A 72,089-nucleotide genomic window follows, 5' to 3' on the forward strand; every position below is an offset into this window, starting at 1 on the left:
GAAGGAAAAATATTCTGTAATTATTAACAAGAAAATCATATTTTGGAAAAATAAACAACAAAAAGAAAAAGTTAAAAGTAACGAAAAAAAAACTGTTAACAGGACGATGCAAACAGTACAATAAACATGACTGTAGAAGCAAGCACTTAATGGGGAGGTAACTAGACACTGTACGTATTTATTAATATATGTAAGAAACATTATAAGGGCACTAAAAACAGCGCAAATAGTTCTTTGGCAGATCATCAAAACATGTTTGTAAATATTTTTTTGCAGTCCTTCTGTCTTCAAATAAAAAAGAAAATATTTGTTGTTGGTTTAAATATGTGAGAATGCAGTTTATTTTTTTATGAAAAACTAATATGTCTACTTTCAAAAAGGAAATCTGTAATTAGGAAGCCTTAGCTCATAGATGTTGAGAGACCTGGAAATGGTGGTCTGTTTGTCTACAAATCAGATGCCAATTATCTGTCTTCTCTTATGGAATCATCAAACATAAAAAAAAGAAAACTAAAAATGAAAAAGTAGGCCCCTTTCTTTAGTTCCTGTATAATCTGTCTCTTCTTTTTTTAAATTGTCTGCAGGTTCGCTATGCTGTCCAAATGTCAGGGAAGCATTAACTCTGGCTGTGCTCACTCAGATCACAGAGAAAGTATTTCCTGACATGTGTTGATGTCCTGGCCTGCACCAGTGCCTGGCTCTGTGATTGTGCCCATGGCACTCAGCAGAACAGGGGGAAATAAAAGAGCTCTTATGCTGGTGCCAGTCACATATGCCCTGCACCACCTCCCACCCCTTTCACCGCCTGCTCTGTCTGCATTCCCCTCTGACACTGTCCGGGCAGGGCCCAGTGCAGACCTGCAGGTGGCCCCATTAGCAAGGAAAGTATGTCAGTGAAGCTGTGCAGGAAGTGTAAATGAACTTAGCTGTTGCTAAATTATGGCGTTAAGATTAAAAATAAAGCTTTCTGTAAGTTTTTTTTTCTTAATGCTACTATAAAGATTAGCTATTGGCATTATAAATAACGTTTAACTGTATTTGACATGAGTCATTTTTATTTAAAATGTGAGGTTTTGTATTTTAGAGGAAAACATAAAAAAACAAGATTTTGATTTTGTCTTCTAACGTAATTTCAAAAATATGCTGGAAAAAAAAAAAAAAAAAAAAAAAAAAAGAGATAGCAGAAACAAGGTATTTGTTGTAACAATTGGTACCATGGCGATGGGTAAAGGTGAAGGCGAGCCCATGGGAATGAGGCTCCCAAGCGTGCACCATCCAAGAGAGCATCCAGGTTTCAGCCAGGTCTTGGTCAAGCCTCACAGCTATCTGTTCCTCAAGCTGAGATCAAAGCCATGGCACTGGGAAATACTCCTGGGCTCCAGCAGCTGCTGGGCAGAAACAGCCCTAGAATGCTGTTGAAGTTGTGGCAAAGAGCTGAAAGATTCATGGGCTGAATGTGTCATTAATTCACTGTGTGATTGATGTACAGTTTGACTAATGATGTCATGACTCAAAAGCTGAAAAGAAAAAAATGCAAAAAAGGCCCAACATATCAATTCTTGTTTTCTTTCTCTGCCAAAAAGTGGGAACAAACTGCCTGTCTCCCCTTTGAGGTTCATTCAGAAGACTTGTTTGGTTCTTGTAGAATGAGAGAAAGTCAGATAGATAGTTAGGAAAATATTGAGGGGATTTAGTAAAAAAAACTGGGTAGCTAGTTGGGTAGAATTGCATCAGCAGTGGCCTTGCATCTTAACTTGTTCATTTAACCCTTTATTGTATTCAAAACAGCTGGGAAACCTAAAGGAGAAACCAACCCTCAATAATCCCAAGTTAATATTATCGTGTTTGCTTTAACTATATAGAAGCATCTCATCAGATCACTGTGAAAATTATTGTTTATTTCAGCTATTCAATAAAAAAAAAGGATCAGATTATACATAATATTTAATTATAACACTCAGAGTATCATATTTCAATTTTCTACATCTATTATTTTTGATAATCATGGCTTACTTATAATGAAAGCCCTAAATTACTACAAATGCAGACATGTTATTAACCATATTGTGGCTCATGTTTCCATGGAAAGACGACTGGCTAGAAAGTTGTTCTGCAAACAATTACTGAGACCCTACAAAGAATACATAATTAAAGGTCATTGCTAAGATTGTTGGGTGTTTTACCAAAGGGTAGATAGAGAAGAGAAAGTATAGAAAAGGTGTACAAACAGCAGGGATAACAGATTAAACCCTCCTTAGCCTGAAGAAAATCTAGGCAGATTTTCCAAGAGATAAATAAAAGACATTAGACTAATGGAGTCGAAGGCTGCTATTCAAGCAACTTTGGCTTCACCTCAGCAGTGGCAATGACAGATTGTGATTGTGATTATTTAATTGGTGGTTCTTTGGTTTTTATCAGAATCAGTTTTTATACTGGTCTTATTTTACATTCTAATTTACTCATAAATTAATTGTGAGTTTTCAAAAGTTATAGGTTTAATTGTCACAATTGACAATAGGAATTGTTGTGAGCTTGCCTCTATGAGCTCAGAGCTTATAGAGGCAATATTTGCAATGTTTATCCTGGTTAATTGTCAGTTATATTTTGATTTATGAGAAATGCATGTTTGTGAAGAAGAAAATGAAAAAAATTAAAATTTTGTATTAAGGTTTAATACAATTTTTGTTTGTTTTTTCTTCAATTTCAGAACATCTAATCATCATTCAGTTATAATAAGTGTATGACATATCTTGTTGTTGGCTTGTACAGTCTGTCCAGTTGATCTAATTTATTTCCCTTTTCAATAAAGGGCCTCCCGAGGCAAGGTGGTACACACAGACAGACACGCGAGCATTTGACCGTCTGTGAGTGTCTACTCATTAATTAGGCCAGGGAATTCCACTGGCCCTTATTCTGAGGGGGAGCAAAAGGTACCAGATGGACTCTGGGAGGGGTGTTAAAAAAAACAACAAAAAAAACAAAAAACAAAATGGACAGAAAAGCAGAAAGGGAAAGGAAAACCCCAGGAAGAAAAAATCACTGCCACTCGCAAAAAAAAAAGAAAAAAAGAAAAAACTTTCTCAAAACACCGACCATTCAGATACTACATTGCTCTTATTTATCAACACTTTTAGCCAAGTTAGTGAATATTTTCATCCTTAAACTTAATTTTTTTTGTATCTATCAAGAAAACGTCAGTGAAATACGTAGAATGCACTTGATCTATTCATGTTTTCATTTTTCCACAGAAAATCTTCCAAGCTTTTTGGTTAAATGCTAAGTCAAAGGAGCTTTGGAAAATCTATAAAAAAAAAACAAATATGTTATTCATGAATTCGGTAAGTGTTGTTTTTCATGTTTCCATGTGAGTTGATATAATTTCATGTTGTTGTTAATCTATTTCTTAATCTTTTTGGATTGGGACTTTGCTACTGTAGGCTAAGCATATTTCAGTAGGGCTGTTTCAGACCTGGCTCTTAAAGGCAAATAAGAAGATATTTTCTGTTTTGATAAACAAAATAAAAAATTTAACACTGAAAAAATGTGAGAATGAAACAAGAATGATCCTCATTTTGCTACAAAAAAAATAAAATAAAACAGAATTAACAACATAAGGATTAAATTTAACTTAATCCTGAAAACCTGAAAGATTATCCTCACGTCATTCCCTATATCTGATTTATCATCACATTTTAAACTTGCAACAAAAGGGTGGTAAGAAAAAAATGGGAGATCCTCTTTAAGAATTTTGATTAACCATGGCCATGGAAAAATATATATTTTTTTATATTTTGAGTAAAATATAAAAAATAAGAAAAAGGACTAAGAGATTAAAGAAATGTTTTTCTAGATCTAGATCAAATAAAAATAGAGGCTGTGAAAGCAGACAAGGAAAGTGAAATAGGATAAATGAAAAGATTCATGAAAAGATGCTGACAATGGATAACATGTGAAGGAGAGATATAAGAGATAAATAGGAGAAAGTGACAGAGGAAGAAAGAGCTGTGGATTCAGGCAGTTTGACTGCCCGGTGACAGCATGCTCCTGCTCCGACCATACGGCCTGTCTCCTTAGCTAACAGCCCAGCTGCATGGGGAATGTCCCTAGACCTGACATTTTGACATGGGCGCCACATTGACAAATAGCTGGAGTTTTCACCTCCTGCTACACTGTCTGCTTTACTTGCTGTATGAAGTGAGGGGGCGAGGCTAACAGATCTGCTGTCAGATGAGGTGGGGTGTTTGTGTGTGTGGAGGGGGTGTTGCTGATAGAGGTCTTTGTGGGTAGTTGGCACCTACAAAGAGAGGACCTGTAATTGACACAATCCTTGTCCTAGTTTTTGGAGATCAATGCACACTGGTGATTTGGAGCCATCTCCAGTAGTATTAACTCCTAAATGAGAAGAGGAAGTCCTCTTTTTCAGTGGAGCGCACAGTAGCCTTAGATAGTACTAATAACATAAAGTACACTATCATCTAGTCCATGACAAGTTACTGTAAGGCTAGTTAGAGTTTATATCACCATTCATATAAAATTTAACTCAAGGCTTTTTATAACACATGAAAAATATGAAGAGGAAATACTGAAAGAAAGAAAAGCTTTACATTAGCAAAATATTCAGCAAAATCCTGTGCTTTGACTTAACAGGAAGCACTTTCTTATGGCACTGTGTCCAAGGTGACTGCAGGCGGATTTCTTGATCCCCACTGAGTCTTGTTAAGTGCTAATATCTACCATCATATTTTTTAGACCATTTAGGCTCTAATGTGTAATAATTCCCGGGATCTGCTAATAAAAATGCTACAAATTATACACAAGTAAATAATTTATCATCCTTTATGAACTGAGGGTCTTAATCTTTATGTCTGTGTTGTTTTAGAAATTGCTATTTAGAATAACATAGAAGCAGGTCTGGCATTTATGGAGGCAGACACCTTTGTGCTACTGCAGCACAGAGCAAACAGACTCATGGCTGTAGAGGTCGCTATTATGCTTGAATGTGAATGCGGCAAGTCGCATTCAAGTAACTACAACAGTAACTATATGATATGTAGCACTCGGAGCTGTAAATAAGAAATGATGAATCAGGATTATTTATGCATATCACACAGACCCCATAGGTATACAACAAAATCATTTTGTGGATACATACCGCGGTTTCTTTTCCCTGCTGCTTTGGAAAGCTTCAACTCTTGCCTCCTTGGCTCTTATCCCACTAGCACCTCTCCACAGCCTCTTTGCACCCTTCTTCACCTAATAACCCCAATGCCAGAGTCAAGACTTGGACTCTGTAAAACGGGGAACATATATGCTTCCAACCAATATGCTCTTGTTATCAAATTAAATCACTATGTTAAGCAGTTCACTACAACATTACGCTGATGTGGAATAGATAACGGGTATATTCGCTGTCTTAGGCCTGCATAAAATCTATAACCAACACAGATTAATGAAAAACTTTTTATAAAGCAATCTAAGTAAATTAACCTTATTATCACTTAACAAGAAGGGGATGCAGACATTGCGGAAGCCATTTTTACCATGACAGCCTCCATTTTGTTGGAGGGAGCGAAGTAGTGGATGGCAGTGGTTCATGTACTGCAGTCTGACCAGAAGCTGAAAATGACACACTGTAGCTTTAAGGGCAAGAAATTCTAATCTATCCACATAGTGATATTTAAAAAAAAAAAAGTATGGCTAGAAGGGATAGTGGCCATGATTCACAGAAAAGTAAAGTTGTGCGAGTAAAGCATATAGATGTTAAATAAAAGTGGACTAACAACTGATCCCTGAGAATCCCCATTTTATCTTGTTCCCTTAAAATCATCAGATAACACAAGGAAATCCCCATCAAAGTGATCCGCCTCCAGAGCCTTGATGCTTAGATGAAAATGCAGCCCAGAATGGTGGTCCTATGTTATGATCGATTCCATACTGTACACAGTACAACTCTTAACAGGTGAGGAGAAGGTAGTGATAAATTCACTGCTCTCATTTTTTTAAATGTACACTCTTGAAAGAGAGCAGTAATCTATGTGTCCTACTGGCAACATGTTCAAGAAATGTTGAAGAAAGTACATTATAGTACCACAATCCAACCATCAAGCTGCTTTCACCATGAAGCCTTGCTGACAAAAGTCTTGAAATTATAATATTGAATCTATGCCTCCTTATTTCAAGGGACCTCTAAATATTTCTGACGTCTGCATTGTACTCTGAATATAAAATAACCTTTAAAGTCTTTAATATAAAAGTAGATGTGTGCAAACTTCTCCCTGAATGTGTGTTTGAGTTACTGTCAAAGCCAGTTGGCCTAGTGACTGTTGCCATACCTTGATACAATGGGGCTCTAAGTGCTGATGGTTGGCTGTTATTATGGGTCTTTATTGATTAATCCTTTTGCCTGTATAATGTCCAGCTCACTTTGAGGCGTCCCAAGTGTGCTTGTGTTCTCAGCTGAGCACATGCTGTGATTAATGCTCATCTCTCGAGTATAACCGCAACTGAGCACCATGTCAGGCCAGATTTGTCAGCTCACCACTATAGATTAATCTACGCCACTTCTTCAACTTCGGAGCCACCAGTACCCCTTGTGTAAATCTGTCCCTTCTTTCTCCTCTCACTTGGGTCTAGTCCCCAGGGTTGGAAGATAGTAGATGCATTAAACAATTCACTTAACAGATAAGCTACAATCTGCTTGAATTTATTTATTTTTTTGCTCCCCCTTCATTCCAGCGCATAGTTCCTCCCTCTCATCTCTCATATCTCCCACTGTTGAAATAGAATTGGATCAAAGCGGGATAGAAGGGGGTTGGAGAAGAGGGAGGGATCCTCATTGGGTTTTGTTGAAATATTTATAGGTCAGGGTTGACTGGTTAAATTGAATATCTATGCTGATCTCAGTTTTCTGTTTAACTTGTGCCTAGGCAAATATGTTTCCTTGGTGATAACCTTTTATGTACTAGCCTGACTTCATTGAAATGCATAAAGATAAAAATGTGTCACACTTCACAGTCAAGCCAGGCAGCTCAGATGCTCGATTATTCAAATGATAATTGACCCCACCTGTAGCTTGCTTATATTCAGTAGTCAATCACTCCATCCCCTGTTAAGATATGGGGAAAATAGGTTCTGTCATTTACATTACAAACCAGAACTGAATGTCAAATACCCTAGGCGAGCCATTTGTATGGAGAAGAATGGGAAAATATATGGCCAATTATGATTTCCAATCTTTTTAATAATTTAACTGCTGTTGATATGTGAATTACTGGAAGCATAGCTCTCAGTTCTCCATCCTGTTTATTTCCAGTGGTATTATATTCTCTAACAAATGACTAGATGTTAATCTTCATATATAATTTTCATTTGTCTGAAATAATGGCTTCTAGTGGCATGCTGTCACAGGCTGATAAATTGACAAGCAGCATCATAGCACACAAGTCAACAATGCAGAGGTCTTTTTAAACCAAAGCTGGAGCTTTTTTTTCCCTATCTCAGGGAACTCATAGTAATGATTAAATGCATATTCATGAATTTACAAACACATACATACACTGTGCATGTGAGAATATTTCAGCATCAGATGCTGCTGCTGTGCTCTCTTTGATCCTCATTGTGCAGAACATCACACCTGCGTTCGGTAATTCCTTCAACCTACAAACCCCAACATGTTAGCTTCCCTTCAGCATCACCCTCTGTGTCTTTCTGATCCTTGCCAGCACGAGCAAACTGTCCTAATGTTGTTAGTTTCATCTTAGAAAACACACAATATGGGCGCTATTTGCATAAATCTTCACACCAAAAGCGTGCAAGTGTGCTCGGCAACTGTGCCTGTTTGTTTAAAGTCAGCCAATGCTCTATAATTAGCAGTGTTTAATTATGGAAATGGCTTCTGAGAAGAATTTCAAATGCACCCCATCTCTCGATCATTAGTCACGGGCAAAAAAATGAAATGCTTTCAGCAATGAAGGGTTCATATTTCAAGCTTATGGCTGCTAAAAGGGTGTACTCAGAAAATCAATTTTATGAAAGTCCGTTCAGCACTAAAGGGAGTTCCATGCAACCAAGCAATTTTGAAATAATGTCGGTGGGGACCTGATTCATGGATGCTAACAGGACTTTGCTCTCCTTGCCTGAGACATTATCCTCTAAGCTGGGGTCAGAGTTCAACCTCTGGTTTAAATCAGCCTCTGTTTAGCATAACTCGATTCTTAAAGGGCTGCTAGCAACTGCACTCTGAATAGATAAGTAGTTGTCGTGGGCAAAGAGCATGCAGTGTGGCAGATCAAAGTATCTGAGTGTCGCCTTGAGACTTTAAAGGGCCAAAGTTCAGGTAAACTATAGCAAGAAACCTAACCTTGACCCCAAGACATGCTAGTTACTTTAAACCACAACAATGATGTCTTAATTTTAGCCACAACCTCACTCTGACAGTAAACATACAATTTGCACATACCTCCCAGTGCACAGGCGCCCTTCAAGCTATAAATCCAGTCCCTGTTGCTTCTTTGATGCCACACCCCCTTCCTTCTCCCCCTAATCAAGCTGGGTGTCATTCCCTGGTAGGAAGGATATGGGCGACACATGTGCACTAGATGTTTGAAGACAAATGGGAATGTCAGGTCTCCCAGCCTCAGCTTTGGGAAACCACATCACCAGCACACAGCACTCACATGCTCTGTGGGAGGCTCTTAGCTATTAGCTTTTTGTGGGGATTAGTGTCTTTTGGTGCGCGTCCCAGGTTCTGTGGCGGAGGCAGCAATGATGGCACTGGGGACACTTTGGTGCGCCATTTAAACTGGGAGGTCGCATATAAAAACTGCTACAGCTGCACTGGGACGGCTGGCCGACACTCCTCACAGGGGATTCCCATTAGGCAGATTGATTGTTTCCTCTCCTCTCGTCCTTTGATTCATGCCTTCCATCTGAGATTTAATGAGCTAACGGCCGTATGGCACCACTCAGGGCATCTGTGTGTCGCCCTACAAGGTACTGTACACAGCTAATGGGAAGCACTGTAAATGAATGCATGCAGGACTGGTCACAGTCATACCTGGAGCAGGGGTGTTCTAGCAACTATGATGTGTTTGAAATAAAATCATAGAGTAGATTGCAATTTCTTTAAAAATTAAAACGCTGAAAGATTTGTTGTACATTTGAAATTAGCCCTATTAAATTTGCTCCCCCCGGCCCTGAATAAAAACTTAACCAGGCAACTTAACTAGATGTTGTGTGTAGAGCAAAACTCACATTACACATTTAGGTTTAAGACAACCCACAGATAAATATGGTGTTGGCAGCATCATGCTGTGGGTGGCTATGTAATCCAGAAAACTGGCACAAACTGATAGGAATATAGTTTCAGTGAAATATAAGTTAATTACCCTGATAGAGATAAAGCCATAGGTACAAAATAGGTACAAAAAAACTACATCTGAAAATCGTGTATCATTTTTCTGCCACTTCCAAGTATGCAGTAATTTCTCTTAATTGAACACGACAAGAAAGATATGCAGTACTTCTCAGCTGTACTGAGGCTAAACAAATTCAAGTATGAATAGCATTGAAAGGAACTGTATACACCTTTTATTGCCTTCTTTGTTGATATAAACAGAGTTGTAACTTTTCCGGCATAATAACAACATTTATGTAACCTTTAGTACACTTTTAAGTATGAATGAACTCTGTTCAATAACAGCGTTCCAAAACAGGACATGAATGCAAATAATCTCTCTGAAATGAAACTTAGCAGTCAACTGATATTGATTCAAGCCTACATTTAGGAACATTCTATTCTGCATAATTTTCTACCTTGGGAATTTAAGTATAAAGGCTCCACAGCGAATCTTAAAGTGTGTTTGGAGACGCAGTAAAATCATTTTATTAAGCAACAGCCCCCTGACTTTCATAGTGTAGCTAAAAATTACAGACTCTCTTTCTTAGTGTGTGGCAGTTTTGCACATCAAAATGCGTTGGAAATTTGTAGATCTCTGTCTACCTCCTTCTAAAGAAAACAACATTTGCAAAGAGGAAGCATAAAATACTCTTTGGCATTTATCCCCACTGCCGAAGTCATGTCAAGAGATTTTACCTTACCGATTTAGACAGGCATATTTGTTCTGAAAATATGATATTAAATAACATTCCCACCCTCAATTTGTGAGGGAAAGATAAATGATAAACTAGTCAGTGACTGAGGCAGGCTAGAGGGTAAAGCTCCGTCAATGAACTGTAGATGAACTGAGTGAGTTAAGGCAGAGTCATAAACACATGCTCCTCTGTGTTATTGATTGGGGAGAATAAATGACTGTTTGCTAAACATATTAGATCAGAGAAGATGAGGCTCTCACTCTGATCAGGGTGATCTGCAGGGTGGCCCTGGGTCTTGTCTTTTTGAGTTTGTTTAACTCTGAGAGTTTATTTGAGTGCCTTTATGCACTATGCACGTGTGCGCATGTTTCTATGAGTGCTTTATTTTGTGGGTGAAGCTTTTAGTGTCTCCCTGTGCACACATAGAGGTAAACCAGACTTTCAGAACTCAAGTTCCCTGTAGCCTCTAACAACTTTCTCCCATCAACACACAAACACAGACAAACACACCTAATGGGATCTTTTCATTGATCTCTCTTTATATTGCATTAATTTTTATGGCTTAATTCTCATCCTTACCCTAACTGTAACTATACCTAACCTAAACTAAAGTCACATATTTGTCCTAAAACTACTACCCACCACGAGAAGAGAACTTCTTATGGGACCAGTCCCAATACCTATTAGTACCCAAAATGTAGCATATTTCTGGGAAACTGTCCCCACAGGTTACTAAAAACATGGCCAACCTTATACAGCACACATGTACTCTCACCTCAACAAATTTGTGCTTACACACCTTGGGCTGCCTCCTCTCTGTATGTGGAGAAAACTGTCTCTAGAGGTCACTGCAGTTCCATTGGGGAAGGACAACGGTTGGCAACAACATTCTGTTTGACAGAGCTGCTCTGAGAGCAGCCATGGGGTTAAGCTATAAGAAACTGCAGAACATCACAAAGTTTGAGTGCTGAACAACCACATGCAGACCAAGGTGGTAAGACAAACCCTGCTCCTAGTCAGAAGTAAACAGTTACTGCAAGCTTTATTTTTTGTTGATCTAAAAGAAGCTTTTTTCATTTGTTTTCTGATTTTGTTTTGTTTTTTATTGCTTTAAAGTAGTCTGGTGTCCACATGGTGAATGTATATTGAATAGTAGATCGGATGGAGAGATACGATAAACTGGTGCATAGGATGCCAGATTTATCCCTGTAACACACAACTCATCAAAATAATTTGGATGAAAACAAAATAAAAAAAAAACATAGTACTTTCTTTTGCTTTAGTTTTGCCTCTACAATGTTTTATTCAGTCTGCAGGAGTCAAAAAGGAGGAAACCAAGCTGGCAGGCACCTCTCCCTTCATTAATTCTATTAAACTGGGATATTTTTAAAGGTTCCTTTCCTAAACATTTACTGTCACTGGTACACTAAGAGCTGCTGTTCCATATGCTTTGTTTGCACTGTGGTTGTGGTCGAAGTCAGGCTGAACCCGACTGCTTCCAGCTTCATAGTCCACCATGCCAGGTTCAAAATTAGTAACAAATTTAATATGTGCTCCGTCGGCATCCACAGTTTTTTTGCTGAGTGCAAAATGCTCTGCTAGTTTTGATGCAGGGTCTCTCTCTTTCTCTCTCTCCCTCTCTCTGTGGAAGACCACAACCAGGCCCAATATGGAAACTCAAGTTGGAAAAGAGATAAAAAAAAAAAATTAAAAGCAAAATCCAGAACAGATGCTGACAACTTCTACAGATTTCAGGCAAAGAAAAGCTGAGGCACTAAAGCAAGACCACCAAGACAAACTCAGCCCTCACAGTGACTCCCTCGTGCTTGAAATCGATCGTGCATGGCCGTAACCTCAAACTATTAGCATGACCTAAACGACAAAACCATGCTCCTGTTAATGGTATAATCACAGAGGGAAATGATTTATGGCTTTCATTTTTAAGTAATGCTCTCCCTATAACTTCCAATATGAAGTAAAATATATGTTTTCACCATGTGCACCCTCTCACACATCCTTATAGACTGTTAACGCAGGTTGCAGTTGTAAGTTTTGATTTCAAACCAGAAACCACGAAATCTGCTGCAGGACTGCAGAAGGTGACAACAATGAGAAAATAAGCTCATAAAAAGGGATTGGGACTTTGACTGGTTTAAATAAATGTAGCAGCAATTTCCAATAATTTATCTTTAGAAGCTTATCTCTACTTGGCTTCTCTTTTTATCCATTCTTTAGATACAGGATAGTTGTAATGCATTGTAAGGATGAACAAGAATTATCTACTGCAGAGTACAATATTTCATATTTTCTGGAAGTTATATAGTAGATTTGGGTTCACATGGGGAAATGTATGAATGTAATCTAACAGATGTTTGATTTATTCAACAGAAAGACAGCAACAGTAATATTTTAAGGGGCTGATTGTTAGCTGGGTTGTTCAATTTGTCCTCAATTTTTCTCCAGTGGCCATAAAAGAAGGGGGGCTTCTAATTCACTTTAATGTAGTTTGGCCTCTGACCAGTAGAGGGAGGTCACTGATTTATTTCTGCCATATTCCAACAGGAATCTGCACTTGCCTTGTTGGCTACTTGGTTATGAGTGATTCTAAAGAAATGTGTTAGTTATTATTTTTAGTCAACCACATCATGCTGGAACGGTAAGCTCTTTGAAGGCTCATTTATTACAGAGAAGATAAGCATGTTGAAGCAGCTAGCCTACTCTGGAGCAAGTCAGAAGTCCCCTATAAAAGTGACTCCACGTCAGGCCATAAATATTTTGTCAGACCTACCTTTGAGAGGCAGCCCAGCCGTGGCTTCTCTTCTCTGCTCAGTTTTGCCACATAAAAGTGCAAATGGAAACACTTTAGGGTTGGGAGCTGCATCAGTCATAGCTGAAATAAGATGGCCAATAAAAGGGGCGTAATTATTATGCTCCATCATTTGACACAGCTAGAGGGTTTTGGGTGTTTGCCTGCATGCTGCAAGAGCGAGAAAGAGAAATCCCACCCATGAATAATGGGACCTGTGCTTTTTAAGATCCCTCTGTGTTTAGAACTTTAAAGATGTGTGGTCTCTGTGTCTACTCCTTGATTTCCTCCCTGTCTCATTGCTCATTGCCTCAGCTGTTTCCCTTTCTGCCCTGTTAATGTGTTGCAACAGAACACTTTATTTAGTCTTTTTTTTCAATTCCACCACAATTTATGGCTTCTGAGGTCACGCAATATGATAAGAACTCATTTGGCTTGTTTGTGACAAACAAAGCCAGTTTTTGCATTTTATTGGGTTCACACAACGGACTCAAAAGTTTAATTTTAATTTTCAAACCATAAGCTGTCCCCCAGGGTGATAAATCTGCTTTTACTTTTTGATCTTCACATTTTCAAATTGGCTCCCTGTAAATTATTCTAACCCAGTATGCATAGGTTTGGAAGTCAGCACCAAACAGTAATGATACATTGTGTAATCATGGGGATACTGTTTCAGGAAATGCAACTGCATTTCTTGTTGCATCTGCTTAATATATGAGAGCCCTGTGCAAAAGTTATCTGAGCTAATATAGACCTCAGGCAGGTGTGCAGAATCTGTTAGTGAGAAACTATTTGCCTTGCACAACCACTGTATGATCTTTTCATATTCATTATAATGGCGTAGCAGTGTGTTGCATGTCTATGAGGAAAAAAAACTAAGGATAGGGTGTAAACTACAACATCCAGTAGATTAGCTGCTGCTCTGATGTGCTGGTCTGTGTGTCAGACCCCTAGCAGTTTATGCACAAGCTGAATTGGGGATATCTGCTATTTAAATTAAACATAACCTTAAAACTTTTTTTATTCAATTTATTTACTTTTATATAACTAGTAATAAAACTCAGACAAAAAACTATTGATTTACACGGTTCTCAATGATCTTTGAAGTCCCGAAAAAAAGCATTGCATTGCAACTGCTGAAAAGAGATACAGCAAATGTAAAATGAAAGTTCGCCCTGAGTCAAATGATCTGGGGTCTTATTTATTATGGATTTTGTACTGTACTAGATATATGTGTGGACCTAAAAAAAATTGCCTCTTTCCCACTGAAAATAGCGTGTTAATGCATGTTTTTCAAACATGGGTGAACCCATTAACAAACTGCATTTGGCTCCCTGCCCATTGGCAAAAAAAGCTTGGTGTTAACCCTAGCTGGCAAGCCGCGTGGCCTTAGCTTTGATGCTGTCAGTAGTGCGACAGAAATCAGTAAACAATGGAGAGAAACTTGTAAGGAAGCCAGGGTTGTAGTCAGTGTGCTTCATGGTTTTGCTTGTTTATCTGTCCGAATTCTCTCTCTCCAGTGCTGCGCCATGTTATCGGATTTAACGTCGGTTCTTTGAATTCAATGGTGTTCCAACAGCATGCCAATCAGAGCTAAAGCTATTTTAACACGGGTCGCTTGCCAAGTCATTTCACTCGGGTAGACAAGGTTCAGAGAGCTGTTCTCAACACCACTAAAATTATGACATTGACGCTGATGAATGGCTTGATTACTCATTTCATTCTCCTGCCTACAGGCTCTGCCCAAATTCTCATTACCACTCATCATATCCACCTGTTTTAGCATCTATTTAAACTGCTTGCTCCCAGTCTTCAGTGCAAGATTATTCTTGAGCCTTTGGTGGAGAATGATTCCTTACGTTATTTATAATGTTCTGATTACCTGATCCTGACCTGTTTCTGTCTTCAGTCTTTTGAGCATGCCTGCCTGCCTCTGTTCTGAGCTGTTTGCCTGACCTCTCATCTGACTCCTGTTGGATTATGACCTTGGATCTGCCTCATGACTTCGCTTTCTGCATTGTCCGGCCTTCCGTCATCTGTTCAGATCTGATTTCCTTTCAGCTCTGTGTCCTTCAAGGCTTCCACATCTGGAACTCTGTGCGGAAACCGCTGCGTCTTATCAGCTGACAGTATTAACCCCATTCTCTGGGCATGGACTGCACTCTTAACCAGGTTGGTGACTCACCGGTTCAGATCATCCTTACAGTACTCAGGTTTTCATACTAACTAACAGGTGTTTACTCTCTACAAAGCTACCTGCCTCAGAGGCCCTAGCTGCTGCTACTCTGATCCGTCATTGTTTTAATAAACGCTTTTTGAATTTATCCCACTGCCTTTCTTGCCTGAATACTAGGTTCCTATTTTCTGAGTCATGACAAAAAGTCGATTGTTGCCGGGTTTAAAAGGGTTTTTCAGCTTGTGGGAAAGGGGTATAATTCTAAATGCATGTGGTGGGAAAAAAGGTCAATCTAGTTTTAATTTCCTTTTACATATATTTATTTATGAATGCTGAGTTTTATTAATTCAAGGCTCAGAACTGTAAGGCTACAAGGTGTCTAAACGAGAGGAGTCATTTATCCTATTAGGGAGTGTTAGGAATAAAAATAATAGTTCTCATAACAAGCTAGACTGTTTCTCAGGGTTTTATTCGCAACATTTTACTGTTTTCTCCAACTGTTTTGATTAGCTTCATGTGGAGAATTTCACAGCATTTCTGCAGGGTTTAAGTTAGTGAGAGGAATTTATCCTCTCAACTGAAATATTTCTGCTGCATCAAAATGTGTTCATGTGAGAAAAACTTGCAAATTTCCTTGACATTTTACACCTGCTCTTGTGCACAAGGCTCCACTTCCTGTTTGGTCCTCTACACACTCATATATAACCCTTTATAGTCCAGAGCATCTTACAAATTTAACGTGCTGTGGATTAATATTTTGTAATAGTTACCACCGGGTAGCACTGCTTCCCTGCTGCAAGAAGGTTGTGGGTTCGATTCCTGGCCCAGGGTCTTTCTTCATGGAGTTTGCATGTTCTCCCTTAGCATGCGTGGGTTCTCTCGGGGTACACCGGCTTCCTCCCACTGTCCAAAAGCATGACTGATAGGTTCATTGGCTTCTCTAAATTCTCCTTAGGTGTGAGTGTGTGCGTAAATGGTTGTTTGTCCTGTTCGCAATCCTCGTGACCCCACTTGGGATTAGGCGTGCCAGAAGATGGATGGATGGATGGATGGATGGATGGATGGATGGATGGATGGATGGATGGATGGATGGATGGATGGATGGATGGATGGGGTTACCAACCACAGAGTAATGAGCGAAAATTTGTAGTTTAACCGAGGCAGAAATAGATGTGTTGGCGAGTGAGGTGGCTACAGTAGTGAGGTAATAAATAAGAAAGTTTTATTATTGGCAATACATTCAGAGTCTCTTGTATGGACTGATTAAATGAACAATTTGTTCCTATAAATAGCTTGGGGCAAAGTTGATTATTGTTCATTATATGTACCACCTGTGGGTGAATTTTGCGCTGGTAAGTGCTGGTTGCCAGGAACCCCAGGGGGCTTAACACCTGTAGTAAAGAAAGACAAAAACTGAAATGTTTTGACATGCAGCACTCTATGTTAAGTTTTATTGTGATTTGGCTACATCCGCCTATTACATTTAATGTTTCCTAATTACGGTTAGGTATATGGATATTTTATCTTATGGCATCTTAGGGTGACCAAGTGAAATGCATAATTCATGAATAGTTTTGATTGATATTTAAATTAAGTTTATATTAAATCTTACAACAGAAAGCTGGTTATCCAGATTTAATTGGATTTCTTTAGAACCATGCAAACAGTAACACTTCCACTTTTTTACACCCGACTTGGTTGCATATAACTCCCTTTGATTCACAACTGTGATGAACAGAGATGACGTCGGTCTGTGGGGTTGGTCTGTTGAATACTGCATCCCATTCAGCACATAGATCAAAGAGCAAAGCCCAAGGAAACCTAAATATCATCAGCCAATAATCATCATGGGCCAGGAAACCGAGGTGATCTCTTAAAATGTGTTCCTTCCTAATTCAAATTCCTCCAAATTCCTCAAATTTCAGGCCCAGGTTTTGTGTGCAACCTGGGCCAAGTGTGTGCATGTAAACATGCTTGGCAAAATAATGTAGAAAGCTATGCATCAAAAATTCCACCATCAAAACAAAAACATAACTAGAAGAATTTGAATAAATCAGGGATGACCCCTTTTTCTAGCTGTCATTATTACATACAATGACAGAAAATTTAATTGAGGTACATAGATTAGACAACACTGTAACACACAGTAGCCATAAGCATAATGTACTTTTTATTTATCAAAAGCTCAATGATGTATAGTATTCAGAAAGCATACCAACTTGCATTGAAAGCTTCAATTCACTTACAAAATGTCTTATATTTCTCTTTGTATATTGTTGTTACATTCTATGTGTTGTCAAGCTACAGCACAACTTACCCTATTTAAGAGCCAAACAGAGACTAAGCATCAAGCAGCAAAGGCTAACAGATGCTGATCGTGAAGGGGAAGAAAAACAGAAGGAAAGCCTGAGATTAAAAAATGAGATTCTGGGGATTATCAAAGGGCATTAAAATGGCACAGAAGATTATTCTGATGTTGGCGACGCTAACTTAAGGTCAGTAAGCAAAAACCTTCATTGCAACTAACAAACAAAATACAACACAAGGCATTTAATTGTATGCCTTGTATTGATTTGCATGTCTCTTTTGTATGACCCCATAAGTATTTTAGTGTACAATATTCTTTTATTTGAAGGTGTTCTCTTTGAAATGGTCACTGACTGGTCATTTCTTCTTTGTTGTTAATTTTTCGATAACTGTTCAAGTGTTTTATTCCTTCAGAGACTTGAAGAATTAACCTGCTCTCACTCACTCGCTGTTCCTCTGCTGCTTCCTTTTTTTCGGAAAGTCCCCTCAATGTTGAATTGCTCTATGTTGGTTATCCGTAATAAAACCAATGACATCACATTCAGAATGTTTAAAGAAAAAAATTGAACAGTATGTGAGGTTTAAACTTTTCTATTTACTAATATCAGCTTTGTCCAACCGTTTGTGCAATATGTTAGCTTAAGAAAAAAATAACTTTTAACAGATGGATGGTTGGACAGAGATGGAGCCATTTAACTGAAAATCTGCTTCAATACATTTATTTTAGAAAAATGCTTCGTATCCTTATCTCCTACCAGTAATTAATGACGTCTCACCTTCCTTTGAGCCAATGTTTTCTTTCACCTGAAATGTTCTAAGTTCAATTTTGGCCATGATCCGCCTGCTCTTTGCTCATGAACCTATCAGAAGGTTGTCCTGCTCTCTTTGCCTTTCACTTCTACCTTTCTGTCTTTTGATGTCTACTGAACGGGAATAAGGCACCAGGTCCAGATAGTGTCAGTCCAAGTATCCCAAAGACCTATGTAGAGCAGCTCTGTGGGATTCTACACTACCTTTTCAATCTTAGCCTGACCCAGGAGATGGTTAAATTGTGGCAAAAAAGCTCCAACCTTGTTCATTCATCCTTAAATATCCCAAAATATGAAGCTCCCAAACAGACTCCTGTTGATCCACTTAAGCAACCAATAAAGCACTTATTAGGACTTTTTATATTTTCAATTACTGTGGAGTTGGAGTTGAGGGTGACATAATGACCCTGCTACACCAAACCTACAGTATTGTCATTTTGACAAGTAGACAGCACAATTAGGATAATGTTACTTTTCATGTCTGGTGTATTTAACATGATTCAGACTAATTTACCTTATCAAAAACTTTAAAAGTTTGGGTTGAGTCATTAACAATGATAAAATATTACCTGACAAATAAACCAGATCTTGTGAGACTGAAGGGCCAACTGTCTTAACAGGTATTCAGAAGCATTGGAGTAAGACAGTAACTGAAATTTAACCATTTTATCTAAGTAAAAGTTGATCACAGGGAGCCATTGTCCTATACTGATCGTGGCACTTTTAGCATTGTGGGAGGATGCTAAAAGTGCCAGTGGAGGTGCTGGAATGGCATAAATGTCTCAGTGTGTATTTGGACAAGAAACTGGAGCAGAGATGCAGCTATGAACATGTCTTCAAAAAAAGGAAGAGTAGACTTCTTCCTGAATGTTTGCAAAAATATGCTGCATATTGTCATCATTCTGTTGTGGAGAGTGTGATCTTTTTGGCCTACAGTACATCTGCTGGGGTTACAGCATCAGAGAAAAATAACTAAAAGAAGCTGAAAAGCTGATAAAGAAAGACAGCTTTTTTAGAAACTCCTATTGAACCTCTGAAAATGATTTTGAAAAAAAAATATTATTCATAAAATGAAGAAAATTGTGAAAAACTGGAGTATCCTCTTCATCAATCTTTATTCAGAGATGTAAGACAGGCTGCTATCAAAGATCATTCCTGCCCAGCACCATCAATGTCTATAACAACTTTTTAAAGAAACCTGCATTATATGAGTTACAACAACAACAACTAATTTCTCTTAAGGATTAATGTATTATTCTTAATTAAAATTACTACTATTGTTGACTTTAAATATCATCAGAAAGCCATGTTTTATTTTCCTTGTACTTTTCCAGCAAGCATCGTTTTATGTTGAACCATCATAGAATAAAATACATTAAAATTCTATGACTGTATTATGAAAAACTTTTGGATTGTAACTTTAAGCTTCAAGCTACAGTAGGATAACATTTGAGCAAGTCAAAGTGATCAAGAGAACTTTGATAGGAGCTGTAACAAAACTTAAAGATCTCACCATGATTTTAGTCAAAAGTCTTTAATCCGACACTTGGCAGACAAGAGAAGACACCCGACATAATCTATAAGGAATACGGTATACATAAGAAGCAGTTCCCTGGGAAAATGGCAGCAGTAATGTTGCTTTGTTCCATGTTCCATATCTGGTACACTGGGATCACGCTGGGGGCATACATGCAGTGATATGGGGAGCAAAGGTGGATCACACTTCTCAAGCATGTCGGTGATGATAGAGCTGAGGCCTGAATTTTTGGACAAAGGGCAGAGGTCAAACCCAGGTTAGAGTTAGAAGCAGGGGTCGCATTGCAACATCTACTAGGAGCACACAAAGCCAGCTTTTCATCCCCTCTCTGTCCATTTCCCTAAGTCTGTAATTGTCTTTGACAAAACTCATTAGCAGAGACCTTGTAACAACATCGACAATCAGAAATTCCATGGAGAGAGACATGCACAGAAACAATGTCCCACACAAATTTCATTGTGCCCTTTGACAAAATGTAATGAAGTGTGTATATTGTCCCCCTCATGTGAACTCTGAGCAATTGGTACAAAGACTTTGTTTTATGAGCCTTAGCTGCCCAGTGTGGGACACATCAAATGGCACCTCCATGCTGGCTCTTTTGTCAGACTAGAGGGCAAGTTATTGTTTGGAATGCTGTTGTTGTTATTATGCCTCCTATTTATACAAAGAAGCCATTGATATTGTGTCATAATAATTCATATTCTTTTACATCCCAGGCACATGCTCATTAGGTGGGTAAGTATATGGAAAGCGCACATGAGGATGAATGTTCCTGATATGGGTTTGTCAGATGTTAACCTCTCATTGACCTTTAGCCTAACATTCTACAAAAGTCTCCATATGAGATGGTGCCAGCAGCTTTCTGAGCTTGGTTCTTGGAAAAGAAATTTCATGAAAAAGGCAAATATTTATTTCAATCTTTCTATTCAACCAAACTTCTGACTGATTAAGACATATTTTTTTTCTGTATTAAGGATTTATTTGAAAGGAAATGTATTTTTTCTCTGTCTCTGCCTGAATTTCGCTTTAGAACTAAGTGGAAAGTAGAAATTCAGATTGAAATGGTGTATCTATTTATGAACCTAGAAAATTATATATATATATATATATATATATATAAACAGCACATCAGGTACTTAAGCTTCGGATAAACAATCTAGTTTACTGTTTATATGTATATATAAATTTCACATCAGCAAAGAAAGCACAATTTCAGGCCAATATAGTATATACTGATATATACTGATAATGGGAAAGGTTGATACTGCCTGAGGTATTCATTCTCAAGCCTTTTTACATTTCTATCTATGTCTATCTACAAACTTTATTGAGTGCAGGGTTTTATGGTACTTACAAACCCAAAGTAGGAAAAGCTTACATGGTTTCTCATCATTTTTTCTTTTGTTTTTGGGGAAATAAACATTGGAACATTGTTGTGCCTTTATGTTCAAAATTCATAAGTCAATTATTTGCAAAATCATTGCAATGACAGCTATTTTTTTAGATATTTTTCTCAAGCAGCTTTGCTGGAAATTGTGTCTTCCCCCTTTTATTATAACGTAATTTACCTTATTTGATAAGTGCAGACCAATCGTTTTTCTGTTGAAAGATTCTTCCACCTGCTTGTTCTTTTCATTTCCACCACAGTTTTGTCTGCTATTTCAATCAAAGGTCTTTTCCCTAGCCTTTAACTGTCGCTTGGTAGCCTTGTCTTTGTAGTAGAGTCTTGTCCTGTTGTTGTTTTTCTAGACCCTGTCCATTTTCATATATGTTGATAAGTACTCTGTAAGATGTTAAGAGCTCAAGATGTTGTTGACAACCTAACCATGCTATAATCTTCTCTATTTGGCCTGTATGTTGTGTTATATGTGGTTTTATGATGTTTATTGTTCACTAATGTGCTCTATTTATCACTTTTTAAGGTGATGGGTTGCAGTGGGTTTTATTAAGGTATTTCAATTTATACGGAGATTAATATAAATTAATGCTATATGTTTCCATTTTTTCCTCACACTTATGTATTTCTTTCTTTTTTTTAAATGCAGATGCAGCCTGAGCAGAATGGGGGCGGAGGTAAAACTCAATCTTCATCATAGATGAACATAATCACAGTTGATCAAAAGTCGTCGTTTCTCTATTCAAGCCATGTGTTCCAAACACTGATTTAGCAGACCACCTGTCGCAGTCAGTTGGCCTGTAGACTTGAAAAGAGCACAGAGTGCAAAGCAGCAACTTGGCCCCAAAAAAGACTAATGATGTATTACAATATAAGAAGGGCAGTGGGGTGCCTGGAGGGGACAAAAGAAGAGGGGATCTGTGTGTATGTGTGCTGTGTTGACATACTTAATACAGAATAAATACATAGAATATTTAATAATAAAATCCTATGTGGGTACAGAGAAACCCTCAGATATCATAAATGGGGTGTTCACAGATTAAAGTTGTCAAACCAATTTAAGCATTCATGTTTTCAAAAGCTTGTTTTCTTGCATTCTTTCTTGCATATTTGTTCCTCATTCAAAGATTATCTAAAATCAGTTTTGGATTATGCAAACAGGCTTTCGCAAGGGCCCTCTTATCCCCCCCTCCCCAAGATAAAAAATGTAATTTACCAAGAGGAAGGCGTGCATTAGGGAGATTTTGCTGTGCATATACTCTACCTAAAGAACTTATTTTTCTGTAATGCTGTAGTTTGTCACAGATTTCATGTCTCGTCTCAGATTAAAAGATGTCAGAAAAACAGAAAATCTTCTGCTTTCCACCCCTCCCCTGCAACTCATGACAGCAAAAATAGCTCAATATCTATTTACCTATTATTATTGTTATTGCCTGTGGACTTGTTTTGGAAAACATAAAAGAAGAAATTTCCTTTATGCTTTATATGTAAACACATACGTTTTAGCCTAGGCACCCTCAGATCTGAGTGATACACTGGTGGTTCAGAGGTTATACATTTGTTCACCACTATCTATAAAACGATGCATATTAGACATATGAATTGCTGCAGGAACAAATCAGAGCCATTATCTACCCTATGCCGTCCCTTAGGTACATCACCACGGTGGTAATCCGATTGTACATGCACCATTACCTAGGGCAGCATAAGGAGGCTTTTCTTTACTGCCTGCTGTTTAATCAAAATTGGTGCTAAATATTTGATACATGCCAACCCAGCATATTAATGTGCATGCGTCATGGATGATTATTGTTGAGATGGACAGAGAGCGCTCCCCATTAGCAGCATGTCATTACTGGCAGTAAAAGTTATTGCAGGCCATTTAATATCTGTTTGTTTTTGTTGTTTTTTTTTCGTTGCACATTTTTGGATCACTTTGGTTAAAGGACTTTTATTACATTTCAGTGTTAATGATGGTGAGACACATTTCCAGCTATTTGAGTCCTAGTAGCTTCCAGGGGTGCTTTTCTGTATTCAGTACCCATCTCAATACATGACAGTGCATAAATTATTCAGGATTTTTCATAATTCAATTTAAACATTGAAACTAAATATTATATTGTTTTCCTACAAAAAGAGTTAGCAGTCCATTATAATTATCATTGTTGCTTGCATCTAGTCAAAACCTCAGACTCTGTTTTTCAAAAAATTAGAATACTACTTTAGACACATGATCATATCATTTAAATCCAGATTTGTCAGTTTTGGGGAACATCTTTTATTTCTTGTGAATTTTATGCACACAGTACTTGTTGGTTTTTTTACAAAGTAAAAGAAAGAAAAAATCATAAAATTATTGTAAAGTTTGATTTAGCCATGCTGTTTCGGCTCTCTTTAGCTCTTTAGCCTGTCTTGTTGGATCTCATCTTTATTGGCTTTCACTGCATAGATCAAGTAATTTTTCTAGCGGGTAAAGAACTTTGACTGCATGGGCATTTAAGTCTGTGTTCTTGCTTCTATGAGTGTGGGTAGGTGCCAAGACCTGCTGTACATTAGAATCAGCATCCCTCTTTAGCTTCTCAGTTGACACAGGAATGAAGTGCTCCTAAGTTAGAGAGCTATGCTGACTTTGGGCTTGATAAAACACAGTGGACCAACACAGAGATAACGAAGCCCCTTCAGATTATTCCTCTCAATAGAAAGTACTAAACTACACCTTAAGAAAATTGGAATCTAAACTCCTCCACTCTTCCTTCAGATTCTGGGACCTTCATTTGAAATTCAATATTTATTTAGTGCAGCAAGAAGGTTCTGGGTTCAATTCCCGGCCTGTGGTCTTTCTGCATGGAGTTTGCATGTTCTCCCTTTGCATGCATTGATTCTCTCCGGGTACTCTGGCTTCCTCCCACAGTCCATAAAAAACATGACTTTTAGGTTAATTGGCTTCACTAAATTCTCCTTAGGTGTGAGTGTGTGTGTGAGTGAATGGTTGTTTGTCCTTTTTGTCTCTGCGTTGCCCTGAGATGGACTGGCGACCTGTCCAGGGTGTACCTCTCGCACGTAGACAGCTGGAGATAAGCACCAGCACCCCTTGCGACCCAAGCTGGGATAAAGTTTTATGGAAAATGGATGGATGGACTGATGGATGGATTGATGGCCAATGGGCTACAGCCCTTTTGCCTTCATTCTTAGCCCGAGAAAGCTGATTCTGATTTTTTATATAATTGATAGAATGTATAAGACGAATCAGATAAATTATTTTTTTTTTATTAAGTAGACCCTGACTCCAGCATAAGATCATACTTGTGTTTCTCTCCAAAAATCAAAGTCTGATTAATCCGTTTTCTTTTGCATCTCTTTATGTTTTCCTTCCACTTAACTTTCCATTACTATACTTTGATTCAGCACTCTGCTAAGAGTCTACATTTTTAGAGTGATATCTGGTAGCCTACCCTCCTTTTAGAGGGCATTAAAGAGTCAAGTGTCTTTCTCATGATTATGTAGGTTGTAAAATATGCACAACATTTTATTTTTATAAACCCTTTTATCTATTAATTGGTTCTGTATAGTATTCTATTTGGCTGATTTTTTAAATACTTAATTTCACAGTTACCAAAAATAACAGAAACAAATCTCTCTATAGTGAACTTATGCAAACTTTTGCATTTTATTTCGGAGATAAATTCATCTTTGTACTTTCTAACTTTAAAATTCACAAGAGGTGATCAACCAATTAACCCCCTCTATGTTCACTAAATGTAATGGTCGGCAACGTCTCGTTTGTAATATAATTTACATAGAAAGAACACTTCCTTTTCCATTTGCCTTTTACCTCGGGAGGGTTTTTACAACGGACAGAAAAAGTAATCTGAGTAGGCCTGAGTTATTATTCCTGGTCGTCCTCTCCTCATTGTGTAGCTTTTCACGGATTAATCTGCAAACCAAGGACGCACAGGATGACCACGGTCCAGCGGAATTGAGTCCGAATTGCCTTAATGCGAAATAGATAAATAAATAAAAAAATCACTTTTTATCACAAGCATAATCCTGCTTAGACGATCTGAAATGAGGTTTGGTGGAGCTTTAAAGTATTTGCAGGTGCTGTTAGCGATAAAGGGTCGGATTCAGATTTACTTATAGAATTTAAATCTTCCTCCGCAGGTGTAATGATTCAAAGGATAAAACTTTTTTTAATATAAAACTTAAAAATATAAACTATACTGAGGCAAAAACATAATGCTTATTGAACATAACGTTAATCACTTTTCTTTTTTTTCCCCTTTTTTTTACCCTGGGGCATAAAACAACCTGATGAAGAGATACATAACATAACTGTCTCTGATATTTTCGGAAGTAGCCTATTTGATTTTTAAATATATATTTTTTTATTTTATTTATTTTTTTGTTAACAGCCAACATGGATCACACACTACAGTGATCTGCTTATTGGGTCTGTCTGAAGGGGAGAAACGAGTTAGTCCATAACGAGGTTCTTCACCAGCAAACCAGCAGAATCAAAGGATTTTATGATGGACCATGTGAACCTCTCTGCTGGTTTTGATCCTACAAATGACCTTTTAAATTAACACAATATTAAGTTAGTTCAGCGGCTCGCTACACAGGGGACAAAGCAGCGTTCATCTTCCATCCCTGCCTCATTGCTTGGTCTGAACAGCAACAAAGTGCTTGATGCCACTCCTGATTAGATGCTGACAATACAGAGAGGATGTCCCCTTTCTCCTGCGACTTGTGGATTTTACTCACGTCTCTCCTCTGAATTATGACCTTCCATTAGCGCTGAGGCTTCAGGCATTGCGTCAGGAGTAAAACTAAAATCAAATAAACTTTGATCAAATGCACATCTACAAATGTTTTTTTTAATTGGCCGAATGAGTGCTCAACTCTGTAGATGATAACAGAAAACAGAAGTCATGATCTCTTGGAAAAGAAAAAAAAAACATGTATTAGAAAATTTCCCTAATGACAAACAGAGGAAGGGTATACATTTCAGCACAATAACATAATAAATAATAATAATAGTAAAAAAAAAAATCACATTAATCCACCAAACAGCAGATCCAATCATTTATAAATTCAATAATTCCAATATTTCTCATTTTAAATCACACAAAAAGGACGCAAAACGCACATTAAAAAAGGTCAGAGGAACATAATAAATAAAAAAAAAAAAGCCTTAATAACAAAAAAACAAATGATAAATACACAGAGAAATAAATAATTATGCTACACGTCACGATTGCCATACACAAATTCAGCCCGTAATATTTTGGGCAGTGGTCATACACTTGAGTCTTAAGATATTTTTGTACTTTTTTTTTTTTGCATAAAGTCTTTTGTATCGCCATTAAAAAGAACGTTGTGCAAAATGGTAGACCCGTCCACAGTCTGACAGTTCTCACTGCAGCAGAGCCAGCTGTTCAGTCTGAGGCCGCCCTGGCCAGTGTCTTTTAGTGCATAAAAAAATGTCCCGTTTTAACGTTGTTGGACAAGCTCCAGCAATCTGAGAAAACAGAAGAGAAAGTGGGAAAAATAAAGTTATATTGTTGTTATTTTCGTTCAAAAATTAAACTTACTCTAATAAATGATTTTTTTCTTGATCCTTTATGTGTTTCTTGGCTTCAAATATGTAAAAAATATATATTTTATCTGTGATCTTCTAGCAGCTTAAAGATGAGGAGTAAAAATCCCTTTCTATGGTGAATTTTTCATGCCTCATACTCCTGTGTGTGGGTGTTAACTTTACTGGTTTGTTCCAGTTCAGTGCAGCAGCCTCTCACCTGCTTCACCTCTTCATGACTGGTCTGAATGCAGTGACCTTGCTGTTCTGCACAGTCCCACAGGCTTCCTCCAGGTCAGACGAGTGAATCTCCACCTTGTCACAAGAGAATTCTGCATGTCCAAGTAAAAAAAAATACCCCAAAAAAGTTACCTCAGGTTAAAAACAGATGCTTTTTCAAATTTAAATTTACAAAAGAAAAAAAATAAAGACAAAGTTATTAGAATGGTATTAGGAGCAACTTGAGTAGACGTACCTTCAATTGCTGTGTACTGGCAAGTATTTGGGAGTGCATCATAGGATGAACTTTGTAGTTGGAGGCCCTTGTGACTGTAGCTACTTGTGCCATAAACTTTTGAGTGCAAGGATGAGCCCTCGGAGAAAGAGCTTTCTGAAGTTGTGACACTGTTTGTTTCATGGAGGCCTCTTGAGGCCCCACATTGTCCAGGAGGAGCCCCAGGAAGTCTGTTGCTCTGTAGCTGACATTCCCCAGGTAGGCCTGCTGTCCTAAGTTCTGAGCCATGTTGCTGAGGGCTTAGTATGACCCCGGAAGCTGCAGTACGGGCCAAGGACCAAATCCGTGGCTTGTCTGGTGATTCAAAATGAGACAGGGATAGCATTCCTGCTGACGGGACACTTCCGGGCATTGCCTTGGACACAACCGGATCCATGAAATCTGACGGGAGAGGGGGGAGGGTAGTGACACCTTTGATGGCACAGGGGAACGCGTGGAAGCTGTTTGTTAAGCTCAGGTGTAGCTCGGAGCTACAGTCTCTTTTTGGAGGATCTCCAGATGTAACCATGGATCTCTGAAGGTCCTGCTCATTAGCTGCCACCTTTTCACAGTCGCTGTCCAGCTTGTCACAGTCGTCCTCATCCATGTCCTCCAGGTCACTCAGGTGCAACTCCTTCTCTTCCTTGCAGTCACTGGAATCTAAATGAGGAGGATAAATGTGTGCTTTAAATCATTACATGCAGAGTGGAAAATGTCTATTCTCATTCTGCAAACTGTCATAGATTTAAATAGGAAAAGTTACCTTTGGTGACACTGTCTTGTTCACTCTTATTAAAGTCCTCTTTTCTGTCATCATTGGCCTTATTCTTTGGTGACCAGGTCATCTTGTTTTCCTTCTTTAGCCTCCTCCTGGCGTTGGCGAACCAGGTGGACACCTGGGTTAGGGTCATCTTGGTGATGATGGCCAACATGATCTTCTCTCCCTTGGTGGGGTAAGGGTTCTTACGGTGCTCATACAGCCATGTTTTTAGTGTGCTGGTGGTTTCACGCGTAGCATTCTTTCTTCTAGCTGTGCCATTAAAGTCAACTGTCCCATATCTGAATAAAAATACATAAACACACACTTTTAAGCCCTTTACTGCATCCTTAAAATTTTCACCTCCAAAAGCATCAGTATAAGGAGAAATTCTCTGGCCTCTGGATCAAAGTAAAGGCATAAAAGTGGAAATTAACTTTAGCATATGGACAAACATACATGTAGAACTCACCTGTCATACTGATACTGCCCCAGTGAGTGATCATAAGGATAGTAAGCAGCAGTTTGAGTAATCCCAGAGTGTAAAGAGGCTGTGCTGTCCTTAATGTCATACTGTGGATTCTGTGAGGAAAAGGAGAGGTTTTATTTAGTTTGAAAGCTTTTGACAACTGATTACCTTTTTTTTTTTTTTTTATATATATAACTGGACTAAATGTCCAGATAACTGCAACTGCCTACACCATATAAACACACTTAGAGCTAGATTTTATTGTGGGTTACAGACTGTAACAGTACTTTTACTTAACCTGTTATCAAAACTTAAAAGTTTCCTGAAAACTTTTTTTAATCATTTACATTTTTGAGTATGTTTTCAGATAAATTGTGTATTCCAATAGGCACAGTTGTGCACACTAAAACAAACTTTTTTTTAATGATTTTCCAAAGTTGTGCAAAGGTGTGCACACTAACACAAACTTTCTTTTCTGTATGTTTGCAATCTTTTGACTCTATATCAACATGCATTTCTAAACTTCAACTAATTTGATTTCTATTTTTAGTTTCTATACTATATCACGTTAAAGAATTTGATGATATACTAATTTAGCAGCTGAATTAAACTACCTCTCAACACATTTTGCAGTGCAAAATTAATTGATAAACCCTCCTGATTTATCAGTCTGAGCTCCCTCATCCCTTCCCCCGCTTTTGCGCGACTGTGAAACCCACCAGAGTGGAGTAGATGGCGGATGGGTCGGTGCTGTAGGGAAAGTAGCTGGCGTAGTTCTGGCTGGCTGCTGCCGCAGCCGCGTATGGAGAGCCGTACATCCCCAGAGCTGCGTTCAGCTCCGTCCGGCTGCTGGCCAGGAGCCGGTTCTCGTAGGAGGGGCAGCAGAAGGAGGCGGCAGCTGCGGCGGTCTGAGAGCTGCCTGTCCCGTCAGAGACCGACCTGGAAATCGAATCGCAGCAAGTCGTACTGGGGTTTGCCGACACGAAAAACTGCATGAAGAAAATCGTGGATAGATAACGGTCATTGATGGATTCAGCTCTGAATTTGATGTCTGTGATAACTCTGAGGTTTGAGTATGGACTTTGTTCATCAAAACGCTACGTGTATCCTGAGATGTTTAGCCGAAAAAAAATGTAACATGTTTTTAATTGCCTAAAGAAAAAGATTTCGTTGTCATGTGTAAACTTATTTCAAGGTAAGTCACCTTTATTAAAATAGAAAATAACGCTTTCACTCAGTAAGGACTACACTTGTCTATGATAGTTAGAATTAAATGACAGGTTTCCTTTTTTTTAGTCAGTTCTGTAACTAATTTCAAATGATGTAGTGAAAAGTTGTGCGCAATGCGTGCGTAAAAAGGTTCCAACTCTATTTTATTTAAGTATTTAAATCTACTGATGTCATCTAGGTTAAATAAATAATACTAATAATAATAATACAAGATTAATTGAAGTTGATAACATCTAATATTAAATGTAATTGGAATTAATTTCTACTCCCTTCTGTTGAAAGCTAAAAAAAATAAATAAACTCCGTTGAAAGTTGCTTCAAAACTTTGACAGCAGGGAAAGGGCTGTCCCCTTATCAACTCTTTTACTATTTTTTTTTACCTTTTCATTTACATTATCTTTTTCAGTGCCAACAAAATGCATTGTTCGTAATAATTCAAATTAGAACTGAAGAAGATGCAAAGCTCAACAACCCAACCGCGCATCAATGACTGTATTATATCTCTATTGTCATCAGAAAAGCACGTGAGTTCATTCATAATTCAGTGTAATTGGACAGGAATGTGTGTATATTGATATTTGGTTTTGCCACAAAAGCACATGGCAAAAGCAGCTGTCACTACTGTCAGAGCAGAGGCAGTATGATCAATGATCCGAATCAAAAATTAGATCTCTGAAAGATTAAGTCAGAGAAAATACACTAAACGTGTAAATTTCGTTGTATATTCGCAAGTGCATTAAAAAGAGAGGTAACTTACCTGGGAAGTTGCATTGTAAGGATATCCAAACTGCGAGAAAGACATTGCTGCTTCCTTTGTTACCATCAGGAATATTCTTCACCCTTGATCGATTGCAACCAATTCTACTTCAAATCCATCGCCTTGCACATACTTTCCATGCACGGCCTTTCGCTCAATAATAGATGACTTCAGTCAAAAGGAGGGAGAGTTGGAGTGGCAGCAGCTGCAGATTGTTTTATATGAATGAATAATCCCCTACAGGATCCGATAAGAAATTAAATTAAGCGTCATTAAGTGAAAAAAAATGTTGGCTGAAAGAGGCTTAAAGGATAAGTAAGTCTTCCAAGTTATGGACTCTGCTTGTGCTATTATTTGTGGCTCTATAGTTCTTTAGCATTCACCCATGCAAGGGTATCAGCGTGACGTCACTGTAATCCCGGAACGGCAGGGGTACCAAGGATAGACTAATGTCTATACCAATCACATCCAGCGTCGGGGTTTCTTAAGGTGCACTGTACACTTCCCTGTCCTGATTTTCTTTTATTTTGCCTTTTTTTTTATTGACATGGAAAAAAAAAGAGAACCAGTGTTTAAAAACCAGACACCACAACTTAACAAAAGTAATAAATAAATAAATAAATAAATAAATAAATAAATAAATAAATAAATAAATAAATAAATAAATAAATATAGATACTCAACGTGCTTAGAACTCGTTTTTGTTTCTATCACCTGATTAAAAAATGGAGGCCCTATATGATGTTAATTATTATTTATTGATTTCACTTCCTGCAAGATGATGGCACTTTGGCCAGAGGTCCATTACGGAGTAAATGACAATGATGTTTCTATCTTTCTCTATTATAGAGAGCGAGCGTCCCAGCGTGAGTCCTTAGAAGCGTTTTTGGCAGGTCAATAGACCTGTGATTGATGTGCGCCTGGAGACCTATGTGACCATTACGCGTAGTGCGTAATTGTATCAATTAACAAATGGATACATGCCCTTGTTTAACCAACGAGTAACAGAGTGAAAATATGCCTTAGAGGTGAAATCCGAAGAGCTGCGCAGGAAAGGAAAGAGGAAGACGTTGGAAGCCGTGCTCCCTGGTCTAATTAAATATCCGCGTGCACGGGGGTGACGAGAATTGCATTTTAATTGAATGATGCCCACTTGAAAGATGGGTAAGAAATGAGGCTTCCTCTTGGAGAATGAAACTAGAAATAATTGTGAGCCTTATTAGATCAGTAGCTGTGCTGTAACTCTCTCCTGTAAACACCAACAAGCTGCGCCGTCTCCTGGGTTGAGCTGCAGAATGGAGGGGGTCTGATTATTTTCCCTACGGGCTGCTTATTTGTACTGAAAATGACAGTTGGTCTGTTTCACTGACTCACACGAACTGTCTGTGTCAGATTTTCTTCAGTGAAATGGGTTGTCTGTTTTCAGGACGGATGCATTGTTCCCGAACTTCCCACCGTCCGGACTTCTGAGGAATTCGGCCCCTAGGAGACACGTCTGCGATTGCGGCCTTTCTCTCCGAGGGGCGCTAAAGAGCCGCGTGTGCTAGATGGAGATCTCCCTTCAGAGATTTTGCAAAGAGATAAAGTGGACAGTGTGGCCATTTATGAAGGCACACACACATATCTTCGAACACAGAACACAATAGCTACAATCGAGCTTGTCAGACAGGAAAAGAGCTTAAGTAGAAGACTTTCAGAACTGAGGTTCTTTCTGATATTTCTAAGCTACTGACCCTTTTTAACTTAAACTAGTTCTAAAGCATGTAAATATTTAAGAAGGTGGGATCTGATTTCTTCTGACTTTTCACTTAAGTCACAGGTTTCAGCTCATTTAGGTGAAGTTGTTGTGAAACTATTGATATTTTAAGATGAAATAGACACGATGGCTAAATTATGTCCAAGTTTGGGCAGTATTTGTTAAATGTTCTGTAATGGTTCATTTTTTTGACAAAAAAACCCCCCAAAACTTTAAAATGCAATATCCAATGTGCAAACAATACTTAGCATATTTCTAAGATGTTTTGATATAATTTTAAAATATCTCAATATCCTACCTAATGGAGAATTTCACTGGAGCAAAGGATAAAATTTTACTGGAGCATATATAGGGCCCTTGATAAAACAGGTCTGGCATATCATAGTCCAGGATTGAGAATCAGTAAATAGATAAAAGGTCTTCACTGAATAAGGGATCAAAAAAGCAAGTCTTCTTTTGAAAACCACACTGTCGGGTGACGCTATGTTAAGTATGTAGTTCTTGTTGGATGCTCATAAAAATCTGAAATCGAAGATAAGTGAGACCCTTTAAAACTCCCCAAAATCCATTAGAGAAAACTACAGCCACTTAACAGGAGAATCCACAAATTAAGCTAAAACGATTATTGCAGGCAAATGTGCACATAAAGGAGGTTGAAACAAGTAAAATGTAATTGGACGTCAGCGTTCAGTGCATTTCTACAAGGGCATGCATGGTGGCCCAAGTACATATGGACACGCTCATGCATAATGCATGTGCAGCAGTCAGTGCAGATCTCAAAGAATAAGGCAGAAATGAACACTAATTGCAATAGTACACTGACCACCCTGCCCTTGCCTCTAAAATGTTTGACAAGCCAACACTCAGCCATTTCTTCACAGAGCTATTTAATTAATCACAGTTTAACAAGGTTAAACTCGCTGGATCTTGGTGTCTGATCCAATGGATAATTTCTATTTTATCTGTTTGTACTTTAGGTGAAGTATTACTTTCTCAGTTTTGTCATTTTTAAATATATGAATGGAAATTTCACTATTTGTAAACATGCTCTTTGACCAAAAACGAACAGGGCCTTGCAATATTCAGAACTTTTACATTTTTGTCATGACACAGACAAAGGAGATCAGTGTATTGTATTTGAGTTTCATGAAACAGCCAAAAGGAAAACTACTGATGATTATTTTTTCCTGACAAATAAAATGTGAAAAATTGGCTTTAGTGTGTATTTATTCACATACCCCCCCCCCCCCCTCCAAAAAAAAATAAAAAATTCTTTCAACATGCAAAATATTATGGCGGCAGCATCATGCTGTGAAGAAGTTTTCATCCAAAAAGGAAAGGAAAACTGATTCAAGGTTAATGGAAGAATAAATCCAGATACAAGAAAATCAATCTTTTGCAGGTTGTAGAACAAAAAAAATGTATGCATATGTTGAAGTATTACATTAGAAGAGCTTGATAGAAACAGCTAAATTTGAATCAACTGACCGAATTGCGCAAAAAAATGGTTGTACACATGCTTGAGGTCGTTTTTTTCTTTTTATGAAAATAGTAAAGGTCCCAAAGAGAAGATGGAAAAACCTATTGAATCATTTCTGGTGTGGCGAACATTTACTTCACATAACTGATCAGCTGTTTCCACTGCCAACATCCTGAATAAAATTACCTTTTTCTCTGAATGTCTGGCATGTACAATTGCTAATAATAGCCGATATTTTAAAGTAAGTATAACTTGCCCAACTGCGATTAATGTATTAAAACCCCAATCTATTACTGAACTGTGGTCTGTGCCGGTTTGTCCTGTTCATTACAGCCAAGTTTAACCTATATATGATGAATTTACATTTTTCTATGACTTAGCTTGAGCTAATTTGCAAACCTTGTAAAAAACGGTTTCTAGATGTGCAAATAAGTAAAAGAGACAGGCAAAAAGACGAGCAACTCTAATTACAGTGAAGTGTTTCTACAGTATACTAACTAAACTGGCCTGAATAAATATATTATATAATATATATAATATAATATACATTTCGGAGAATAATATAAAAAAAGAAAAAGTTAAAACCAGTTATCCTTTCACAGCCCCCTATTTATTATAATTTATGAGGAAGATGATGATGATTATTAGTACTATTAGGAAAGTATTTCATATCAAAATATTAGAGCGTTTACTTTAAATACTCAGAGGTTTTGTGGCTTAGGAGAAATGAATGCTTCGACAAGGTGTTGTACTAGAAGATAAGATCTTTTACTGTTATAGTACATTTTCTAATGTATTTCAGAAAATACGAAATCTCTCTAATATACCTTGTCCTGAATGATCCACCTGATTGGTAATGAGATTCAGTTATGCAAGCAATCTCTATTAGATGCCTTGCTGCAAAAAAAGAAAAAAAGAGGAGATTGAAAGGTTATGTCAACACTCACTCAATAGCTCCCGGCCCTATTCTACTGTTTAATACATTTCCCTAGCTGACTTAATGAACCTCACAAAGCCTTTCTGGTTTTTCATCAGATGGAGGTAGCTGCAGTGTTGGTTGAGCTAGAGAGGGTCTGTATGAAATGGTAATAAGTTCAGGCAGATGAGGAGATGGAGGGAGAACTCAGCGTTGATCAGGGGATAAAGCAGTCCTACCTGAGGGTGCATGTGATCTCATTAAAAACTCGTAATTTCCAATACATATAATATAGCTGTGATCTGTAATTATTGTGAACACATGTGAAGAAAAAAACACAAATCAATCTTTTATATACAGAATAATGAAAATGACCTCCATCATAATGAGTAAAACTAGTTCTGCTAAATTACCAGCAATGCAGCAGAAAGTGATAAATAGAAAAAGAAACAGTACTGACTTAAAATAAGATCACAGTAGTTACCTGTTCACATGCAAACATTACTAATAACTGGGTAAAACAGTCATTGATATTTGCCAAACAGACAGAAATAAATTTTAGGTATGACATCCTGACAACTGTCTGGTTTGGAGATAAAGTGGGTAATGATATAGAGTGACTGTGTAGTTGTATGCCATAGGTAGAGCCACAGTAGTGTGCCAGAGTTTGGTTGGCATGTGGGGTTTAGGAAACTGATTATTAGTGATTCAACATCATCGCCCACTAATTTAACAGAAAGTGTTAATTTCTTATTTTATTTTGGTTTCTGTATTCCAACGTTTAAACATGGAAGGGTACAAGAATGAATAGAGAAAACTGCTATTTTATTTGTCTCTATGTCACTTTGACTAGTCATCGTTAGATGTTTAACTCAAACAAACCCTAGGCTATTTTTGTTGGGAGCCGCCTCTCCCAGAGGCCCCTGGGGCTCCTGGGAGAAGGTAAAAGTAATTTAGACGGAAAGCAGAAGATAGAGAACTGTGCATGTGTTGTTTGGTGTGCTGGTTGGCAGACTCCCCTTGAGGCTCTACTGTAAAGCTATCATCAGTGGTGGTGTCAGGGATTTGTAGCTTGTCACTGACAGAGAGCGAGTGCTGGCAGTAACTCTTGGAAATAGCAGCTCTCAGAGAGAGAGACCAGCTCACACAGCTTGAGTAAATGAAGGTGCGTGTTAGAGAAAGATGGAGAATGAGGGAGAGGAATTTGTGTTTATTTTTTTCCCCCAGGTGTCTTGCGATGTATCTGGGTGTACAGGTCGGCTGTGACTGTGTAGCATGATGTGTGAATCTATGTGCTATCTTTTATGCAGAGGCCTTAGGCTTTTGTCTGAGGGTTTTCTTGTCACCAAGGGATGCATGTACATGTCTGTTCTGGGTGTATCAGAAAGACATTGCGTGAACCTGTGTTTGTATATACATTCACACTCACTTTTGAATGAGGGATGCATTCTCACTCCCCTCAGTTGGGAATCATTACTTTCTTCTAAATGTATGTGTATTTGTGGACATTGTTGTGATGATTGCTGATTTTAACACTTCTTTAAGGCAGAGGGCCTGCATCAAGAAGAAGCAGAAAATGTAAGTAAACACTTGTCTCTCCAATCAAATATATAAAGATAAGATTCTCTGAAATCATCATTTTGGGACGGATTTTTTTATTAGTAGCCAGGTGTTTCTATAATTACATACCTTGGTGGACAGTGTTTCTAGAGTTCAAGAGGTCATGAAATTTTATCAACACATAAATAATCGTTAGTTTTAGAGGGATGGAAAATATAATAAATTGCCAAAACTGGACTTATATGGTTTTCCTATGAGTACATCTGCTAAATCCACAGCAGCTTTGTGGTGTATCTCTAGGGCCCACAGAGAAAGGCAGGTCCTATTACTGTCAACCCAATTACTGGCCGCAGAACAGCCACTGCTGTCAGCACCAGGCCAAACATGTTATGCATCGGCATCTTTTCTCGTGAGTATAGCTAAATCCTTTGGGCAGGGCATCTTATGTGTTGTGCACAGCTGCAAACCCTTGCATGTGATTGTAAAGATTCAGTGCAGAACTGTGTTGTGAATCTGAGTTTTGGTTTTCAAAAACCAAAAGCAGTTTGGAAGTGTGTGGTACCTATAGCAAAATATTCCTCAAAAAATTCCTCATCAGGAACTTCATAAGACCACAACAGCAAAGTATATGTACAAGGTAACTGATGTACAGTAATTTTATTTATTTAGGATCTTAGTAGAGCATTAAATTAAAAAATGCATATGCAAATACTCTACTGCTATGACCACTACTACTATAAATAGTTAGGTAATTATTTATGAGTAGACTTAGATAACTTGTATTGTCAATAATACTAATAATATTTTAGATAATTAAATAATTATTAATAGATTAATGTGTATGCAACATGATATAGGTATCTTAAGGTGCTATGAAATGGTAAAAACATTTAAAAACGTGACAATGATAAAAAAAGGTAAATAAATCAAGTGTTCCACATATTGTTACACAATATGTTCCATATATTGCGGAACATGTAGCAGGCAAAAATAATCAGCAAAACCACTTCTGGGCTTTACAGAAGTGCTACTCCAGTGCAAGAGTGTTGTACCTTAAAGTAATAGTGTACCAGACATAAAGTCATTAAGGTTCAAAATGGCATTGCTGGATAAATTATATATATCTAATATTTATATTTGTGTATTTTAAAATATGTTCATATTTGTTTTTTGTTTGTTTTGTCTCATATTTAATGTTTTTTTCTCTTTTTTCATCTTACAGGCTTCTAGATACATCGGCGCTAAACTACTGAAGTGTCAGGTTGCTCATCAAACAATGTTTTAGTCATAAAGGGTCAGATCAAAATGATATTTCAAAGATATTTTTCAGCAAAAGCATACATAAAGTCTCTTTAATGTCCATAGACATGTTTATGTGTGAGTTTGCACCTTACTCTAATGGATACTCTTCCTCTAATTGATGGATGGATATTTTTTCCAATGTCTAATTTGATTTCAGCCAAAGATTTATCTGTCCCTGTAAGATAACTTTCATGAACAAGCTAGAATTAAAAGCTTCTAAAAGAAGATAGAATTGAGGAAAGAGGTGGGAAGTGGACCAAAGCACATAGTTATCCTTGTTAACAATGTGCTGTCTTGAGTATGTCTGCATCTAAAGTCGCAGCACAATGAGACAGAAAAAGGCCCAGTCCCATCTGGTTCGGGTTCAGTCTGGTTCACTATAAATCGGTGCCAATACAAATAGTTATCTTGATGTTTGTTTGCATAAATTGTTTTGAAAAGCTCCACCAAGAGTTTTTTGGGTGGATTATGTTGGGGAAGTTAGAGAGTGAATAAGTCAATAATCCTTTTTGAGCTTTCTGTCAGATTTGTTTTGTTTTTTTGAAAGGTTTGATAAAAAGTTTGTGCTGATTTTTTTTCTCCTTTATGTTCTTGGCAGGGAGTTTGGATGGGGAACTTTTCAGAGACTTTGCATGTGTGTTCATGGAGGACATGCCAATGAGCCACTGATAAGCTGCTCATTTGTTTCCATTCTGGTAGAGCCAGTTTAGATAACATGAATGCCACATTTAAGACATGGCAAGAACTGGTCAGAAAAACAGACGCCCAGTACAAGGTCTCCTATGAAGACACATGAGCCCTTTTCCACCAAAGGTCCCAATATTTAAATACAATTTTTATATATATATATATATATATATATATGTATATATATATATATATACGTTAAATTAATCCTGGTGAGCCTGCGTGCTTTCTGTTTTCAATTCCCTGATTAGATTTAGACAACTTTTATTGCACGGAGTGTATACAAAACGAAATGTCATTTAGTACAGCTTTTCAGACAGTAAATTAACATTTCCATTCCATAAAAGGAAGCAGTGACCAAATGTACACAGTATGGGAGAAAAAAAAAACATGGTGTAAAAAATGCATCGATATGGAAGTTCAGAACATAAATATATATGGTGCTAATATGCAGTAGGTCTGGTGTTATCAGTGTGAACTGACCGTGGTGTCGTCTGCAAACTTCACGATGTGATTGGTGGTGAACCTGGGGACTCAGTCGTGTGTCATCAGAGTGAACAGCAGGGGGCTCAGGACGCAGCCCTGTGGGGAGCCTGTGCTTAGGGTGATAACATCACAGGTGTTCTGTCCGACCCGGAGTGACTGAAGTTTGTTAGTGAGGAAGCCTAGCAGCCAATTGCAGAGGGGTGTATTGAAACCCAACAGTTCCAGATGCTGTGGGATAATGGTGTTGAAAGCTGAGCTGAAGTCCAAGAGCAACACCCGCATGTGGGTGTTCAGGCTGGTAGTTATTAAATTAGGTGACCTGAAGCTTGGGGTCCGAAATAATGGTGGCAGACTTAAAGCATGCCAACACTATGGATTGGTCCAGCGAGGTGTTAAAAATGTCTGTAAGGACACCAGGCAGCTGACCTGCACACACCTTGTACACCCGCTGAGGTATGTTATCTGGGCCTGGGGGATTTCTTGGGTTGACTCTCCTCAGAGTCTTCAACACATCAGCTGTGTCAAGGCAGAGGGCCTCATCTCCCTGATGTGGAGCGGCTTTCACTGCTGGGGTGCTGTTTAGTGCCTCAAACCTTCCAAAGAAGTAGATTAGCCCATACAGAACGTCAGCATTTTAGAGACTTGCACGAGTTTCCACAAATGTGAGAAACTCAGAGCAGATATTACTTGTAGTTTATAATATTATCAAGGCGTTAGTTGTTGCCTTTTGGAAAATTTCTCAAAGCAGAGTTGCACTTTCTTTGTGGTAAAAGATTCAAGCTTAAACATCTATTGCATAGTGAAAGAGTGAGGAGAATCAAGACACTCTTGTTTTTGTTTTGGTTTGTTTTTGAATAATAAATAAAGATCAAAAAAGCTGTCCTTGCCTTGGGACATTTTTATGTTGAAGTTCTTTACAGGGGTTTAGAATCTGTAGCAGGTGGTTCTACGGATCAATACATCAAGGTTCTTTAAAATTACTCTGAAGATTATACAGAAATGTACTATTAGAAATTGTAAGTTGTATTTTTTTTAACTTAAGTACTTTGAAATGCAAATACTTTTGAATTTTTAAGTATTTTAATAAGTGAGTACTTAAATACTTTAATTAGAATGTAACTGGTAGATTATTGACTGAGTAACTTTTACTTGTAGTTGAATAAGATTTGACTATGAGTATCAATACTTTACTCAAGTACTACTGTTTAGTACTTCGTCCACCACTGCCTGTTATGGTTTTACATTTTGGACCTTTTGTTTCTTCCTTTTAAGTTTTTTTTTTTGGGTTCTCAGGTTTGCTTTGTTTTGTTCTGCGTTGTTTAGATATAGATGATTTTTGCTTTCTTATTTTTACTCGTCCTGGTTATCTCTTTTGTTCAACATTTTTGGTATTATTTATTCCTTGGTCCAGTTTTAGATATATTTATTCTTTCTCTTATCTTTAGGTTTTCCTTGGCTTTAGTTATATCCAGTCCCTTCTCTTATTCTCTAGCTTTTCCCTTGGCCATTCCTTATTTTGTAGTCATTAGTTTTATTCCCCTTTAGCCTTGTTTAAGTTATTTTCTAATTACTTTTAGATCTTGTTGTTTCTCCATGGTTATTCTTTGTCGCCTTCCATCGTCCTTTCCTTCCCCCTTAGCTTCTTCTATGTAGATACTCTGTCTACACCTGCTCCCTATCATCTAATTAGTCTTTCCATTTTTTCTGTCTCCCATATATACATCTCCTGTTTATTTAGTCTTTGCTGGATCTTGGTCCTTCTTTAGGTTTTTTTCCTCTTACTTTAGTTTTCTTGTCAATTGTTTCTGGACTTCAGATATTATATTTTTACTTCATTAAATTTTGCAAGTAATCATCTCTGCCTGTCCTACTCTACATCTTGTCTTGAAAAATAACTTATGAGTTACTGCAACATTTAATTTCCTTTGGGATTAGTAAATTATTTTTGAATTGAATTGAATAAGTCGAATGCTATTAACATCATGGGAGAAAAAGTGGAGTGGTTGAGGACTATAACTACTTGGACAACAGATTTGGCGCAACTGTGAAGTTGTCTGCAAGAAGGGATAGAGCAGACCGTACTTCTTAGGAAAGCTTTAGTATTTGGAGCAGGATGCTGCGTATCTTCTATAAGATGTTGTCTACACAGAAGTTTATATGGTCATTCACACAATCAATTTTTGCATTGATGTCCTCTCCATATGGCTGGCACGGTGCATTTATTCTTTAGCATCAAAGTAACCTTAAAGGTATCTATAGCTTCCTGTAACAATCTTCTTACAGTTCCTATTAATGCAGTTTGCTTCTTATAAAGAGGGTTACACTCCGAGCAGAAAATGTGTTACTGTTATCCGATTTCCCAAGAGAAGGTCTTCCTATCAAGATTATTGCTAGTGTTAAAGAATACATTTATTTCACTAACCTATATCAAATCAGGAAAACAAGACATTTAGCATTTGAATATTACACCAGAACAATTAAAAGTTTTTGATATGGTAATATGGACTTTTTCGGCTAATTTCAAAATGTGTTTTTAATCTGATTAACAAGCCTCATTCAGCACAAATTAAAATGTACTCAAAATTAACATATACAGTTTGCTCATTGTTTTACCTACAAATATTCTTTACACTTTGAAAATAATAGTAATTGAAATCTTTTTTTTTGTTTTAGGAAACTTATCAAAGCCATTTTTTAATATTTTTTTCTAAATATTGATATAAATTTTGATAAAAGTTTAAAATTAATATCAGTAAAAATAGAAAAATGTATATTTGTTACTCTCATTCAATATAAATCTACTACCTTAGGCTTTGTCGATGAGTTTACTTTAGAGCCTGGAAGTCATTGAGAAAACCATTCAGATTGTAGATGTCTTTAACATGGTCTGTCACATGTTATCTTATTCGTCTATGCTGTCATCTGCTTTCCTCCTTAGGTTCCTTTTCCCTAACACAAACATAAGTACGCTGGTTTAAAGCCTTTTCCTGAGGATGGAGGTTTCCATGTTCTGAACACAGCCTGATATAGGAAGTCTGATAACCTTTGCAACAAGTACTGCAGTGCCAGCTGACATAAAGCAGATGTCGCCTTCACCAACATTTTTTTCATTACGAGGAAGCATCAAACCTCAAATCTTAAAAGAAAAGAAGGTATAGGAATCTGTTCTTTTTATTTTTCTTTAAAATTTCAACCAAATACTAACCTTACAATTCAATATCCGATGCCAGATCTTTGATTAGCAAAAAAGTAAAATAAGAAGTCAGACTAAGAAAATCTGTGCCTCGTGATTAAATCTAAAAGTCCCCAAGCATTTGTATTGGAGAGTCAGGGTTAGATAAATATATCTGTCCTGACATATCTTTATTTAGGAAATTGTGTAATACATGTTCCCAAGTCTAGGTTATCATCCACAAGGCTATGCAAACATGCTGCTCATGTTTTACAGGAGCAAGTTAAAAATGAGCCTACACACAGACCTTACAGTTCTTTGACCTCATTTTAATTCTGAACCAATGGTGAGAAGGCAAGTAGTGCTGCATTCCCAGTACTGCATGTCCTCAGTGCTTGTAAATGATGTGCACATAACATGTGAGTTGGATGAGGAGCAGGTTCCCCAAAACTCAACCCCCACTGCTGCTGTTGCATATGCACACACTCTCATTTCCTCTTGGGAGATAGAGGGTGTCTGCTTTCTGTCAGGGTGTCCTCAGTCGAACACCCCTGAGGCCTATCACTTGGTGGGAATCCGATTCTGCTCTCACTCCACAGCCCCACATCCAGTGAGAAGAAAAACAAGAAGTCACAGCAGTTCCTCGTAAGAGCTGCCTTATTTCCTTTTTCTATCTTAATCTTCTGTCATCATCTCCTGTTTTTTCTTTCATCTGAATGGGTAGTCGATTGTGTTAATTGGCTCTCTGACACACCAATACAGTGATTGTGGTCACTAATAACGCAGTTATTGATTGGCACATTGTTAAACACTAACCTGTGCATCTAACACTGCCCTCTAACGCTATCCTGACAACAAGCTTTTCCCGTTTTCTAGTCTCCTTATCTTGTACATGTTGTTGGTAAAGCAGAGAACTTCTCCTTTCTTCAACAAAAAACCTGTAAATACCATAAAATAATCAAACTAGGTCAAATTAGGTTTAAAAATCAACAAAACCTTCCATCACACCACACGTTTCATTTATGTAAGGGCAAAAAGCTATTTCTTTGAAATATTGATCTCCCTCTTTAGATATATATTTCTGGAGATTACCTTGCCAGACTTAGTAACAGTGACGTTTCAGAAGTTAAGAAAGTTAGGACACTTTCAAAATGTCATATAAGTAAATGAGCTACAGCATCAGATCAGCTTCAGAATCCTACAGTATTCTGCACTAAAAGTTATTGGTAGAATTTTGTTTTATTTCCTGAAAATGAAATGCAAGTTGACAAGACTCTGTCCTTCTCAACATAAGCTGAACATCTGTTTTTATTACTTCTGATTGAAAATCATCTTTTAGAGAAATATCATGGAGCTTGATGAGTCAAAGGCTGATCTCCTAAGTAAGACTGTGAAAACTGGAACTGGGGTCTAAGTACCTCCATGTGAGATTTAATTATCAAAATTAAATATTCAAGGATCAATAGAATCTATTTTAGCTGATCAATAGGTGTTCTGGTCAGAGAAGGACAATGTGCACTCGATACTTGTTTGCATTTCAAAGAATTTTATGTCACGTGACCTCCATTGGAAATCCATACCATTTTGTTAGGCTGTATTTCATATTTAGCTGCTTTATCCCCCTTCACTGACTAATATTGATTTTCTTTGCTTTATTTACTGCCTGCAAACTGCCTTAGGTTTAATGTGTCAAAATGTTTTTTTAGGGAAACCGATATACCATCTGCCTTTCGGTCTAGATATTAATTCCCAGTTCTTTCTCTCACTCACTATAATTGCCTGTTCTCTGTTTCCTTTTTTCTACTCTACTCAATGCTCTTCGCTCAAGTTAGAAATTAAACCCTGTCATCTTCCCACCACGCTGTGCGGATCTCTGCTCATTCAGGTGTGAATCTGCACATTATGCAAATAAATATATTTGGGTTGTCTAGGGAATATCCAAGCTACTTCAAAGATACCCCCCCACCCCACTCAATTCTCCCATGCCTCAATATTACTTGTTCCCACCGGAGTCCTTTGTTTACCCGTACTGGTTCTAATGGCTTGTTTTCCCTGCCACCATTCAGATGTTCAAAAGTACAATTTAAACAAGTTCAAGTTCACACATTAGTGCGTCTCATTTAAGTTTTGATTGCTTAAAACACTGAGTGGAATGTGATTCAGTTTTGTCCAAAATTATTTACTCTGAGTTCTACTTCCGTTTGTCCTCTCATTTCATGTTAAAGTTACCTTATTTTGGTATTCTGTTTTTTTCCCTTTTTTTAAGTTGGGTTTTAGGGAAAATCTACTTACAGTATATGGCAATGTGCATATACAGAAGCATCTCTATTCCTGAATAGGAGCATTTGGTAAGTCTTAATTGCAAATACACTTAAATTGTTTAATTATAGTAAATATATGAATCAGCACTTAATTCCTTTAAAGTCTCAGTCTAGATTTGCTTACTAAGCATAAGCTAGAACCTAAATCTATATTTAAAAACAGGTTCCATTGGCTCAATAGTATTCAAAATATAATATGAAATAAAAACTGAAGGAATTACATGAGTAATTTTAGGTCCCCTTTTTCCTAAAATTGTCAAATTATTCTTCAGTGATGTTTTGATGGCGCAGTAGCAGTTCATGTCACTAAAAAAATAATGACCGTGTTGCAATAAAATCTAAATAAAGATTGAAAAAGTCACAATGATTGAAAAGCCATGTGATTGACAATCAAAATAAATATATACATAAATTTAATCTATTGATAAAATTATGCTAAAGAATTACATAAAGTCAAAAGTAAGGGTGGCACAGTATCCTTCCTGCACTGACATCCAGTTGTAAATTATTTGTGTTTGTCTTTTTTAAATTTCCCTTGAAATCCCTCTTACATTTTTGGAAGGTAATACAGTATATATTCATTAATCTTAAATCTTTATTTTTTTTACACCATGTGATGATTTCTTTCTGAGTTGCAATATTTGTTGTTTGTAAAGTATTTAGGTTATTATTTTGGAAAAAGTATTAAATATTTTTCTTCTCTAGAATATCCGATACAAGGACTGGGTTTCACATTTATTACAGGTAGAAGCCATTAGATAATGCATCGATAGCATAAATCTACAGAATAAATACTAAATCAGGAGTTTTGAATCTAACCCTTTAACTAATATATAATCTTAATTTGTATGTTAAATTTATTGTAATATTAGCAACAAAAAAATGACATGGGCATGACATTTAATCCCACTTAATTCATAACTCAGCAATAATTATTACCATGGATTTAATTTATTTGGTTTTGTATTTTATAATATTTATGTGGACTGAGCAGTGACATCCTTATTTTTTCGATATTTTTTACTGGATATATTAGTATTGCAATTATTTTATTTTATTAAATTTACGAACAGGATAAACTGTGGTAGTACAACCTTGTAGCCTCTCCATCTATCTGAGAGCTACAGCCTCATGTATTGCAAGCCTTTAAGCCAATCCTAAGGGAGAGGGTTTTAACCTTCAGGGACCAGAGGCCTGTATGAAGCACCATCAATGCCATCAAGATACATGGACTTAGCACTGCTTCCCTGTTGGGTAAGGAAAGTTTCGATGATCTGGGTGTTTATGTGTGAAAGGAACAGGTGGGACATCAGTATGGGCTTGTGCCAATCTTCCCTCATGCTGTAAATATGAGAGTTACTTGATACATCATAGCTATGATTAATGGTAAGGACTTGGTTGCAATAACCTAAAGAGTTGAAGAGACACAGTGCTTGTGAATGGAAACAAGTCATTCGCAAAACTATTTACATTTTTCTTCTTGACTCATATGTTATATAGTACAGTGTCTTAATATTATCGGACTTGCTTTATAAATTGCTAATTTTGATGAACACTTTTTTATCGGGTCAGGCTTGTATTATGTGTAGAGAATGTTAAAGGAGTCAGTACCTTTTATTTTACACATATAATTCATCCTATTTATAAATTAATGTTTTATCAATGTAGGACAATAAGAAAATAAAAAGGAGCTAATAACGACAATTTTTTATAAAATTTTTTTCGTTGCAAGGAATGCAGATTTTGGCTTGTGTGTATGCTTGTTTTTTTTGGACGTAGCGTTGGCAACATCAGCAGTTTGCCATGCTTAGTTTAACATCACACTAGTCCCTGGTTGTTGGAATCTCCCCATTTGGTGGGATAGATAAGGGGGTAATATTAACTAGGTGGGTATTGTTAGTATCCTTTGAAGAATGATGTTAATCCTGGACAGGGTCTAAAGTAATGCTTTGTGGGCGCTCTCTTGTAGCCTGGGTGCCATTCCGAACTTAGTCCCGCCCACAACGTTTGAAGTCGGGAAGTTCGGTCTGGCATTGCTCAATAGTAGCGCGAGTATGCTCGCACAATATCTGGCGGGCCAATCAAATTGTCAGGGCGGGCTTTATACGATGATGGACAGATGATCAACAGTAACGTAATCAACGACGTCACCAAAGCGCGCTTGGGTGACAACAACAATGGCTGCCGCTGGAGAGTTGAGGTGAGTAGATTCTGCTATTAGGTCTGTTCTAGAAGATATCAACAGCAAATTAATTTTAAAAGAAGAACAGAGAAACGCGATCAAGGCTCATCTTTTTCTAGGCGTGCAACTGCACGCTTTGATTTTTGTTGACAACAAATATGCGTCGCTTAACATACGCACTCCGTTGCTCTTATTGGTTGTAGGTCTATCCAAATGAGTGCAGAGGCATTTTTTTCCTGGTTCGTTCGAAACGCGCCCCATAATCACAGCTCTATGGAGCAGTATCAGACTCAAATTCTAACTAGAATTGAGTAGGACTACGTCAGGCTAGCTCTCTTGTGGGTTTTTATGGTTTTGTTTGAACAGAGTCCACACATTAAAAAGTTAAAGTCGAAGCTGCTTAAGCAACACTAGAGGATACAGATAAGAAAGATTAGAGCCCAATATCAAGTAATGTAGGTATAATTTAAGTTTTCCATCATAAAGAAAGAGCAACGTAAAAAGGCTAAAATCTAGGTTTACCAGGTTATCTACGTTCCAACCTAACCTACAGTATGGCCATTAGATGTGACTCATGACCGAAAAAAAAAGAACCCCTAATACAGATTGCTTAATTCAGATCTCTGTGTGGGGTGAGTTGACTCAATCTGAGACTATAGGGCAGGGGTATTCAAGAAAACTGTGAGGAGGTCCAGTTCAAAGAAATTTCCTCAAGCAGAGGTCCGCAATATCGTCTATTTGCAGTATGACAACATCGGAATACATGGTGTTAAAAAAAAATAATAATACAGGTTAAAATAATTTCAAAGAAGTTTATTAGCACTGAAACACAGGATAACATTGTGTGGCTGCAGTTTAAATGAAAAATAACTAAATTATGTATTCAAAAATAAAGAAAGTGCTTAAGAAAAAATAGCAGCTTCAGTTTCCTTTTGATTGAACAATCTCAATATTTCTGCTCAACAAAACAACTCTCAAAACACCGGAACTATTTCTCTTACAGATTTCTCTTACATCTGTCTTCCCCCAATGTCCGTTGCTCAGTGTGAGAATTGAGCTTTGGCTTGTCCTGCCAACATTTTAAATCTGGGCTTGAAGGAGGTCAGGGCCATTCTCATGCACATGTGCAGATGCTCATTGGTGAGCTTGGAACGATATTTTGTTTTTATTATGTTCATTGTAGAGAACGCTGCCTCACAGCTGTATGTGGAGCCGAACATGGTCAAGATAAACAGGGCCACTTTTTTCAGATCTGGGAAAGCTGTCTCAGAAACCATCTGGAGCCAGAATGTGGTAGATTCGGTTCTTGCAAACTGCTCTTTCAGGGCCACATTTGCCTGGAGGTCAATCATTTGCATCTGGAGAGGCCCAGTGTTTGCCCACTTGAAGTGATGTGTGACATCATTTGTGAATGCTCTGACATCAGTGATGAGAAATGGATTCTGTATGAAGAGGGTGAGCTCCTCTCCAATGCTGAAGCTATCAAAGCGTTTGCTGAAGTTTTCAATCAACTTGTCAACAAAGTCAACAAAAGAGGAGACATCTCTATGGCCCTGCACCTGTTCTTTCACTTTTGGGAAGTGTGTGTAGTCCCCTTGCAGATCTTCTTTATACACCTGAAGTTTTCGTTGAAATGAGTGGACAGCTGTCATCAGATCACAAATTTAATTGTTCTCTCCCTGCAGCTTCAAATTAAGCCCATTCAGGTGTGACATGATATCAGCCAAAAAAGCTACGATACCCATGTTTTTCTCGTCATTTAGAAAGACAGAAAAGTTAGCGGCTTTCTGACTTTCCAGTTGTTCCAAGAAAGCTGTTACTTCATGTCTAATTGACCAAAATCGCTCTAGCACCCTGCCTTTGCTGAGCCATCTAACATTGTTGTGTAGCAAAAGATCATCAGAGTTTGCATCAACCTCTTTGAGAAATTCCCTGAGCATGCGATGCTGACAAGAAGAAGATGCCCTGAGAAAGTTTATGATTTTTATCATTGTCTTCATCACCTCAGCATACTCATCTGACAGGGTGGAGCAAAGGACAGCCTGATGAATAATGCAGTGGTAAGAGATCAGGTCAGCGTTGTCTTCTTTAAACCTTGCCACAGCTCCCTTTTCTCTCCCTATCATGGCAGGGGCTCCATCAGTGGTTATTGATATCACTTTTGTTGGCTCTATTCCTCGCTTTGCTGGCGTTTCCTTAATGGCCAGGTAGATGTCTTCTCCTTTGGTAGTGGTCTGCAGGGGAGTCACACCTAAGAGGTCTTCACAGAACTGATTTTTCTCCCTGTTTAAGAATCTTATGTAAACCAATAGCTGAGCATTGTCAGACACATCAGTAGATTCATCCACAGCCAGGCCAACACACAGTGCCTTACAAATAGCTTCTTCCAGCTGGGACAGTGAATCTTGAGCTAGTATCTCACTTCTCCTTGTGGCTGTGCAGGCTGACAGGGGTATTTTCTCTATTTTGTCACAGAGCTCATCTTTTTCTTTACCATCAAGTAACGCCTCTGCTATTTCAGTCATGCACTCTTTGACAATACTTGCATCTGTAAAGGGCTTTTTGTGTTTCCCTAAAACCCAAGCAACACGGAGGGAACATTCATTAGCACGCTGTTGTGCGCTGAAAGCACGGCTTAATACCCTGGTAGACTGATCATATTGGGCAGCGAGACATCGAATTTTCTGCGTCCGGAGTTCGGACTTAGGGGGGTATGATTGGTCAAATGCTTTGTGCTTAGTCTCATAGTGACGCTTGACATTGGCACTTTTAATAAGTGCCACGGTTTCGGAGCATATGAGGCACACTGGTTTCGTGCTCGCGGGTGGAAGAATGAACATGCTTGCATCATTCCATTCCGAGTTAAACGCTCGATTTTCGGCATCTACTTTTCTCTTTTTAGACAGCGCCATAGTGTTTGCACCTCTTCTTCCTGTAATTCACGCCCTGTCTTCCTGTATCACCTCCCTGCATTTCTCGCTTCAATCGCTTTTCGCTCGCCTTTCACCTCCTCTTCCTTATATCACACTGCGTGGATGTCTGTGCCTGGCTACAAACCTCTGCTTCGGTTTGCTCATACAACTCGCTCGGAGTTTAAGCTGGCGATTTGATTCGCTAGTTGAACCACGTGGTTAGTATGACTCGCACGCGATTGGTTTGTAGCTTCCAAGCCTTGCTCAGTGCAGTGCTGGTAAAAGCACTTGTGTCAGATAGGGAAAAAATGCTCCGGTTTAAAATGAATTCTCCCGTCAAAATTAACAAATATTTTAACAATTTATTCCGGGTCCGGATGGGATGGCATATGGGTCCGTATCCGGACCGAGGTCCGGTGGTTGCGGACCACGGCTATAGGGTATGGAGCTCCTTCTTTAGGAGGAAATTTTAAACAGGTTCTGGTGTCTGGCATTTCACAAAGCCATTCAATGGTGTTTTAGCAACCAATCAGAATGCCCTTAGTTCCTTATATTGGTACTTTTTTTCTGTGCACATCCTAGTGAGAGGGATGTCTTGGTTTCCCCCTAAGATCAGTAAGCTCAATTACTGGGTGTGGTGAGGTAAAAGACAGTTCCAGGAAGGGATGATGAATATATTTACTCTGGCAGATATAAAATTAACTAAAGTTTTGGAAAACAAGTGGTTTACAAATCATAACTAACAATTGATTCCTCAGGTTAAGAACATATATAAACCATATACACTGCTGAGGAAATGTTTTTTAAAATGAGTAATGAATGCTTAGTATATGTGTTTAGTTAAATTGAGATATTATTTGACACATGAAAAAGAGATACTTCAACTTCAGGACTATTTACATTCACACAAAAAAGTTGTGAGCCATCTTTTCAGTCTGCAAGAGATAAAAGAAGTCCCTTCTGTTAATATGCAGACAAACAAAAAACACAGACAGAAAAGATCAATCCATGCATCTTTTACATGCACTAACAAAAACTATTTGTCATAACCAGTGGTGAGACAAGTTGATAAAACCCAAAACCGAAGCTGCTGTATGTCGGGCCACTTTTGCATATTTTAAACAACACAATTCTCCAGACACTAAAGAAAATAGTGTTTTATTGAAACGTCTCTCTTTAAGTATAAGCATAAACAACTTGCCTTGTATAGGTACATTAACCATCCTTCATTCTAAGCAGGACTTACAGTATTTGAATGGGTAGAGGGCATGTAAAGGCAGCAGTCTGAAGTTTCTCAATACTGGACTTCACCGTGGGGCTACAGTAGCTCTGTCTTTAAACTTTTTTCCTCTTTTCTTCCATAATCTTAATGTTTCTTTCTTCAGATATTTCAGTTGTCTTTGACAGCTGATGAGGTCTAATGTCATGCTTCAATCATGATTAGTACTTAAAAGCCTATGATCTCCCAGGCGCAATGCTACAATGTGGTTGACTGAATGGAAGGAAATGATTGGTTTTAAGGACTCCTGGTGCTCTGGGACCCAGGGTTAGTGGCTGGTGCCTTTAGCTCTGAGACATGTCCATGCACAGGGAGTTAGCAAGCAATCATTACTTATTTAGCCTCTTAAGTGTTTAAAGTGAAAAAAGGTCTTTTTGGGATTTACTGTGGTGAGCAAAAAATCTCTACATCTACATTTTGTACATTTAAAAAATACTGCAAAATGACAAGATTTTTAATTAAGTTTATTGTCGACAGAGGTGTCAGATGTATTTACATTCTTTATTTAAATAAAAGCACCTATATCTTTGTAGAATATACTGTTGAAATCAGTATAGGAACTAAATTGTAATAAAGTACAGAAGTGAAAGTAATTTTAGGCCTCAAATGACACAAAATAACCTTAGAAAAACTAAAAACCTATTCTACGCAAATATATTTTTCCCTCTTTGATTAAAAAATTTATTATTTCTATTTTTATTTTCTTGAATTACTTTTTTATATGGACACTGCAATAAGATGAAAGAAAGGGAAGATAAAAGGAAGACAATTATAAAACATCTTCAGTCTACTTCATCACCTGCAAAGAGAGATAGAAAAAAAAGAACAGCACAACCAACGAATATAGTATAAGAGATACAATAAAGTGGCACCTTGATACTATCGTTGAAGTATAAGTAGTATCATTTAATCTGACATGTATACTGTGGTAGCTGAAGATAAGAATATGGGCTTTCCATATGGAAGTGAATCTTTAAGAACCTGGAACCAAGCACCTGTAATTGTTTGTGAGAGTGCACTTGTGCATGGAAAGTTTATCTAAAGAAAAATGCTTAATAGTGGTTGTGAAGAGCCAAAGACCCGCCCCCACAGAGCACCGAGGCATGCGCTGGGAAAGCCAAAACCCCAGATGCCCAAAGGGACCTCCAGTAATTTCCAAGTAATTTCTGAGCTGCGACAGTCTAAGCGGGGTCTTTTCTTATATGTATGTCTATGGTTGATCCGGGCTAACTAAAGGCTAACCATGGAGGATCAAAGTAGAATGGCGGAAGATCAGTTTTGTCTGCCAGGTGGAGAGATGTCCGAAGGCAAGGTAGTGTGACTGCGTCTTATCGTGAGTAGGACGGTGTGAAACGGTCTCCACACGGTGTGGAGGAGTCAAGGAGACAGAATAAGAAGAGATGGCACCAGGCCAAGGGTAGCATCTAGAGGCTAACTTCTTGAGAATGCCAGTCGGGTCGCTAAGGTTCAGAGGAGCCTGCGGCCGGAGTAAGTGACCTAGTGGGATGAGCAGCAACTGCTCAATGTCTTTACTGGAAGTCAGATATGAAAGGGTCTTTCTTGGGCTAAATTAAAACAGCTTTTGCTCACAAATCTCTTAAGAGCAATCCCCGCTTTATACTTGGCCAACATTATTTATGCCTTCCATCTTGATTTAGAAAAGCTTGGCTCTGCGGCCTGCTTCACTAAAACTCATGACACTTTCTCATCTCTCATAAATACATAAACTATCATAATAGAAATAGAAGAACTAAAACACCAGTTAATCAGATTTTGTGCACTAAATGGAAAGGAAAGAAGGAACAGAGCAAAGGGTGAACAACTGAACAGATTGAATGGCTAATGAAATGGGTTCCTTCAGGCTTGAATACATTCTTTGGTCTGGTGATCCTCCAAGATGCTGGCCTCCTAGGGAGATTAATGACCACTGGGCTGTAGGATAATAAAGTAGTTTGCCTTGGCAATGTGCTTATGGATTCATCACAGTGTCCACAAGTGGGCTGCCTGCGTGCAACATCTTTATTAATCCTCCTTACTCTTCTCACCCACTGCTGCTGATTTATGATTATGTTACCCCCCAAATGGTTTGGTCTCTTTCACCAGATTTCATATTGGATAACCAGTATCATCCCACAAAAATCCAGGTCACCGCTCTAATGGGAAGAAAACTGCGGGCTAATTTGATAATAGGAAAAGAAAGTACACAAGGGAGTTCTATTGACTAACTCAGAATTTTGAAATAACTTACCTTGTTAGGTTTAGTGTTTATTTTAAGTTTAAAGTTTACCTTTCATTTTTAAGGGAATTATTTACATGTATATATAAACAATATGAAAGTATGCAAGTGTAAGTATTTGACTCTTTTTTTGGTTTGCAAAATTCTTAGCGGACATTTTGGAATAAATCCATCTTCTATTCTGCAAAATATTTGAACGTACAGCTGATAAAAATAGAAGTCCAGTATAGTAGTGTGAATATTTTTCTTTATATATTTCCAGGTAAGACGACAAAACAAAGTAAAAAGGAAATTGGAAATAATCATAGTTTCAGTATAATGGTGTATACTTTATTCAGACTGAAAAATTACAGGAACAGAGTCAAATTGATGAGATCATGCTGATGTTGGAGCACAGCTAGTATGTATTCCCCTCTTAGCCTTGCCAGGGTTCTGTCAGATGAGCGTACCCGGTCAGAACAGCATACCCATAGTCAATGCCCATTTATCCCTTTAGTTTATCTCTTTAGTTTTGTACCAAAAGTAAAATTTAAAGGGATAAATGCAAATCTGACGTCTCACACATGCATATGGACTATAGGTATGCAGGTCTGATGGAGAACGCTCATCTGACAGAACACCGGATCCTCCATCACTTGTGGAATGTCTGCTCACCACAAAGCCTGGGGGAGTACTGACAGTGTCCTCCTGTGAACCCCCTTTTACACCAATACCTCAATATACAGTAGCTGTAAGATAGAAACACATTCAGTGGTCGCCTGGAACATGTCAAATATACCTGCATACAGTGGAGATAAGTTCTTGATCAGTTACGCACAAGTTACTCATAGGTTTTTGATAAGCTAGATACCACGACTTATGAGAAACTTACAATTATAGTGTGTCAACGTTTACATACCTTGCCTGCAACTTATGGCGCACATATATGTCACGGCTCACCACAGAGGACCCAGTATTCAAGGCAATACAGGCTGAGGGATTAACCACAAAGCATTTATCTAAAAATTAATTTCAAATTTGGAGTAACAGCGGTTAGGACGCTCTTACTTCTGACAGTCCACTCCTCAGGGGGAACCTGCTAGCATCTCTACTCCTCTGACAGATTAAGTTGGCTCTCCTCCTCTGACAGATTCACTTAGCGCTCCTCCATATTCAGATCCTTTAGCATTTCAATGCAGCTAGATCCTCAGAAAAATCTCTGCAGGACAGAAACAGAGATTAGTGACCACAATAATCTGATGGAGGATGACTATGAAGGTGCAAGTCACTAACCTGGTTTAACAGTTCAGTCCATAGACAGAGAACAAGGTAGTATCCAGCCAGTGGACTGCCAACAAGATGCGGCATACGCCGCCCAGATAGTTCCAGATGTTGCAGCCCCAGAAAACACACAGAATTCTGAAGCCAGGTCAAGCAAACAGATCAGAACAGGAGCAGGCAAGCTAAGAGTTCCAGAGGTCCGAAGTGAGGTCAGGCTAATGGATCAGAACAGAAACAGGCAGGCTCAGTGGTTGAGAGGCAGAAAAAGTCAGGATCAGAAACACCTAAGTACACTGTAAGACACTCTCACAACAGGCTAGAGAGAACAAGAAAAATATTTCTCTTATGTAATGAAGCCAGTTATCAGTGCCAAGGTTTAATGACACCCTTATGCAAGTTTGTGGGGGGGGGGGGGGGGGGGGGGGGGGGGGGTATGTGTGTGTGTGTGTGGTCTCACTGTATAAACTGTGTATTTTTTCATTTCAAAAAGTTTATTTCAAACCTGCACACATTTTACAATACATATAATGACAAACAATACATATGCATGGCTTGAAAAGGGGATGGAAGAAGCAAAAGCTTATACATGTCCAATCCCCTCCTGCTCATCCCAAGGACACTCCTGCAAATGATAATACAAAGACAAGACAAACAACCCATCCACACTCATGCATACAAGACAACACACTGGCCCAACGCTCCCCGTCCCTGCAACCCCCTCCCTATACCACACCACCCTCATAGAACATCACTATCTCTCTGCCAGGTATTTTCTCAGGACGTCCTGCTTAAATATTTTTTTGAAATGGTTTATGTTTTCACAACACTTTTGTTCCTCCGGTAAACTATTCCAGGGGGTGACACCACGACTTGAGATGCACATTTATTTACCCCCCCACCCCCACCCCATGCACCTTTTCTTCCTTTGGCACATTCTTTTTGACAATATAAGATGATGTAACAGGTAAATTTCTGCACTGCGAGATCAATAAAATCAATCAACTCTTTTATTTATCACAATATTGTAAACAAATGTATCAAAATATATATAGACATAGTCAAATAAAAACAAAAGAGAGGATTTTAGGCAAAGATGATTTTTTGATTCCCGAGACAAACAAAAAAAGAAAATGTCTCCATACAGCATTAGGGCTTGTTTTTAAAGCCAAAGGAAAACTTAAATCAGAAAAATAAAGGCTTCATTCACACTGCAGGCCTTGATGCTCAATTCCGATTTTTTAGCGAAATCCGATTTTTTTGCTTTGCCGTTCACATTTCCAAATATATGAGACTTGTATATGATCTCCTGTGTGAACTGCATTCATACAACGCATGCTCTGTGTTTACAGAAGTAGACATGGACGATAGTGCCGGAGTGCATCTAGTGATCTTTCCCAACCATAAAAACACAATGTTTTCAAGATGCTTAAACATAAATGAGATGTGGAGAAGAGAGGATTGTTTCACTAATGGGTTTAGGCTCGCTAAGGGGCTCTGGCTAGGGGACTTGCCCACTAAGGGGCTCTGGCTCGGGATCTTGCCAGCTAGGGGGCTATGGCTGTCATGATCTAGCCTGATAGCTCACCTTAATTGATTATTTCACTCACCCGCATTACTTGCCCAGTTTTCTAATTATCACTCATCTCATCCACCTGTGTCTGTTGCTTTATATTTGGTTCAGCCCAAGCGTTCGAGGCCAGATCATTATTTGTTTTCGGTTTGTCTGTTTGGTTTTTAGTTTATTCACTGGTTCATGTCCTGGTTCCTGACGGCCAGCGGGTTGAGAGGTTTCGTGTTTGTCTCGTCTTCTGATCCTGTTCTGATCCCTCTCTGTGGAGCCCTCAGTGTTTTGGTTCAGAATGCGGAGTGGGTCGTTTTTATTCCCGCAAGCCTGGCTCCTAGGAGGATACCAGTTTAAAGTCCTGCATAAATCCTTGAACAACGTCTATTCTCTGCTTCCCTTTACCCCTTAGCCGGCCAGTCTGCATCTGAGCCTGTCTGCTTCTGTGCGTGCCTGTGTCGGCACGCTTCTGCACCTGCCTGACTCTGGACTCTGAACCTGCGTGCAAAGCTCTGTGGATTCCTGAAAGTCTGATACTGCTGTTCCTGTTTGGGTGTAAACCTCTGATGGATGGAGGTTTTCTGGATTCCTGAACTGTTCCTGCCTGCTCTTTCTTCTCCTGTCCTGGATCGGCCTCCTGAAACTTCCCTGGGGCTGCAGCATCTGGGACACTCTGGGCGAATGGTTGCCCTTTCTAGGGAGATGGATTAAATTCTGAAACCAGAGTGTGTCAGTGATTTGGTGGTGCTCCGTCCCCCTCCTGCAGCCGCCGCGAGCCACAGCAAGTTTGTTTCTGTTCTAGTATGTTCTATTTTGCTTTAATAAACGTTTAGAACTTTCCTACAGGCTGTCTCACCTTGAATACTGGGTCCATCTGTCCTTTTTGTGTCTCTGGCTCGGGGTCTGGCCCGCTAAGGGGCTCTGGCTCGGCATCTGGCCCACAAAGGGGCTGCAGCCACAGGATGACCCACAGGAGAGGTAGCTGCGGCATCAAGCTGACCCACTGGAGAGTGAGCTGTGAGCTGTGAGAACCATGACAATGACTTCTAGATACATCTTCTGGGTTTTTCTTGATAGTTTGCAAAACTCTCAGATTACCATTGTTACATTAGTAACAGCAGGTGGTGGATATGGACGTTTTTAGGCTTTTAAATGATAGGTAGCTTAATTGCCAAAAGAAAAAAATATTCCACTAGACCTTTTAAAATCAAGAAAACTCTTTAAAATATGTTGTTTTATATATAATTAAACAGCACCTGGTGGAGTGAAATAGGTATTTGAAATAAATGTGTCCTGTTCTGTTTAATCATTTGTTTGTGCATTAACTTAAAGCAAATTCTATACCTAAATACTGAAAGTAAAACCTTGCAGTTTTTGGTTACACATAGTGTAGTGAAGTACTGGTTGGTTCATTCAATTTAATTCGGTTTATCTGAGTTCAATTCAAATCAATTAAAAGATTCTTTGTTGATTCCCCAAAATAAATTTTATATTTAATCATTTTATTTAATAAATATTAAATATATTTTACTAATTTAAATATGTTTTAGTGTTTTACTATAATTCATAAATATTTCTTTAACAATATGTTAAATATGTCACCGTATGTCTTACACCAATGGGAGTGAAGCTTCGGAGTATGATAAAAAGGATATTCAGCTTTGTTGATAATTTTCTTCATTTCATGAAGGATTCTTTGTAAAATCTTCTCCAGAAGTTCTAGAAGAGATCACAGAACAGAGCTGACCTTCCTTATTAGCTTGCTGAGCTTCTTAAAGGAATAGTACACCCAAAACATGATTAGCCTTCATTTTCTACTCATCCCCATGCTGAACAACACTCTGGAGTACTTTTTTGATATCTCAAATGCATCTGGAGATCTGGGAGGCTTCTTGCTGTCTGCTGACATTCAAATAATGGAGGTCTATGGCGCCCGAGGCAGAAAGGTCCATAAAAGTCCACAAAAAACGAGTCAATATTTCTCCATACTGCTCGTCCAATGTATTCCAAGTATCTTGAGTGGGTAGCGTCCATAATTTACTCGAAACGAAGTCATTTAGAATGTTTTTAGAGCATAAACAGCAGTGTATAGGATTTCCTAAAAGCACGTTCACGAGCCTACGGAAACCGCGGCAGACCAAACCAGATGAAAGTGCGCATTCAGCGTCTGCTCTGCCGATAATGCAAGCGTAGAAGAAGAAATGTGCTGTTTACCTGTGCAAAGAAAGAAACAACGAAAGAAAAATGTCTGAGGACTTCAGTGTTGAGGAAGAGCATGAGTTCTTTGCCGAGCTGAATGCGCACTTTCATCTGGTTTGGTCTGCCGCGGTTTCCGTAGACTTGTGAACGCGCTTTTAGGAAATCCTATACACTACTGTTTATGCTCTAAAAACATTCTAAATGACTTCGTTTCAAGTAAATTATGGACGCTACCCACTCAAGATACTTGGAATACATTGGACGAGCAGTATGGAGGAATATTGACACGTTTTTTGTGGATTTTTATGGACCTTTCTGCCTCGGGCACCATAGACCTCCATTATTTGAATGTCAGCAGAGAAGAAGAAGCCTCCCAGATCTCCAGATGCATTTGAGATATCAAAAAAGTACTCAAGAGTGTTGTTCAGCATGGGGGTGAGTAGAAAATTAAGGCTAATAATGTTTTGGGTGTACTATTCCTTTAAGTAATTGCTTTGATGCTGCTACTGCAATAGATAATCGCAGAGGGGATCCCACTCATATTAACAAAGTTATAAAAGATATGCAGCATGTTTCTGCAAACACCAAAGCACCTACAGTTACTCAAGAAAAAGTCAGTGTAAACACAGAGGTAGTTCACTGCAATAGTGTAAAGCGGTTCACCACACATGTCGTTAAAGCATCACTCCACTGCCACCTTCTAACTAAGATGCATCCTTATTTTATGGTCTTCAGATAAGCAACAAACTTGTACAGGATTATTTTATTTATGTTATCCTTTATCTAGAAAGGGAAGTTTCTTGAGACTTAGTGTCTGATTTACAAGAGACCCATTTTACTAAACAATGACAGTAAATTGAAGTAATGTAAAAGAAATATGACTTATTGGAAAGGAATACTTTGTGTCACTACTTTGTAGTCCTTTTTTGATGTCCATAGTTGGTTTTTCTGTGGAATCACATATCAGCTCTGCTTGTATATCCTGACTGGTGTTCAGCTATGCAACAAACTTGCATGCACACCATGTTCTGACATCTTACTATTAGAACTCACCAACCAAGTACTTCAGCAGTCTTAACCCTCGTACAGAATCTTTTCTATTGGGCCAGATATAAAGTATCTATGTTGACTGGAAGTATCCAACAGTATTAAATGTTATTTTCATTGAAGCTATACAACATTTTGGAAGTATATTATTGTTATTGTTCATTTAAATTGCATCTAATTAATAATTGGCAACTGAAATGGCTATTAATATTATTCAGTCATATGAAAACTATTAAGTAAGTCTCTCTACTGTATGTCAGTGATATATTCTTGAATTGAATAAAAAAACAATAAATTATTAAGAAATTACTGTCTTTTTATTTACATTTCAAGCTCTCCATTATCTATAACCTTTCCGAAAATCAGTGGAAAAATCTTCATTGGCCTGGTGGTAATTAAATCATAAATAATTAAATCCTAAGTATAACTGCTGACAATTTGTAGGTGATGAGCTACATGAGTTTGACGTTGTGAGGCTTTGTCACCATCACACTCATCTAAAGGTTAGCCTCCATTTTCTCTTCCTTTCTTCTGGGAGAGGCCGACCTTGTTTTGAAAAGAGTGTTGATTTTGTTAATATGTATTGATGTGTGTGTTTAGTAGAAGGTCAGTGAACTAAAAATGTGCATTTAACTTGTGATCGTTCAACAATAGACAAAAACAAAAATGGGCGAGACATGTCATTGCAAGTGTTTGTGTGCCGAGGATTTGAAATGTCATTTATTTTGGGAGGGGTTACGACCCGACACCCTCATTCTCCATCCGGCCCATCTGCCCAGCATCACACAGCTCTGTGTAGCCCCTTTGGGACCAAAGTGTAGCATACTGGCCTCTTTTCTCTGTGTGTGTTTGACTTGCATTGTTGCTTGAGTGTTTCTATGTGTTAACGTGGACGTGTGCATCAGCGGTAGTATTGATCCCCCTCCCTCCTCTATTCTTATAATGAAGTGGAACTACAGCTCCATTACGAACTGCCTTGCTATTGGTTGGAGGTAATATGAAATTAGCTAGCTTGCTGTGAGACTGTCAGTATTGATTTCACCACCCAGATTACTTGTTACAAAAGAATAGAGCTGTCTGCTGCATAATTGGACATGTTAACTCCTTGTCTTATAAAATGTAGGTCTGTATTGATTGTTACAGAGGTGGGCTCTGTGATATGCAGTAAGAAAGTAAGTTGTATTAGTGTTAACTGTAGGAGATGCTGATGCTTTAGTTTATTTTCTGATTGAGTCAGCAAATGAGCTGTGTTACATCAGGTCAATACATTTTTTTCACATTTTCTTCCCGCTTTCATTTTTCAATGTATCTGTCTCTACATTTCCTTTCAACTCATAGCAAAATGAAAAGTGTCAGGCTTTAATACTGTCACAGCAGAATTGCTGTGATCCAGGGTAGGTGATATGCTTGCAACCAAAGGAACAGTTTTATAAACGGTGGCAGGGAATAATGATCATGGTTTGTAGATGCCCTTCTTGCCTTATCTATTTTCTCTGGTAATGAAATGGAACATGCAAGCCTTTTATAACAACACTTGTCAGAATTGTGCTACTGTAGGTAGAGTATGTTGTCTAAAGGTAATATGAAGCTCTGTCTGATAATTAAGCATAGAGATTTTTGAAAAAATAAAAATGATTTTAAAGCCAGCTGAAATATTCTGTCAACAAGGAATGCTTTATGTTTATTTGCAATGTACACAAATCCACTAAAAACCAGATACTCAACAATCCTCTTCCGATGCAGTGCATCGGAAGAGGATTCTCTTTATTTTGTTAACTCGAGTAAGCTAATTCACGCTGAGGGCTTTATTAAGTTTCAGAGGGCAGAGCCTACCTACTTATCATGGATGATTAGAGAATAAGGCCTAGTGAGCACTAAAAATTGATAGTTTGTGGAGACATATTTCCTGTAATTGTTTATTCAAGAGCTGATCTCAGTGTGAGATCTTTTATCCGCCATTGTCCAAAGCAGGGAGTGATAAATTGTTTGATGAGCAAATTATGCTGTTTTTCCTAAAACAGACATGTTAGGTATAGTGTTACCCACTCCATCGGGGCGAGAGGTTAATGAAATGCTCTTCCACATGCTGATTTCCTGCACTCCACTCCTGAGTGATAAGTAGCTAACCAACGAAGCCTGTAATTACAATCCTAAAGAAACCGGTCTGATCTGTATATAAATCTCACCATCCAATTACAAGATGTAATAATTCTGCACTCAGGCTGGTAATGAGGTCTAATACCAGTGCATGTGATAATCCCCTCTGGATGTGGGCTTGATCAGATGTTGGCTTTGTAATTAGACTGGCAGAAAATCATTATTTTGTGTTCGGAAAAAATGAGGTTGCTGGGAAGTTAATTTTCTCTCGATTCTCTGAAGCATTGACAAGAATTTAATGATTTAATCACGATTGTTAACTATTTTGCAATCAATTTGTAATGACTGTGTCACAACAGAGACTTTGAGCTGTGTAAAACTGACAGTATCATAATATGACAGCACAATGTCAAGAGGTCAATACATTGTAACTACAATAGTTTTGAAGAACGGATGTACGGTTCATTTATGCATTCTAGTATTTTTTTCTTTTCATGTTTATTTTATTATATGTTTCAAACAGCTAAGCATGATTGTCCAATAAGTCTGTTCCTAATATTTAGATTATTTTATGTCCTTAAAGGTCAAAACTTGTTATAGTAATCCAGATATACTACATACAAATATGCGTTTAACGAAGCCTTTGACATGAGCTAAATCGTTTGTTGCATTTCATAAATAGACAGATTTTTTTAATTGATTCTGATAAAGTGATATTAAAAAAAGTGATAATTAAAAAAAGAAAAGAGCACAGTATGGCAAACAAGGCTAATATCTTAAAAAACAGTGATAAGGACTTAGTTTTATCTGAGGCAATGGTGCATGCATGTTTGATTAGTTTAATAAATATAAAGGATCTTCATTCCAAGCCTTCTCTAGTTATTTCCCACAGCCCAAAACATGAGTAAAACCTGTTAAAGAAATCAACTAATTGAAGTTAAAACTGCTGCTGCTATTATTGTTCTATTGTTTAACCTGAAACCCTATGATGTGTCAGAAAATTGTCTGTCGACTGGGGTTCCCTTGACTGTATTCAGAAGTGCACGAAAGATGTACAATGAACTAATGTCATGACCAAACATCCTACTGTAGGTTAGTAGAGCTTTAAAAACCTAAATGGGAGTGGCGGCCTAGTGGTTAGGGCATAGAGCTCCTGAGAGGTCATTTTGTTGCTCTGTACTTGTGACAGTGTAATGACAGTAAAAATAAAATAATATAAAGATGGACTCTGGAAAGCTCAAAGAACTGATAAAGAAGTTTAAGCTTTTTTGTTTGTTCTTTTTAGGATTCCAGGGTTCCCTTTAAAAAAAAACAAACTCAGACTGGAAACTTTTGAATTTTCAGTTTCTCACAGCTGCTGTGCACAAGTCTGAATAGGTCCACTAAGATAATATGATAGATAACAGTTCTTTCTGTGAAAATAGTGAAATTGTGATGACCACTCAAACAGAGGACTCAGCTTGACACAAGTTTCAATGTTTTTGCTGAGAACTCTACGTAAATGAGAGATGGTAGGCAACCTCCACCTACAGGATCAGGAAACTTTGAAGCCAGAGAACAAGGTGAGTGACAACAGAGGGAATACGGTGTTCGGGTTTCTAACTGTAGGTTTAAGTCACTTACCTTGTAAAATTAAGGGAACTGGGTCTTAAGCTGATATGAGTTAAGAGTTATGTAAAAATAGGTAGAGAAAAGTAATCCCTTCAATGTGCGAGCATCAGGAGCGGCACATCCAAGAGTTCTGGCATCTGAGCATCTGAGCGTTCAACACTGGAGTTCAGAAATTTCAACCAATCAGAAAAGCTGATCCAGAAGTTTTTTTACGGGGACAGACACTACATGCAAGCTGCCGCCGCTTCAGCAGAGCAGTCTTCATATGAAAAATAAATAAATATAGAGGGATTAAACTCCAAAGGTTTAAAAATAATCCAGGAGAATGGATTGTTATGTAGAATAAAAAGAGAGCGAGCTTAGACATTTTTTTATTGTCAGACAACTTTTATTGTCTTTTATTGCTCTGATCGTTATTATTGCATTAAAAGTTTTTTATGAACTATGAAGAAACCATTTATAAATACCCAAATTAACTAAATATGTTTTTATACAAACCTTAATAACTGTTTATATTCACTTCCAGCTGCTACAAACGGCAGTGAGAAATCTCCCATCGGCTGGACGCATCAGAGGGAATTACAAACACTGCTGCTCGCCGTTATGTTGGAGGTCAGGCCCTCCTACCAGGAACTACATATTTTAGCAGGATCATAATCCTGATGAACTGACTGCATGATGTTTTGAGGTGTACTCCCTCGCTTAAACGCATGTTAAAATCATTTTTCTAACTCATCAAAGTAAATAAAGCCAAGTGTCTCTTTAGCATGTAGCTACAGTAGTGACCATTTGACTCAGGATCTAAATTTCAGCGTTTAAGTGGTTTTGATGCCCAGATCGCATTCGGTGTGAAGGCACCTTTAGGCTTTATTTAATCTGGCAACAGCAACTCCTTTGAGGGCTGGTTAAATAGCTTGGAAAGCAGGTGGTAAGCATGCCCACTGCTCAGAAGGGGCGGAGCTGCACAGGTGGGAAGAATCAGTGATTATGATGCCAGGAGCAGAGCTGAATGTAAACCAACTTTACAAACTGTACTTTGCCAGAATCATGAAAAAAATATTAATAAGCTGATAACTTGGAGACTGTACAAGTAAGCATCATCTATATACAGTTAGTATCTATTCTTTTCTTCTCCACATGTCTCTATTATCACCTACTCTCTGTGGTTTGTTGTAAGATTTGTGACAGTAGAGGATGCCTTTTTTTTTTTTTTTACAGTATTAAAGATTAAATGTAGCATAGCTTCAAATGGTGTAAAAAAATAATCAATATTTCTGCTTTATACTGTTACAGTTTACCACTGTAAACACCTTCTATTACTGCAGTTTCATGCTGTGTATGGTTGGAGCTCCATCTATTAAATCATTTGAAGTTATTTTATTTTATTGGCGCATTGACTATGCATTAGATTTAGGGACTCCTCAGGGTATCTTCTTGGCTTATTTTCCTCTCATTCTCTTGGCTATCGCTGCTGAATACTTTATCAATAGGGAATTGACTGTACTCAGCTGAGCCAATTTCTATAATTGATACTGTTTGATGTTTCCCCCAAAGGTCCATGCATTCAAAGACTACCTACTGTTTTCATCAATTAAGTTGAAGTAAAAAAAAAAAAAAAAAAATCTGGTTTCATCAGTAGTCCCTTGAAGCAGCAAGCTCAGATCAAACAGCTTTACATAGCTTTTTAAGGAAGTATAACTGTCATAGAAAACTGAATAGAATATCCACAACTTTGTCGTCACCTGGAATTCTAGATATCATCTTTCCCAAGACTTAATCATTTAGGTGTAGTACAGTGTAATAAATAATGCTTTACTACTATAAACTTTATTTGAAATTGATATGAACATATATGAAATTTATCTGAAATAATGTAGCAACATTCAACATTTTTCGGCGGGGGGGGAGGGGGTACATTGAGCCCAGCTGTATGGCTAGATTTCATTTCAGTTACCTAGCCACATGCATTTAAGTTTCCCCTTCTTCCCTGCTGACGGCTCCTCAGAGATGCTTGGTTGCAGCTTTGGGCCACTGGGCCTTTGGACCTCTGAGTCTTTCACTTCTGCACACTGGATAGAGAATTTGGGAGCTACTTCATCCAGGCCTGCCCATTCTCAACCCCAGCCTTCCTCAACACATACCCCCACCTTCTCAATACCACCGAAACACTTTCAAGTGCTCTTTGAAAGGGAAAAAGCAGAAAGAGAAAAAATCAGAGACCATGTTCTACCATATGCTCAATAGACTGGGAGAAGCCTTTCATTCCCATGGCACTGATCTCCTGGACTCTACCCTGTTCTTGAGTTTTTACTCAATTTTGTTTTCTTTTTTCTGCAGTTTTTTTCCTTGTGGCTATGTTGTTCTTTATTTGACTATGTCTTTGAAATTTCTGCCTCATTAGCTGTCAGTTTTGTTTTTGATAACCCTGGCTTTAAATAGAATAGAATAGAATACATTAGAATAGAATATGCTCTATATCTTGCATGTAATCTTAATTCTGCATGTTATAAGGCAATCCTAGCTGGTACCTGTGTTGCAATGTATCCCTTTGTGTGATTACTGGAGTGTCGACAAAATCCAAGTGAGTGGCTACTGTCTTTATATTCTCATCCAGGAGAAGCAACTTCTAAGTCAATGGCATGATGCAAGCAGTTGAATTTTCTTACAAATAAACTTAATGAGTGTGCCTGGGTGATTAAATTAAATTGCCTCTTTAAAGGGCTCTAAAGTGACATCAGCTGGGAATTGGCACAATATCAATAATCTGAAATGAATTAATATGAATAGGCGTTGCTATGTATTTGACAAAGCTTCCTTCATTAAAGATAAAACTTCCTGGACTATAGACTTCCACTAATGATGTTTTAGAATTTCATACACTCTTTGCATTCAATGTCTTCAGATGTCTCCATTTAACCACGTTTATACTCGATGCACTGAACAGGGCAAGATGGTGTGCATGGCAACAGTGATGCAAACATGTCATGCACCATCCATATGCTATCACAACCTATAGTCGTACACCTGTGAATTAATGGTAACTTGGCAAGGACTGCACAACAATACCCTATTCAGGAAGAATGACATGAAAACTGTTTAGTTACATATAAATCAGTTCTTCAAGTTTTCACTGAACTGTTATTTTCACAGTTAGCGAACTCCCACTTTTCTGAGCTAATTTATTCAAGATGGCAGTAATAAGAACCTCACATCTATGGTTGCTCTTCTCATTATTTTCCAACTCCAAAAACTTGCAATACTCCCTTTTTTAGAGCTATCAATAAAATTTATCTTTTTTTTCCCCAGAAAATATTAAGATCTTTCTCTTTACTGATCTTTCTGTCCAGAACAGTCAATCTTTTCTGTCCAGAACAGCTTTTTTTTGTAGTATGCTCGAGCAACACAAATGAATTAAAGGTTGACTTTATGTCAACAATCAAACCAACCTTGTGGAAAAATTCAGTCCCTTGGATGGAGTGGTTAAGTGGGAGTTTGTTAATCAATGACACAGAGTAACCTTGAGGACTGGTTCCACATGCAAAGTCAGGGTTTCAGTTTATTTAAAACGAATAATGGATTAGTTTAAAAGTTTCTGAATCACAATGAACAAAATTATACATTTAAAAAATATTTTTAATCCTTAAATCTTTTTAGGTGAAACTGCTACCAGACATTCAGATAAACAGACTTGCCAGATTGCATACTCTTCATGTTGTAGGATTCCAGGCAGTCACAGGCATACTCTGAGGATCTGATTTACAGTGAAATAAAGAAGAAAAAAAAAAAACTGGTAAAGAGGTATATATATTTTTTTCTCAGCAATTACTTATTTTGTAAATTTTTTTCTGTGCTTTTGTTATATCTCACCTCATCACATAAGACTATGTGAGAATGTTCACTGTCAGATCTTATTTTTTATCTTACATAGTTCTGACTGTTCATATTTTGTGAACTTTATGTTTGGTGAACATGAGCCCTAGGCTTCTTATTCCATCTAGCCTCAGAACTCCCCACATTCTCTCTAATATAGAGACACTAAAGTCCCTCCCTGTAGCTCTCCTCTTATCTCTGAATACTTTAATACTAAGTTGAATAAAGAGGCCAGGGTTGGGTTTGAAGTAATCTTTTCTTTTCATTCTTCTATGAAACACATGTCAATTTTGTGACAAGGGTGAAACTAATTAAAGACTTGTACATGGCAGATAATATACCGTAGTTGTAGTGATGCTTTGCATCCACCCATGGGGTGCATTTCTACAGTGTCAATGTGAGTAAGGATTGTTTTAACTGACAGTAGTACTCCATCAAAAACCTACAAAGCCCTGTAACATTAACCTGTGTGGATAGAATGGAAGTGGTACTATTATAAATAATGTCAATATAAATGTTGAGTTTCACTATTGCCATTTTTCTTTCTCCTTAAAATATTAGCATACTGTACCCTTTATAGAAACTCAGTTCGTCTAACTAAACTCTGCCTTAAGAATTGCCAGAACTGGTTTTTGCAGTTTCGGAAAAAGATTCTGTAGTTTAGGATCAATTGTTTATCCAATAGTGATGTTGACAGCAGTTATTGTTCTTTTGAGGACACTGATTACCTGGAATCATTACATTAAAACAAATCGTTCACAGAATTATACCATTCTTATAACTACATTTTTTGTTTTACAATATAAAAAATTGGAAATAAGCAGGCTTTGGTGACATTAAGGGCCGGATCTATCAAAGGTTTGCGTGTATAAAAACGTGAGCTATTTCACTACGCACGCTAAAAAATGTACAAACTGATCTATCAACAGCGTGCTAAAAGGATTTGGTCTTTAAAACGTGCTAAATAGTGCCTCTTATCCATTCAGTACTTTTTCTGCAATGAATATGCAATATGGGGCGTTTACACGCAAAAGTGCATATTGTGGGAGGAGAACATGTAAATATATTAATTTAGCACTCGCAAAGTGATTTATCAAACCTGAAAGCAATGTTGCTAACGGTATCTGACTCTATATTTAACATGTTTCAAAAGAAGGTGCAAATGGTCTGTATGCGTAATTGCGCTCACATGGCAGCGGTTATTGTCGCAAGAAGGAGACATCGAAATGAAGCAAGACGCAGAGAATGCATTTTTTCACTCCGTGTGAATATTTTTGGAATGAACGAGGAAACGATCATCAAAACATATCGTTTATCCAGCATTGCCATTTTGGAGCTGTTGGGGGAACTCTGAATGGATTTGGAGCCAGCCACAAGGAGGACCCACGCAATACCAGATATCACAAAACTCCTTGCAACATTGCACTTTTTTGCATCTGGGAGTTTATATATATATATATATATATATATATATATTTTTTTTTTTTTTTTTTTTTTTTGGAGGGGATGGGGGTGTCATTGTAAGATTTTAAATTTCTTAATGCACTAGTTTGTACAAACTACAAACTACTTTGCCGCAAACCACAAAACGCGCAAAACCATCATTTAAATAGGGCGTCTCCAACAGTTTTGCACCTGCCACCAGTTACGCAATCGCTCTTGTTAAATCACCCGCAAACCATGGTTCAGCCCCTCGCGCAAAATTCCAGTTTGCCAGCGCAAATTACTGCACGCAAAATTGGATTTTGATAAATCCGGCCCTTAGTGTACTATTTTCAGGGCTTTAACTCCATTTTCTGCTAATTTGCAGTTAAAACCAGCAATAAAGATTTTCAGGCTCTCACCTTACTTTATTTTGAAGTTTTGGCAACCAGAAGTCAGTCGGCTTAAATTGAAAATGGAAAGAATTATGACTGAAATGTAATACTTAAGAAAAAAATATCTATTTTTACATTACGTTGGAAAAAATCTATTACACAAATCCTTGTATTGTATGTTCTAGATCACATCTGATCTCAGTTTATTGATACAGTATGTAAGGCTGAAGCAATTTATCGGATGAATTATTAACTTGAGTATAGAGACTCCAAAACATGCCTTTAGCTGAAAGAGCCACTGACTAAAAGCAGTTATCATATAGAACTGGTAAAAAAAAATATATCTAAACATTTAGCATTCAAGTGCTAAATGCTCTACTCAAAAGACCTCAAAAGTAATCAATTAATAGTTAACTGGAGTATAGTCTCTTAAACTTGCCTTTACCTAACAGAGCGACTCTATTAGAGCAGTTATTATTTCAAAATATTTAAGAAATATCTAAACATTTTACATTAAAGATATAAAAAAAAATGTCCATCTTTCAGTAGGCTCTATCCAGAACGCGTCAAATGGAAAGGTTTAGTTTTAACTGGTTTAATTTTGTAAATTTTTATTTTTTTTCTCATTATTAATGGTGAAAAAAATTGCATTATTTATGAATTTTGTAAACAATCACCTGTGAAGTCATTTATTAGAAAAAACACAGAGTGAGCCAGTTTACGGTTATTATAATAAGAAGAAACATAAAAGTATTGTTACCTTATGTACAGAAAATTCTTTCTCCATTATTGGTCCCCATTTTACCATTGGGGATATGCTAGAGATTGGGTGGCATATGCTGCAGCCCCTGGCATCTTCGTGACAGAGCACTTACCATAGAGACAGTCGGCCAAGGCTTGGTTAGAGGCCAGCTAGAGGCTGAGTCCTGAGGCAATGCTGGTGGGTTGAGATGGACAGCAGGATGTTGATTACCTCTCCAACTTACCTAATGTTCCTTTATTGACCTAAAAGCATTTTAGACAGCACTGGGAATACATCATAAAAGACATATGTTTTTCTATGTCCATGCTGCAGAAATGTAAGCTGTTTCTTTTATATTTTGACATTATAATAATGCACATAGCGTAACATTGGACAGAGATAATAAATTGCAAATTTGTTTGAAATATTAGTCTTTTTTATTCACCTGAGCAACAATTTGTACATCACTGAATGTCAGGTATTTTAACTTATTGTCTGCCTAGGAACATCTATCAAACTTAGAAATGTAAATGTAACCAATTAATACCGTTTTTACACAACTTTAATGATTCTATATGTTTAGCCAACAAACATCTAAATTAATGCTGATGGTGGATGCCCTGTATCCTGCTATGTAACATGTTCACTCCAAAGACAATGAACTAAATCAGGTGTTAGCTGCCTTGGACTTAGAAATGGATCTTACTTTGTTCTTGTTACTGACACGGAGTGGGCAACATTCCACAGCATGGAAGATAGATAATGAGTGTGACTGATTTTTGGCTGGGCAGTTTCAAGACAAGCTGGTGTGAGGCTGTCTTCATTAGGACCTAGTTAGACCTTGTTTTACCTTTCTGACAGACAGGGACTGACTGTGTGGAGCTCTATTAGACTGCAGCAGTCTCTGTGGATAGCCTATTTACTGAAGGGCCCTCTTTCTGTTTCTGCATCTCTGTCTCTTTTTCCCTCTTTCTTCCACTTATCATGTCTGACCAGGTAAGCCCCAGGAGCCCCCTTAACCCTCCATGCTTCAGAGCCCAGTCAATGACGTGATGATGCTAAACTTCCCCCCAATGATTACCCTTCTTTAACCATCACAGCTTTTTTCAGTATCTTTTTAATCAGTGCATTTTATGTGAAGTCTGTCTGTGAGGATTACTCTTCTTTTTAGATCAAAGTGCACTATTACCATCTACAGTCTGGTCATATTCAAATTTTTCTGGAAAGAATTAAGTCTTCTATTCCTCCTCTGAATAAAGCATACTAACTTAGTCAAGAGAGCCATGGTCAATTTATCTGCTATTTTAAGATTCCAACTCCAGTGCTCACAGGTTCATGCTGTTCATTGGCAAATAGCAAGAACAGCTCCTTAGCATTTCACCTAAATCTGCAGATGCAATTGAATAAAGAATTTATTTGATTCTGGTGTGTTGAATCGGTAGAAAATCAAAAATATGCTGGCCCTTAAGGACTAACTATGGAAACAACTGTTCCATTGTTATCTATGAGGTGCCCCCAGGGACATAAATCAGAATTAACTTGCATATACACATATTAAATTACACTCTTCCATATAATATACTGAAAACCTCACACAAACACTAGTAAAAAGCTCTCACATAAACTAGTGAAAACATTGACCTCTTATATAATCTACTCAAAAGCTCTCATACAAAGTAGTGAGAACTGTTCATATAAACTGGTGAAAAGCTTTACCTTTCAAACACACTACTAGAAAGCTTTCATATACACTATTAAAAAGCTCTCATATACACTACTAGAACGCTCTCATATACACTATTAGAATGCTCTCATAAACACTATTAGAAAGCTCTCATATACACTATTAGAACGCTCTCATACACGCTACTAGAAAGCTCTCATATACACTATTAGAAAGCTCTCATATACACTATTAGAACGCTCTCATACACACTATTAGAAAGCTCTCATACACACTATTAGAACGCTCTCATATACACTATTAGAACGCTCTCATATACACTATTAGAACGCTCTCATATACACTATTAGAACGCTCTCATAAACACTATTAGAAAGCTCTCATATACACTATTAGAACGCTCTCATACACGCTACTAGAAAGCTCTCATATACACTATTAGAAAGCTCTCATATACACTATTAGAAAGCTCTACACTATTAGAACGCTCTCATACACACTATTAGAACGCTCTCATATACACTATTAGAACGCTCTCATATACACTATTAGAACGCTCTCATATACACTATTAGAAAGCTCTCATATACACTATTAGAACGCTCTCATATACACTATTAGAAAGCTCTCATATACACTACTAGAACGCTCTCATACACGCTACTAGAAAGCTCTCAAACACACTACTGGAAAGCTTTCATACACACTATTAGAAAGCTAAAATATATGGTCCCCCTCCTTTAATTTAGGCAAACATTGCTCAAATATCACCGAATCCAGATGGTTTGTTGTTGATGAAGAGAGGAATAAACACAGTTTAAGATTTGCAGCTAAATTAATTTGTTTCCATATTATGGAACTGCTATCAGGCACTTCCCATCATCTTATATCAGTAATAAAAAATTATAAATACAAATTTGGTATTTGGTGACTTGACTTTTATTTCTGTCAGGCTGAAGTGAAAAAACTTGGAAAGAGACTGATTCTCTTGGTGTTTAAAATAACAACACAAAACAGCAAAAGAAAACCGCATTTATTTTTTTTATTTTACAATTTTGTAAACAACAGCGGCTGATTAAACTAAATGTCTCAACCTTGTATAATTTTACGACTTTTTATTTAACCAAGAAATGATCCGAAAGGCCTGGGAAATGATCAGATCCGCTTATGTGGCTGCAACGCGCGGCGCGCTCCCGACACAGGTGGAACAGATTTTCACATGGGAACAGAATTTCGCACAACACCGGAAAAGGATCTCTGTTGAAGCAAAAACATAAAAAATAAAGTCGAGTAATGCCCATGCTTCTGTGAGTTGTTTAGCGGATAGCTGAGCATGACTCAATAATTTTATTTGATACAATTTCGGCCGGAGATAGCACAAAATGTACGGAGCTAGCCAGAATGACCTCCGTTTAAAACAACTTCCGGTGTAATGACGGTCCTTCCTGTTTCACTGAAACGCCTTCCGTTTCAACTGAAACACCTTCCGTTTCAACTGAAATCCG

The 72,089-nt window shown here is 37.8% G+C and overlaps 2 protein-coding genes and 1 long non-coding RNA gene across 4 annotated transcripts; 1 reads left to right on the forward strand and 2 right to left on the reverse strand.

Annotated features, from left to right (window-relative positions):
• Positions 1-26,060: 26,060 nt before the first annotated feature.
• On the reverse strand, positions 26,061-30,693 carry irx6a (iroquois homeobox 6a). Of its 2 annotated transcripts, none has more exons than XM_038302943.1 (7): positions 30,408-30,693; positions 29,140-29,359; positions 28,424-28,533; positions 27,958-28,253; positions 27,177-27,854; positions 26,922-27,033; positions 26,061-26,644 (listed from the first exon to the last, which is right to left on the reverse strand). In XM_038302943.1, exons 1-6 carry the CDS (start codon positions 30,419-30,421, stop codon positions 26,927-26,929), a joined length of 1,425 nt encoding a protein of 474 aa, XP_038158871.1. In that variant the 5' UTR covers positions 30,422-30,693; the 3' UTR covers positions 26,061-26,644; positions 26,922-26,926. The 2 variants fall into 2 exon arrangements, with proteins under 2 accessions (XP_038158871.1, XP_038158870.1); XM_038302942.1 differs by having other exon boundaries at positions 29,140-29,409.
• Positions 29,135-32,363, forward strand: LOC119795122. The gene is made up of 2 exons (XR_005282288.1): positions 29,135-29,615; positions 31,834-32,363. It is a non-coding gene; the product is annotated as an uncharacterized LOC119795122 (long non-coding RNA).
• Positions 32,364-47,309: 14,946 nt separating this feature from the next.
• On the reverse strand, positions 47,310-49,181 carry LOC119795147 (SCAN domain-containing protein 3-like). The gene is made up of 2 exons (XM_038302993.1): positions 48,147-49,181; positions 47,310-47,885 (listed from the first exon to the last, which is right to left on the reverse strand). The coding sequence occupies exons 1-2, from the start codon at positions 49,179-49,181 to the stop codon at positions 47,310-47,312; spliced, it is 1,611 nt and encodes a 536-aa protein (XP_038158921.1).
• Between the last annotated feature and the right edge of the window lie 22,908 nt (positions 49,182-72,089).

The sequence above is a fragment of the Cyprinodon tularosa genome, unplaced genomic scaffold (assembly GCF_016077235.1).
Source record: "Cyprinodon tularosa strain WSP-4 unplaced genomic scaffold, ASM1607723v1 ctg50, whole genome shotgun sequence".
NCBI lineage: Eukaryota > Metazoa > Chordata > Actinopteri > Cyprinodontiformes > Cyprinodontidae > Cyprinodon > Cyprinodon tularosa.

Coding starts and splice junctions, on each gene's coding strand:
- irx6a (XM_038302942.1), bottom strand. CDS start 30,473: ATGGTAACAAAGGAAGCAGCAATGTCTTTCTCGCAGTTTGGATATCCT. Junction 28,534..29,139: donor CCGCCATCTACTCCACTCTG/GTGGGTTTCACA, acceptor TTTTCCTCACAG/AATCCACAGTATGACATTAA. Junction 28,254..28,423: donor GGGCAGTATCAGTATGACAG/GTGAGTTCTACA, acceptor ATTTTTATTCAG/ATATGGGACAGTTGACTTTA.
- LOC119795147 (XM_038302993.1), bottom strand. CDS start 49,181: ATGGCGCTGTCTAAAAAGAGAAAAGTAGATGCCGAAAATCGAGCGTTT. Junction 47,886..48,146: donor ATCTTTTGCTACACAACAAT/GTTAGATGGCTC, acceptor CGAAAACTTCAG/GTGTATAAAGAAGATCTGCA.